The sequence below is a fragment of the Cervus canadensis genome, chromosome 8 (genome assembly GCF_019320065.1).
Source record: "Cervus canadensis isolate Bull #8, Minnesota chromosome 8, ASM1932006v1, whole genome shotgun sequence".
NCBI lineage: Eukaryota > Metazoa > Chordata > Mammalia > Artiodactyla > Cervidae > Cervus > Cervus canadensis.
The window spans coordinates 12,061,662-12,126,292 of NC_057393.1; the positions used below are offsets into that span (position 1 = coordinate 12,061,662).

General features: G+C 41.7%; 2 protein-coding genes and 1 non-coding gene across 10 annotated transcripts; 2 read left to right on the forward strand and 1 right to left on the reverse strand.

The window, feature by feature from the left end:
- Positions 1-15,162: 15,162 nt before the first annotated feature.
- Positions 15,163-15,235, forward strand: TRNAR-CCU. The gene has a single exon. It is a non-coding gene; the product is annotated as a tRNA-Arg (tRNA).
- Positions 15,236-36,160: 20,925 nt separating this feature from the next.
- Positions 36,161-39,426, reverse strand: LOC122445870 (translation initiation factor IF-2-like). The gene is made up of 2 exons (XM_043475305.1): positions 39,050-39,426; positions 36,161-38,902 (listed from the first exon to the last, which is right to left on the reverse strand). The coding sequence occupies exons 1-2, from the start codon at positions 39,224-39,226 to the stop codon at positions 38,294-38,296; spliced, it is 786 nt and encodes a 261-aa protein (XP_043331240.1). The 5' UTR covers positions 39,227-39,426; the 3' UTR covers positions 36,161-38,293.
- Positions 38,896-60,744, forward strand: TIAL1 (TIA1 cytotoxic granule associated RNA binding protein like 1). 8 transcript variants are annotated; one of them, XM_043475296.1, is made up of 13 exons: positions 38,896-39,082; positions 41,253-41,303; positions 45,829-45,925; positions 51,360-51,509; positions 51,750-51,804; positions 51,959-52,046; positions 53,947-54,022; positions 55,645-55,753; positions 56,078-56,173; positions 56,291-56,375; positions 56,586-56,709; positions 57,052-57,191; positions 58,029-60,744. In XM_043475296.1, the coding sequence occupies exons 1-13, from the start codon at positions 39,051-39,053 to the stop codon at positions 58,153-58,155; spliced, it is 1,230 nt and encodes a 409-aa protein (XP_043331231.1). In that variant the 5' UTR covers positions 38,896-39,050; the 3' UTR covers positions 58,156-60,744. The 8 variants fall into 8 exon arrangements, with proteins under 8 accessions (XP_043331231.1, XP_043331233.1, XP_043331236.1 ...); XM_043475298.1 differs by having other exon boundaries at positions 51,411-51,509; XM_043475301.1 differs by lacking the exon at positions 41,253-41,303 and adding an exon at positions 41,792-41,853.
- The last annotated feature ends 3,887 nt before the right edge of the window (positions 60,745-64,631 follow it).

Sequence of the window (64,631 nt, forward strand, 5' to 3'; positions counted from 1 at the left end):
GGCAGCCTGGATCCAGTGACTGTTTGCCAGAGGGGCGTCAGGACCCTGTCCTTCGGGTTCAACTGGAGGCATTGCTAACGTGCTCTCCCAGCTCCAGAGCACCCCTGGGGTGGGCTGCTACTTGCTTGGGACTGCATCCCAGCTCAGCTTCTCCCTCTGCCCAGTCCTGCTTCCTGCTCACTTTTACTGGTGTTACTCTTAGGAGGATCCCTTCATAAAATCCTCCTGGCTGATTTCTGTCTCACCATCTACTTCTCGAGGAACTAACCCTGGAACAATCCTCCTAGTAGCCTAATGGATATGTATTACTAAGATTCTCCTCAATTAAGGTTTAAAGACACTAGGTAACTTGCTCAGTGTCCCAAAGCTCATGACTTGGAGAGGTGGGATTTGAATTCAGTCAATTGACTCTAGAGCCTATGCTTCTAACCAGGCACTTGATAAATACAGTCGGTGAATCGATGGCTTATTTTCCACTAGTCACCAAGGTAAAAAAATGTAGCTCCTATCCTTCCCTAGTAGCTCAGATGGTAAAAAATTTGCCTGCAATGCTGGAGACCTGGGTTCCATCCCTTGGCTGGGAAGATCCCCTGGAAAAGGGAATAGCAACCCTCTCTGGTATCCTTGTCTGGAGAATCCCTATGGACAGAGGAGCCTGTCGGGTGACAGTCCATGGGGTCCCAAAGAGTCGGACACACCCGAGTGACTAACATCCAGAAACAGAGCTTTGTGCATACAATCTTCTTAATGCCAAAGAAACCAGGGCCACAGCAGACGGCCGTGGATGATCACAGCCTGTCCTGTCAACCGTGTGTACGGGCTTGGCTGACTCCTAGTGCAGGTCACCGAGAAGGGACTCAAGCTCAACTCTAATGGTGAGTTCTAAATGAAAATGTCACCTGAAAGATCTCCGTGTCTGGATGATTTAATCCGTTTCTAATGGAACACATGAGCTGGCGTAGAACAGCCAGTTCTCCCCGACCTGTGCAAAATGCTGATTATCCCAAGTTGTTTTTGTTTGCTTTGGGATGTGTCCAGAGACCAACACATGCAGCCGTGCACAGCTTCACCAGCCAGGGCCTCCCAAGGGGACCCTTCCACTATGGGCAGCCTAGACTAGGGGAGGCCAGGGCCATTAGGATGGAAGCTCCGGCCTCTTGGAATTTCCTGATGGTCAAGTTCATTGGGAGGGGGCCACAGGCAGGAGGTGGTGGAGGGGAGAGAGGAATAGATACCCGGTCTGGTTCTGCTGTAGAGACCTCGAGAATAAGCTCTAGCTATATGCCCTACAGAGGGGGAGGGGAAATCAATATGGTTTAGTTCAAAGTTTCAGATTTCAGCACTAACTTTGCATCTGTTTGTTATTAAAAGTTAAAGTCTGTGCCTGGTCCAGCCCAGCCGCCCTGTGCTCTCTGACCTCCTGAGGCAGGTACATCCTGTTCCAGGCAGCTGGGCCTTTAATCATAAACTATTCTGTTTTGCTATTTAACTGTCTATGTTCGTCCCTGAAAGGATATCAGGAGCCTTGGAAATGGGGACTCTAGTGTTAAAATTTAATTTTTTAAAATATCAGGCACTGGCGCTAAGCACCCCAGGACCTGATCTTATTTATTTCACTCAGCGATTCTAGGAGGCATTAAGCCCATTGCACAGAGGACACAGCTTTAGAGATGGTGAGTAACTTGCCCATATTCACATGGTTGATTGGCAGGTAGAATAAGGATTTGACATGAAATCTGTCTGATTCCACAGCTGTGCTTCTCCACCCTCAGTGAGACCCAGTTGAGCGCTATACTGGGTTGGATAGGTGGTAGTTGGTGGTTTAGTCGCTAACTTGTGTCCGACTCTTGTGACCCCATGGACTACAGCCCGTCAGGCTCCTCTGTCCATGGGATTTCCCCTGCAAGAATACTGGAGTGGGTTGCCGTTTCCTTCTCCAGGGGATCTTCCAGACCCAGCGATCAAACCCATGTCTCCTGTACTGCAGGCAGCTTCTTTACTGAGCCACCAGGGAAGGCCTGGTGGATAGTGTTCCTCCCAAATTCGTATCTAGCCAGAACCTTGGAATGTGACCTTACTTTGCAGATGTATTCAAATTAAGATGAGGTCAGGGGATTAAGGCAGCCCTTAATCTGATGACAAGCGTCCTTATAAGAGGAGAAAAATGTGGATACACAGACACGAACACACAGGGAAATCACCATGTGATGCAGCGATGGGAGTGATACCCCTATAAGCCAAGGACTGACAGCCTGAGACAGTAAATTTCTGTTGTTTTAAGTGATCCAGTTTGTAGTACTTTGTTAAGGCAGCCCTCAGTTCGGTTCAGTTCAGTCCCTCAGTCGTGTCTGACTCTTTGTGACCCCATGGACCGCAGCATGCCCTAGGAACCTGATATAGCAGCCATACTCTCAATCTCTATTGCCTGTCCCAAACGTTGCTTCTGTAATCCATAACAAGAACCACCCTTTGGAATGTAATTGACAGATTGTTTCACTTGTCCCGCATTAAGAACAGCCATGCAGGCAGGAAGACTTTCTTAATTCCTTGTCATCCCAAATCATCTCTCTTCTTGTCTGAGGAATTAGTTCCTTTGTTGTTGTTCAGTCGCTAAGTTGTGTCCAACTCTTTGCAACCACATGGACTGCAGCACCCCAGGCCTCCCTCCCTGTTCTTCACTATCTCTCAGAGTTTGCTCAAATTCATTGAGCAAACCATCTACTGAGTTGGTGATGCTATCCAACCATCTTATCCTCTGTCACCCCGTTTTCCTCCTACTCTCAATCTTTCCCAGCATCAGGGTCTTTTCCAGTGAATTGGCTCTTTGCATCAGGTGGCCAAAGTATTGGAGCTTTAGCTTCAGCGTCAGTCCTTCCAGTGAGTATTCGGAGTTGATTTCCTTTAGGATTGACTGGTTTGATCTCCCTTGCAAAATACTAAGCTCTCAATTCATTTGAAGTGAAACACTTGAATGTGTTTTGAGTTTCTGTATGTTGTTTTTATTATTATTATTTATTTGGCTGTGCCCAACCTTAGCTGAAAAAGTTGGCTTAAAACTCAACATTCAGAAAACTAAGATCATGGCATCTTGTCCCATCACTTCATAGCAAATAGATGGGGAACAGTGGAAGCAGTAACGGACTTCATTTTTGAGAGGCTCCAAAATCACTGCAGATGATGACTGCAGCCATGAAATTAAAAGACGCTTGCTCCTTGGAAGAAAAGTTATGACCAACCTAGACAGCATATTAAAAAGCAGAGACATTACTTTGCCAACAAAGGCTGGTCTAGTCAAGTCTATGGTTTTTCCAGTAGTCATGTATGGATGTGAGAGTTGGACTACGAGAGCTGAGCATCAAAGAATTGATGCTTTTGAACTGTGGTATTGGAAAAGACTCTTAAGAGTCCCTTGGACTGCAAGGAGATCCAACCTGTCCATCCTAAAGGAAATCAGTCCTGAATATTCATTGGAAGGACTGATGCTGAAGCCGAAACTCCAATACTTTGGCCACCTCATGTGAAGAGTTGACTCACTGGAAAAGACCCTGATGCTGGGAGGGATTGAGGGCCGGAGGATAAGGGGACGACAGAGGATGAGATGGTTGGATGGCATCACCAACTCAATGGACATGAGTTTGAGTAAACTCTGGGAGCTGGTGATGGACAGGGAGGCCTGGCGCGCTGCAGTCCATGGGGTTGCAAAGAATCGGACATGACTGAGCGACTGAACTGAACCTTAGCTATGGCATGTGGGATCTGGTTCCCCGATCAGGATCAGAGCCTGGGCTCTCTGCAGTGGGAGTGTGAGTTTTTGCCACTGGACCACCAGGGAAGTCCCCTAAGTGTGTTTTTATATAAGGTTTTTTTCTTTTCCTTTCACCTATCAAATTCTCCAAATCTTAGGGTCAGGTTGCAGTGATGTTATTCTAACCATCAATGAACTAATAGTTTATTAAGCCAAAAACAGAATAGAGATGGAGGAAGGGGGTGAAAAATGCCTAGTTACCTAATTATTCATTCACTCCACCAAACATTTGAGGGCCAGTCTCTAGGATCATAATGATGGATGAAATGTGGGTTCAGTCCCGTTTGTGGAGGTGAGAACCTCATGAACAGTTAAATCACATCACAAAATAGTAAATTCTGTGGCAGAGAATAAAATGTTCTAAGAGCTAGAAAGACAGAGAAATCAACCCAGACTGGTGAACCTGAGATGGCTTCAGGGAGCATTGGACATTTATACTGGAAAAAAAAAGTATTTTGGGGGGGGTAATACGTTTGCCTGCTTACACACCTCCAAGGGCACCCAAGGAAATTATTTTCATTTGCTAGGGTTGCTGTAACAAGTACTACAAACTGGATGGTTTAGAACAGTGGAAATGTACTGTCTTATAGATCTGCTAGCTAGAAGTCCAAGATCAAGGTGTCTGCTGGGTTGATAGCTCCTAAGAACTGGAAGGGGAAAAAAATCTGTTCCCATGCCTCTCTCCTGGCTTCTAACAATTTGCTGAGAATGACTTCAATCTCTATCTTCATCATCATTGTTTTCCGTGTGCCTGTCTGGGTCCAAATGTTCCCTTTGTACAAGGATACATGCCCTATTGGTTTAGGGGCCCGCACTGCTCCTGTGTGACTTCATCTTAGCTAATTACATCTGCAATGACCCTATTACCAAATAAGGTCTTGTTTTGAGATATTGAGGATAAGGGCTTCTGGAAATAACTTTTGGGAATCACAATTCAACCCATAACAGTATTAAGAAAAAAGGTAAATCTCATTTTCTCAGATGTTCCCAAGTCTGCTGGGTCCTGGCTCCCAAATCCCTGCAACCAATATCCCCAGGGATCCTCCATGCATTTCCCAGCATGTATGTGCATTCTTCCCACACACAAATTCTAGCACATCATGTGAACTGGCAACCTCCTTATTCTTTTCACTTAATATATTCTTTTCACTTAATAGCCTGCGAAATTTTCCACATCAGTCCACACAGACCTTCCTTATTTCCTTAAGTGGCTATACAACAGGCTATAATTTATTTCACTGGAACCCTGTTAATAGACTTTTAGAGAGCTATTACAAACAACAGCACAATGTATATTCTTGGGCACACGTCATTTTGCATGAAAATACAAGTACATCTATTAATACCTGGAGGTAGAAGTGCTTGGTCATTGAACCAGTGTATTTTGAGATGTTTTACCAAATTGTTCTCCAAGGAGGTCAGAAAAGGTCAGCCTTGCCCCAGCTGTGTTCACAATGCCTACTTCCCTGCAATCTCCAGATTGTGTACCTTACTTTCCGGTCTTTGCCAATCTGATATATTCCCTTTGTACTTTTAATTTGCATTTATATTATTAGAGCCGAATCGAGCATCTTTTCATCTGTCTAAAAGATATTTGGTATTCTTTTTCTTTGAACAGCCTGTACATATCCTTTGCGCATTTCTCTGCTGGAGCTGAGGAGGAATGAAAAGGATTTTTACAGATGCAGAAAGAGGGAATTTTAAAAGGGACCAAATAATTGTAGGGCACAGGAAGATGAGGGCTGGCATTGAAAAATAGCTTGAGGACCTACCACCTCCCCAATTGCCTGAGATCTCTGGGCCAGGCCTTTCCTTCTCCTCCAGCCTGAGCAGCAGCCTGCTCAGATACCGAGGGGAAGTCTGGAAACTACATTCTAGGTCTAGAATTGCAGATTTGAGCTTGGACTGTGAATTGTCTGAGAAATCACTAGGCCCCTCCTCTGAGCCTGGTTTATCTCCAGGGCGCTGATTAAAGTTGGTTGGGGGGAGGTGGGGGCATGAGAGGTTGGAGCTTCTGGCTTGAATTAGTAACTGATTTAGGAGAGAGGTGAAGCCTGAGACAGGACCGTATGTCCTAACAAGACAGTCAGAGGCCAAGTTCAGAAATTCCTCCCTAGGCCACAACATGCTTTTGTTGTTGTTCTTCTGTCTTTATTTTCCTGGAAGGTATGACTGAGGATGTCTGAAGAGGTGTTTTCAGAAAAGAGACAGGATCAAGCTATGCTTTGGTGTCTCTGCAGTCACATGGTTTGTACTCTGGGACTCAGGCAGAAGTCAGTCACACACCCTCTATTGTTTCTAGAAGGTGCATGAGGTGGCTTCCAGAGGGTCTGTCAGGTAACACTGTTCCATTCTTCCATTCTTGGTGGATTTATTGACAGTAGTCCCTGGGCTTGGCTCTGTTCCCACAGACTCAGACATGCAGAAGCTGACCTGTGCCTTCCAAGATGTTAGACCCTAATTAGAGGAATAAGACTACTGTGATGGTTAATTGTCGGTGTCAACTTGGCTGGGCCTCAGAGCCCAGACACTTGGTCAAACATTCTGGATATTTCTGTAAAGATGTGTCCTGGATGAGGTGAAGGTTTAAAAATAGTCGACCTGGAGTAAAGCAGATTGCCCTCCATAATGTGAGTCGACCGGATCTAATCCATTGAAGGTCTTAATCAGAACGAAAAGTGATGTCCCCTTGAGCAAGAGGGAGTCCTGCAGCAGACTGCACTTGGACTAAAGCTCTTTACTGCGCCCCCAGCCTGCTGGCCTACCTTGAAGCTTTTGGACTTGCCTTTCCACATTCGTGTGAGCCAATTCCTTAAAATAAATGTCTTTCACTGTCTCCTCTGTCTCACTCTGTAGATAGATAGACCTGTTGGTTCTGTTTCTCTGGAGAACTCTGACTAATGTAACGACTAGTGGGTTGTGTGACGCTCCAGGCAGTATCTGACTTAGCCCAGGTGGAAAGAGATGCTGAAGGGAGGGAGGAAGTGGGGGCCTCAGCAGTCACGGGGGCCTTGAATTCTGAAGCAAGGTCAAGTCTGAATAGGTGCAAGAAAGGGGAAGGGCCTTCTGGGAGGGGAAACAGCAAAAGCAAAGCTGTGGCGGGAGACCCAAGCAGGAGACACGGGTGCTCCTGGCTCCAGGCCCCTTCCCCTCTGCAGCTGTCGGAGTTGAACTGGACCTTGTTAGTGGAAGTACGTGCTTAATGTCTCACTCCATCTTAGGCTGGAAACTAGTATTTTCTGAGCATGCATATTCCCCATGCCTGCCTAGATCCTTCACGAGTCAGTGTTAAATAAATATTTATGGAGTGAAGGCATTCACTTCGTCCTCATATTGAATTATAATCTATGGAAGAATGAGTTCCCAACCTTGTTCCAAAAGGGGTCAAGAAATTGGCAGTGATGGTTAAGAGAATTACTTTGTCCCAATGGGGAGATAATTTTATTCCTTTCTTTTCAAAAAAATGTACTCATGAACAACTCAGACAATGCAGACAAATAGAAAATAGAACTTCTGTAGTCCCGCTGCCCAGAAATGAGATGGAAATTAAATAACATTAAATCACCCTTAACTGCCAAAATAATGCCATTTGCAGCAACATGGATGGGCCTAGAGGTTGTCATACTGAGTGAAGTAAGCCAGACAGAGAAAGAGAAATATCATGTGATATCACTTACATGTGGAATCTAAAAAATGCTACAAATGGACTTATTTACAAAACAGAAATAGGGTCACAGATGGAAAAAACAAATTTACAGTTACCAAAAGGGGTAAAAGTGGAGGTGAGGTATAAATTGGGAGATTGGGATTGGCATATACATACTAATATATATGAAATAGGTAATGAAAAAGGATCTACTATATAGCACAGGGGAGTCTGCTCAATACTCTGTAATGACCTATATGGGAAAAGAATCTAGAAAAAAGTGAATATATGTATAAGTGATTCACTTTGCTGGACAGCAGACTAGCACAACATTGTAAATCAACTATACTTCAGTTAAAAACAAAGATTTTTTTTGGCCACACAGCATGTGGAGTCTTAGTTCCCTGACCAGGGGTCAAACCCAAGTGCCCTGCAGTGGAAGAGCTGAGTCTTAACCACTGGACTGCCAGGAAAGTCTCCTCTCTAACAAAATTTTTAAAAAAATCACCATTCTTGTTATTATTGCCACATCATCAGAATTTTCTTTCCTCTTGAACCAGGACTGTCATATTTATTGAGCACCTACTGCTGTGTGTTCGGGACTGAAAACAAATGTAAAAGACAGCCACAGGGTTTCCCTGCCTTCCAGGAGGGTTGGGCAGATGAGAGAAAGTCTCACAGAGTCAAAGCTTTTCCCAGCTTGGGTGTCCTGGGCCGCCTCTTGGCTGCTGCACACAGTCTTTTGTTGTTGCTGCGCTTGAATACACATTTTCCTTTCCCCTCCCAAGGCTGTGGGGAACAGACCTCTCAGGGCATTTCTCTGGAGCCATTTCCATTTTATACAAAATGGGGTGTTCAATTCGAAGGACCCTTTTCATTTCTGTCCTTAGATCTCCCTGGAAACTCAGCCTCTTTAGTTTAATGTTTTTTTGGGGGGGGGTATTGTTTTTGTATTTAAAGGTCGAATTCTTCTACTGGACAGCAACTATTCACCCTGATGGGCCAAACTGGCTTAGCTTTTTTATCACTCTTCACTCACCAAAAGATGCATTATCCCTAGTAAATAGAGGAGAATAATTAGCAGCATTTCCTTTGTTTTTGTTTGGATTTATTTTAGTGGTGTTCATTTTGGTTACATAAATAATAAATAAGATGCACCATTGTTTGAAAATGTGCTTTAAATTTTAAGCTCATGTATAAATGGAGCATTTCATCCAATGTCTTATTCTGTTATTTCTTGGCATACTTTAGGGTTGTTCTTTAGGTGTAGGCTAGAGCTTAGCCCACCTGTACCTAGGAAAGGGCTTTGCTTGTGGCTTAGCTGGTAAAGAATCTGCCCACAATGTGGGAGACTTGTGTTCAATCCCTGGGGTGGGAAGATCCCCTGGAGAAGGGAAAGGCTACCCACTCCAATATTCTGGCCTGGAGAATTCCAATCTATACAGCCCATGGGGTCACAAAAAGTTGGACAGCTGAGTGACTTTCACTTTCACCTAGGAAAAGTCTGTTTTAGTTTTCCAAATTTTTTTTGTTTCCCAGATTAATTTTATTCATTTTACCCATCAAGCTATCCCATACAGTTTGTTGGCCATAAGACATCAAGACCTACTTGGGAACTGGAGCAGGCAGTTTTTACCTTCACAGTATCTACAACCTGCACTCTTTGGAACAGGCCTGGTGGGCCCCTAGGAGTCCATACTGTGTTCCTTACCCACAGCAGTAGGCTGGTAAAGGTGCATTTGAAAGCTGGGAAAGGATTTCCCTGGCAGTCCAGTGGTTGAAACTCTGAGCTTCCAGTGCAGGGGGCACAAGTTCCATCCCTGGTCAGGGAACTAGGACCCCTCATGCCATGTGGCGTGGCCAAAAAAATATCCCTTTAAAACAAAACAAAAACCCAAACCACTTTATAATTTAAAAAAATTAAAAATTTTAAAATAAAAAAATAGAACACATATTTAAAAAAAGAAAGTTGGGAAAAGCATTTGCTAGTTATTAGCAGCTCATGGTCCCTGCCAACAGCAGGCAGGTCCCAGAGACAAGGGAGGCCAAGCTATGCTCAAGCTGGACTCCATCCCCAACCTCATGTGGGAGAGGAGGCCAGCAGTTAGGTTTCTTTCTCTCTTTCTTTCTTGTCCATATAAAAAGCAGAAGGAAAAAAAAAAGCAGAACTAGGTTTTGTGATTAGAATTTTAAAATTTGTATTGTTTTCTCTGTTACTACCCAAGCAATTTATAGAACTCTGTAAAAGCTGGGAAATACAGAAGTCTCAGAAGAAAATGAACATCTCAGGCATGGGTGGGAACTTTTAAGGAGGCAGGATTAAGTTTGAGATGGGGAAGAACTTGCTTAGGCGTGAGCTCCTGGTTCACTGACAGTGTGAACGAGGAAGAGAACTGAATGACCAGACCCTAAATGGCTTGCCTGCTCTGATTTTGTGATGGGGCGGCCTGTCCTCAGCCTGCTGGGTTCTAAACAATGTGTCTCCTCTTCCTCACTGCTACCCACACAGAGCAAGAGAGGCCAACGTGAATCAAGGCTCTAAGAACGGCACAGGCAGAAGAGGGTTAGTTCCCAGGAAATGCCACATTTGTTCATTCATTCACAACTATTGAAACATGTATTGAGTAGTCATTATGGACCGTGTACCACGCCACGCTCTGGGGATGTTCCATGAACAGCACAAACTCTAGACCAAGTTCCCACATGGGCAGGAAGGTTGTACAGAGAAGAATTAAGTCACAGTTGTTAACACCAAGAAGGAACAGCCATCCTAGCCCAGAAGTTAGGAAGGCATCTTTGAGGAAGTCACACATCAGCTGGCCCTTGCTGGGTGAGTAGGAGTTGGCGGGGCTGAGGACTGTGGAGGAGCTGGTCTACAGTATATGTGAAGGTCTGTGTTAAGGAACCTTCAGGAAAGGAAACAAGGCCAGTGTGGTGGGCACGTGGTGGCACGGGGCTCTGCTGTGAAGTGAGCTGGGCCCGATCTTGCAGGGCCATCAAGGACTCTCCAGGGTGTGGGACCTTATGGTAAGGGCATTGGGAGCCATTTGTAGAATTTTAAGTGAGGAGTAATATGATCAGACTTGTGTTTATTTATTTATTTAGTTTTGGTTGTGGGACCTTATGGTAAGGGCAGTAGGAGCCATTTGCAGAATTTTAAGTGAGGAGTAATGTGATCAGACTTGTGTTTATCTCTTTATTTAGTTTTGGTTGTGCTGGGTCTTCATTGCTGTGCAGGGACTTTGTCTAGTTGCAGTGAGTTGCGACTTTCTCTAGTTGCGACTAGTTGCTCTAGTTGCACCCCTTCCTTGCAGTGCACGGCTTCTCTTTGCGGTGGTTTCTCTTGTGGGGCATGGGCTCTCAGCACACAGGCTCTGTAGTTGCAGCCTGTGGGCTCTAGAGCACAGGCTCAGTAGCTGTGACACTTGGGCTTAGTTCTTCTGAGACATGTAGAATCTTCCCAGACCAGGGATCGAGCCCAAGTCCCCTGCTTTGGCAGCGGATTCTTAACCACTGGACCACCAGGGAAGTCCCAGATTTGTGTTTTTAAGAAATCTTTCGGCTGCCAAATGGAGAATATCTTGTAGGAAAGCAAGGTTGGAGGTCAGGGGACTAGTTAGGAGGCCAACATGAGCATTTAAGTGAGAGATGGTGCTGCCCTAGAAGAGGGATAATAGTAATGAAAATTAAGTTTGATTGAATGTATAACTAAGTACCAGGCACCTGTGTGGTTTCATTCAAGCGTCACAAATGCCTGTGAAGTTAGGTGTCATTATTATTGTTGTTGCATTTTTTAACGAGTTTTTTTTATATGGACCATTTAAAAAGTCTTGAATTTGTTACAAAATTGCTTCTGCTTTATGTTTTGGTTTTTGGCCCCAAGGCATGTGGTGTCTTAGCTCCCTGACCAGGGATCAAACTTGCACTCCCTGCATTGGAAGGTGAAGTCTTAACCACTGGACTGCCAGGGAAGTCATTATTATTGTTGTTTTATAGAGAACACCAAGGCTCAGAGAGGTTAAGAAAGTTGCCCAAGGTCACACAGTCAGTGAATGGAGAGTCAAGATTTGAACTTGGGCACTTTGAGTCAACATTTGAACCTTACCCAAGGTCACAGAGCAGAAAGTGTCAGATTCAGGATATAAGCCCCGGCAGGTCCATCTTGTCAAAGCTATGGTTTTTCCAGTGGTCATGTACAGGTGTGAGAGTTGGACCATAAAGAAGGCTGAGCACCAGAGAACTGATGCTTTCGAATTGTGGTACTAGAGAAGACTCTTGAGAGTCCTTTGGACTGCAAGGAGATCAAGCCAGTCAATCCTAAAGGAAATCAGTCTTGAATATTCATTGGAAGGACTGATGCTAACGTTGAAGCTCCAATACTTTGACCACCTGATGCGAAGAGCTAACTCATTGGAAAAGACGCTGATGCTGGGAAAGACTGAAGGCAACAGGAGAAGGGAGGAGCAGAGAATGAGATGGCCAGGTAGCGTCACTGACTCAGTGGACACGAATTTGAACAAGCTCCAGGAGATACTGAAGGACAGGGGAGCCTGGTGTGCTGCAGTCCATGGGGTTGCAAAGAGTCAGACACCACTCGGTGACTGAGCAACAACAACAAGCTGGCTGTTAACTATGTTAGCAGAGGGCAGGCTCTTAACCGTGGGCCGTGCAGCTTCCAGGAGCTTCTACAACATACTGGTCCTCCTACCCAGGGCCAGGCTTCAACAAAGCAACCCTAACTCCAAGTGAAAGCCCAGAAACAAAGTTGGCCCTCAGACATTTAAAATATAAAACTTGCGACTGGCATCTTTGGACCTAAGTTCACTTATGTAGGAATCGTGAATCTGCTATAAGCTGTTTATTAGCATGGCCTGAGCTTCCGAAAGCGTTACTTTCCAGACATTATTTTCTGAATTGGTTGGGAGGCTTTTTGTAGGAGAGGACAAGTTTTCTGATGAGGAGTCCACAGGGAGACTTTTTCTGAGACTTCTGATGACATAATTTCATTATGTAGAAGTGGCCTTCTTGGTGTTGAAAAAAAGCTTTGCTTAATTTGGATGCCTGTGGAATCATATTTGGAGCGATTGCTATTAAAGGAAACCAGCAGAAGGGCAGTTCCTCGTAAGCATGGATATCTCTGTATAACGGAGACCACAACTTTCCTCAAAGCATACACAACCCCTTGTGATCTAGAACCTGAAGGAGGTGGATACTCCTGTGTTTAAGTGTTAGTCACTCAGTCATGGCCAACTCTTTGCAAACCCACGGACTGTAGCCTGCCAGCCTCCTCTGTCCATGGAATTCCCCCAGGCAAGAATACCTGGAGTGGGCTGCCGTGCCCTCCTCCAGGGGATCTTTCCCAACCCAGGGATCGAACCTGGGTCTCCTGTGTTGGCAAGCAGATTCTTTACCGTCTGAGCCCCCAGGAAAGGTCATGTGTTTAAACAATCCTTTGAAGGAAGCGTCAGCCCCTGGAGCCACCCACAGGAGTCATTCCTATTTCAGAAACTTCCAGAACTTCCCACCACTCTCAGGGAAGAGCCCAAACACTTCACTGAGGCCCCAAACCTGTTGCAGTGTCAGCTAAGCAGAACTTGCCAGCTTCTCTTCACCTTCCAGTCCTCCTACAGAGTCTCACCTCCACCCCCTTCAAATATCTTATATGGGTCCCTTCTTGCCAGAAATGCCCTTTTCCCTTCTCTTCATCTGGATCCTTCCCATCTCATCCTTCAAGATCCTGGCAGAAGGGTCTTAGGAAACTTTCCCCACTTGACCCAGGTACTACTTACATAGCTACTACTATAACTACTAACATTATTTGTTGTTGTTGTTTAGTCACTCAATCATGTCCAACTCTTCGACCCCATGGACAGCAGCATGCCAGGCTTCCCTGTGCTTCACCATCTCCTGGAGTTGTATTATACACAAATTATAATTATTTGGTTATGAGTGTCTTTCTCTTTAAACAGAGAGGCCAGGGATCAACTTATTTGTCTTCATTTTTCTTCCTTCTCCTCATCTGTGGCCCTTCTGTCCAGCACAGCGCCCGTTGAGCGATACTGGGTAGATTACCCTTCCCGAGCTCTGACTCCATCTCCCTCCAACCTCATCTTAGCAAGACTGTCCGGACCACAGACTAATGTCTAAGCTGAAGTGTCTATGTTTCGGACCATGTGAAACTTGACTTCCCTACATGTCTGAGCTAGGAGTAGATCCCCAGAACACAATTCAATGGCTGGCGTGTGACCTGCAATGACCTGGGGAAAAATGATGAACCAAGCACTCAGGCTCTGCTTTTAGGAATGTAAAGTAAGAAACAGCATTGGCAGAAGACAGGAGTGTGACTGAGTCACACGAAGGGGAGAGAACAGGAGTGAAGACTTAGGGACGCTGGCTATCTAAGTGTCCAGAGCTGCCTTGGCTCCAGGCTACCCTCCAGCTCTTGTCTGATTTCTGAGCTCCAGTTTCCCATCGTGGTAGCCAGCCTCCAGGATGGCCCCATGACCATTCATTCCCTTCTGGTACTCACCTCTGTATAATCCCTTCTTACTTTGAATAAAGCTGACTCGTGGGGCCAATGAGATATCGCAAAAGACAGGCTGTGTAACTTCCAACATAGAACATAAAAGATGTTGCAGATTCTTCCTTGGTCTCTTAAATCAGCCCCTTTGGCAGAAGCCAGTCACCACACTGTGAATACACTCAAGCTTCCATGTAGAGAGGCCCGTATGGAGAGGAGCTGACCAGCACCAACTTGTGCGTGAGTCGCCATGAAGTGGATCCTCCTGCCCCAGTCAAACCTTCAGGTGACTGCAATCCAGGCTGACATTTCTTCTTCTAATTGGAGGATAATTGCTTTACAATATTGTGTTGGTTTCTGTCATACATCAACATGAATCAGCCATAGGCATATATATATGTCTCCTACCTCTTGAACCTCCCCTGGCTAACATCTTGACTGCATGAGCCCAAACCTCCAGCCAAGCTGCTCCTAAACTCCTGACCCACAGGCACTATGTGAGATATGGTTCCTGTTGTTTTAAGCCACAAAATTTGAGAGTAATGTGGTATACAGCAATATGGCTAACTAATACAGCTTTTTGTTGATCTACAATAAAAAATTCTTTACAATAAAAATTCCCTGTATTGGCTTGTGTGTAAATACTCACTATTTACTCACTGCTACCTTGTGTAGTTGGTAGAGTCTCATCCACATTCTAGGGTCAGTCTATGCCCTGGGATTAGCAATTGCTTCATTAGAACCATAGGGCTTCCCTGGTGGCTCTGAGGGTAAAGAATCTGCCTACAATGCCAGAGACCCAGGTTTGATCACTGGGTTGGGAAGGTCCCCTGGAGAAGGGAATGGCACCCCACTCCAGTGTTCTTGCCTGTAAAATCCCATGGACAGAAGAGCCTGGTGGGCTACAGTCCATAAGGTCGCAAAAAGTCGGACATGACTGAGCAACTGAGCATGCAATCCCAATAGATTAACTTTACATTGAAAACATTTGCATTAATACATGGATAAAGCAGTTTTTGCAATTCTTTCACATACATTCAGGATCAATAGGGTTTGTTTACTGAATAAATATTTATTGACTTCCTACTATGTATAAGGAGTTAGAAAACATATAGAAAGGAATCAGAAATTATTCTTGCCATCAAGGAATTTATAATCTAGTGGGAGCATTATAATGTGTATATAGGGACGTCCCTGATGGTCCAGTGGCTAAGACTTTGCACTCCTAGTGCAGGGGGCCCAGGTTCAATCCCTGGCCAGGGAACTAGATCCCACATGCTGCAACTAAGAGTTTGCATGCTGCAACTAAAGATCCTGCATGCCACAACTAAAACCCATCCTGGCCAAATAAATAAATAAATAGATAATTTAAAAAATGTGTATATAAATAACTAAAATACCATGTGGAAACTTCTAAAACCCTAACACTTGGAATTGAGCACTGGCCTTCTCCTGAGTGTTGCACTGAAAGCTTTAAGTGGATAATCTTCTCTTCTTGGATGTGATATCTATAAGATGGCGGGGGGCGGGGGGGGGTTGTCCTTTACTCTAACTCCTGTGATGGTACTTGGCACACAGTAAATATGTCTTTAGTGAATCTCACTGAGTCCTCGCAGCCATATGAAGAAAGCAGAATAGTAGAGTAGTTATTAGAGCCAGACATCCTGGACAAGAAGTCAAGTGGGCCTTAGGAAGCATCACTACAAACAAAGATAGTGGAGGTGATGGAAATCCAGCTGAGCTACTTCAAATCCTAAAAGATGATGCTGTGAAAGTGCTGCACTCAATATGCCAGCAAATTTGGGTAACTCAGCAGTGGCCACAAGACTGGAAAAGGTCAGTTTTCAATCTAATCCCAAAGAAAGGCAATGCCAAAGAATGCTCAAACTACTGCACAATTGGACTCATCTCACAGGATAGCAAAGTAATGCTCAAAATTCTCCAAGCGAGGCTTCAACAGCACCTGTACCAAGAACTTCCAGATGTTCAAGCTGGATTTAGAAAAGGTAGAGAAACCAGAGATCAATTTGCCAACATTCATTGGATCATTAAAAAAAGCAAGAGAATTTCAGAAAAAATCTACTTCTGCTTTATTGACTATACCAAAGCCTTTGACTGTGTGGATCACAACAAACTGTAGAAAATTCTTGAAGCGATGGGAATACCAGGCCATCTTTCCTGACTCCTGAGTAATCTGTATGCAGGTCAAGAAGGAACAGAACCAGACATGGAACAACAGACTGGTTCCAAATTGGAAAAAGAATATATCAAGGCTGTATATTGTCACTCTGCTTATTTGATTTATATGCAGAGTACAACATGTGAAATGCTGGGCTGGATGAAGCACAAGCTGGAATCAAGATTGCCAGGAGAAATATCAATAACCTCAGATAAGCAAATGACACCACACTTATGGCAGAAAGCAAAGAGGAACTAAAGAGCCTCTTGATGAAAGTGAAAGAGAAGAGTGAAAAAGCTGACTTAAAACTCAACATTCAGAAAACTAAGATCATGGCATCTGGTCCCATCACCTCATGGCAAATAGATGGGATAACAATGGAAACAATGAGAGACTTTATTTTGGGGGGCTCCAAAATCACTGCAGATGGTGACTGCAGCCATGAAATTAAAAGACACTTGCTCCTTGGAAGAAAAGCTATGACCAACCTAGACAGCATATTAAAAAGCAGAGACATTACTTTACCAACAAAGGTCCGTCTAGTCAAAGCTATGGTTTTTCCAGTAGTCATGTGTGGATGTGAGAGTTGGACCATAAATAAAACTGAGCACCAAAGAATTGATGCTTTTGAACTGTGGTGTCAGAAAAGATTCTTGAGAGTCCCTTGGACTGTAAGGAGATCCAACCAGTCTATGGTCTTGAATATTCCTTGGAAGGATTGATGCTGAAGCTGAAACTCCGATACTTTGGCCACCTGATTCAAAGAATTGACTCATTGGAGAAGACCCTGGTGCTGGGAAAGATTGAAGGCGGGAGGAGAAGGGGATGATAGAGGATGAGATGGTTGGATGGTATCACCGACTCAATGGACATGAATTTGAGCAAGCTCCAGGAGTTGGTGATGGACAGGGATGCCTGGCGTGCTGCGGTTCATTGGGTCGCAAAGAGTAGGACATGACTGAACGACTGAACTGAACTAGGAGTAGTTTTTGCATAGAATCAGTCTCCTGAATTTGGATCTGGGCTCCATTACTTGCAGAGGAGTGATCTTGGAGAAGTTACTGGCCCTCTCCATGACTCAATTTCTTGGCACAAAGAGTGAGGGTCATCAGGTTGTGCTAAGTCACTTCAGTCATGGCCGACTCTTTGTGATACTATGGGCTGTAACCTACCAGGCTCCTCTCTCCATGGGATTCTCCAGGCAAGAATACTGGAGTGGGTTGCCATGCCCTCCTTCAGGGAATCTTCCCGACTCAGGGATGGAACCCATGTCTCTTAAGTCTCCTGCATTGGAAGGCAGGTTCTTTAGCACTAGCATGACCTGGGAAGGCCAAGGATCATCACAGGCATCTAGTTACATTATCTAATCATGCTATCTCACAGAGTTATCCTGAGGCTCACAAGAGATAATTCATGTAAAATACTTGGAACAGTGCCTGACACATAATAAGCACTAAAATGTTAGCCCCTGTTAGAATCACTATGATGATGCCCATTTTACAGACAAATAAATGGAGGCGTAGAGATGTTAAGTAAGCATAGGTAGGTGCTTTTAACTATATCACTCTAATATTTCCATAAAAGGTGTTAAGGGATGGTAGACCAAGATTAGTGTCACAATATTTTCTGGTAAAGTAAAAAGGTAAAAGAGAGTGAGGGGTTAAGACTCTGAGCTTCCACTGCAGGGGGCGCAGGTTTGATCCCTAGTCCAGAAACTAAGATCCCACATCCCTTGTGGTTCAGACTGGGGGTAGGGGGTGGGGAGGAGAGTGAATTCCCATCTAAAGAGGAGATGATCAAGTTAATGGAGCAACTCTTCTGAAAACAATCTGTTCTAAACGAAGGTCAACTGGATTCTGGCCACAAGTTACTTTTGCTATTATGACCTCCCTTCTCAGGCAGCTGGTTGTTTCAGAGAAGACCCCTGGGGTTGGGGAGTGGGAGCCGAGGCTGCAGAAGTCATTTTTGCACAACTCACCAGGCGGTTCGCAGCACAGCTGAGAAACACCAGGGAGAGCAGGATTGCTAATCACGCTGTCTGCTGATGTAAACTCTATTTGGATCCGATAATGTTTTTAAATAACCTCAAACACAATTAGCACCCTGAGGGGGGGCGCTGGTTGAATGACTAGAGAAATATCATTCAGATGGTTCATTAACTAATTACAGCGCCCCACAAACAGTGTCTGGGGGGCGGGGGGCTGTGAGCTGAGTCACAGGGCTGAGTTAGGGACCACGGGGAGGTTCAGCACTCTCTTCTGGCACTAGCATCAGGAGGTGGCATTTTTTGTTTTTTTTAATTTGGCTGTGCTGGGTCTTAGTTGCACATGGGATCTTTAGCTGTGGCATTCGGGATCTAGTTCCCTGCCCGGGCATTGACTCTCAGCGCCCACACTGGAAGCGCAGAGTCCCAGCCACTGGACCATAAGGGAATTCCCAGGAGGTAGCATTCTTAATTGACAAAGAGGGACTCTCCTTTTCTTGCTAGCAATCTCCCTAGCATCAGCAGGAAGATGGTAGGGGAGGCCCGGAAATACTTCCATGCTAGGGCTACAGGGCTTCAAAAGCTCTGTTCCTCCCCATGCTAACTCCCTGCAGTCACAACCCAAGTCAGGCTCTCAGAGAGCTTAGACAGGGCAGGCCGGTGTTGGGTCACTTTTTCGGCTAATGAATCTGTTGTCTCCTCTGTCTCAAGCACTGGGTGGAAGGATGTATCCTAGGGAGAAAAGGGCACCTGCTGTCCTACCTCTATCTTTCAGCTGGAAGAACTTGAATTCTCCCTGCACAGGACAGAGGCGGCCACGCAGATGCAGGGCAGGTTGCGTTGCCACCGTGCGGAGATTAAAAAAATTGTTAGAAGTTGTAAAAAGTGTTTGCAAAGCACGTAGGAATGCCTGCAACTTCAGACAGGTCACTCATTTTTTTCCCCCCTCTTTGTGCTGGATCTTTGTTGCCCCATGTAGGATCTTTAGGGCTTCCCCAGTGGCTCAGCTCTAAAGAATTCACCTGCAATGCAGGAGATGCAGGAGATGTGGGTTCAATCCCTGGGTCAGGAAGATACTCCTGGGGAAGGAAATGGCAACCTATGCCAGTATTCTTGTCTGGAAAATTTCATGGATAGAGGAGTCTGGTGGGCTACAGTCCATGGGGTCGCAAAGAGTCAGACACGTCTGAAGCGACTGAGGTGCATGCATGTAAGATCTTTAGTCGCAGCCTGTGAATTCTAGTTCCCTAACCAGGGATCAAACCCAGGACCCCAGCGCTGGGAGTGCGGAGTGTTAACCACTAGACCACAAGGGAAGTCCCTGAGCAGGCCACTCTTTGAATCTTGGTTTCCTGAGCTGCAAGGGAGTTAGTATTAATAATCTCCTTCAAAGAGTCATCGAATCAAATCATGTATAAGATGTAGAGATTTTAGCATAGTGCTTGGCCAGAAGCCAGGACTCAGTCACTTCTCCTTTTTGTCATTTGATCACATGCATGCTGTTACTCACATCCTTTGGAGGTGAGCAGATTCAGACCTCGGCTCCTTCCCCCAGGCATACTCCTCCAGCATTCAGTCAGCATTCAATTTGGCCAGCCTTGTGATGGAGCTAAAGACTGACTACTCACACCTCTTTTTCTGAATTTAAAAAAAAAATCAGTGTCAGTAGCACACTATTAGAATTGGCAACCTCCTCCCCCAGCTTTGTTTTGAAAAAAGCATTCTTTTAGAGGAATATAATTAAGCCTAGCTGGTTATACGACCCTATTTTTCTATTTTCCTCCAAAGAGGAGGCCAGATATTTCTGGGGCCAAAGACAGGATTAACATTTCTTAGCCTAGTAAACACACCCATCTGGATGCAGCGTGGGGAGCATTAGCGCTCCAACCGTTTCCTGTAATCAGCTTGAACAGTCCAGGCCACAAGCTTGGAAATTGAATTCTAGAAGTGATTTTCCCATCGTGGAAGCTATTTCAATTACGGCTACTGCAGATGAAACTCAGATAAGCCACAAACACAAGCCCTGCATACTTACGTAATGTGTCTGCACAATGGGAACCTTGTGCTGCCCAAGAAAGAGGCCACCTGAAGGCTCAGAACGCAGGTGCCGGCCAGGGCCACCTGCCTGCTCTGAGCGGCCGCGGCGAGCCAGGTGTCGGGTGAGACTCTCTGAGCAACCGCAGGTGACCCGAGTCTGGGCCCCATCCTTAAATGCTGGCAGTGCAAAGGAGAAGACGAGATTCACTGCAGGACGCTGGAGTGGCGGTTAACTCTGGTGCTGCAAAAGCAGTAGCTCAGCTTGGAGTTGAGGGTGTGACACCTGAACTGAATTCCCAAGTGAAGGGAGGGCATTTCAGGCCGAGAGAAGAGCAAGCCACACAGAGGTATGAACCGTGTGTGTGTGCCCGTGTCTCCAGGCTGCCCCATGTTCAAGTGGAAGTGGCAGGAGACTAGCTTTGCCCATCATCATCATTTTTAGCCTCAGAAAGTCCTTTAGGAACTGCCCTAGGAGCTTATCTCCAAGACACCAGGCTTCAAAGGGCATGAGATTCAGAGCTCCATCAGCCCTCATCTGCAGAGGTCACACTATTGACTTTCCAAGCAGAGTCTCTAGAGGGCCTGATCTCTGGAGTGCTGGATCTCTAGAGGACCATGGGGCCTGAGCATTAGTATCAGAGTCTGTGGGTGCGACAGTGGCCAGTCCATGGAGGCTGAGGCACCAGAGCCCAGGTGGAAATTCTAGGATACAGCCATCAGTCCGGGAAGGTCTCAGCTATAGATGGCAGGAATAAGATTCAGAGCAGTTTCAGAGGTCATTAGGCAGGTGGCCCTTGGGCAATCTGGGAGCAGAGGCCACTTTGCCCAGCGATCCTTCAATGAAGAAGGCTTGAGAGCAGAGAGGCTGGCTCATGAGGTGGGAGCCTTGCACTTGTTCACTTTTTGTGTCCTACACAATTTGGGTGAGGGATGCTTCGTAAGGGGATTCCCACGTGGCTCAGTGGTAAAGAATCCACCTGCCAGTGTAGGAGACTCAGGAGACTTGGGTTGGATTCCCGGCTTGGGAAGATCCCCTGGAGAAGGTAATGGCAACCTGTTCCAGTTATGCTTTCCTGGATAAGTCCATGGACAGAGTAGCCTGGCAGGCTATAGTCCATGGGGTTGTAAAAGTCAGACACGACTGAGCAGCAGCATGTGCTAAGTAAGTGGTGCTGAACCTATGAAATCTGTGACAGCTGGCTACCATCAGCTCATCATGGGAAGCCCACAGTGGGAGTCCAGAGGGAAGCAGATAGACCTGAGTTCAAGTCCTAACCTTGCAGTTTGCTGTGGGCCTTAAATTACTGAGTTTCATGAAGTGCTGGATTCCTAGGTGTTAAAATGGGGATCAGGGAGTCCATAGGTTATTGTGAGTATCAAATGAAGTGTTAGTGGAAGATCTGGCATCATGGTGAATATTGGGCGGTAATGGGTTTTATCCAGGTGCCCCTGGATAAACGTTTGCAGCCAGTAGCTAATCTTGAATTATTTAGGGTACTGAGAGGCAGTGTCACCCCTCAGCTTTGAGGCCTCCTTACTGTTACCTTCATGGCAGTGGGGTCAGCTCATCTATAATTAGGGTTCATCATGGCTCATCTATAATCACACGCTAAGGAAACAAGATTTGGTGGCTCCTAAAGGGCCTCCCACTGGCCTCCCTTTCCTGCTTCCACTGAGCCCCTTCTGACCACCTCTCCACGCAAGGCTGCTGGAAAAGAGTGCATGCAGTGAGAAGTGATGCAACTTGAAATTTCACTCACCGTCATAACAGAACTTGTTGGGATTGAACCTTTTCATTGCCCCTCTCAGTTTAAAAATCCAAGAGGCAAAGACTTTGTGAGAGACATAATGTAGATTCAAAGTTAAAAAAAAAAAAAAAGAATCTAGGACAGTGAAACTGAGTTACTTTTCTTCTCCTGGCCTCAGTTTCTAGTCTGTAATTGAGAGATCATAGTAATAGCTTCCTCTTAGGGTTACTGTGGAGAGTAAATGAAAGTATTGAAAAAAGCTTGGTGCGGGGACTTCTGGGGTGGTCCAGGGGTTAAGATTTCATCTTCCAGTGCAGGGGCTGCAGGTTCAATCCCTAGTTGGGGAGCTAAGATCCCATATGCCTCGTGGCCAAAAAACCAAAGCATAAAACAGAAGCAATACTATAAAAAAATTCAATAAATATTATTTAAAATGGTCCACATAAGAGAGAGAGGGGAAAAAATGCTTGGTGCAATGCCTGGCAGAGAGCAAGTGCCTCACATATGTTAATGATATTCATCATAGCCATTCTACTCCCAGACATGATGTAGGGTCTCTTTCCAGAAATACTCCGTGCTTACAAGAAAATGTATCTACATACACATCCACACAGAGAGATGTTACATGTAATGCTCTGCAACTTGCTTGTGTTCACTTAATAAGCTTGGGCATGTTTCCACATTCAAGCATATTGATTTCCCACATTCTTTTTAAATAACTGGGCACTATTTCATTGAATAGGTGCCATAATTTATATGACTAAAGGAGAGCATTTAAACTATATAGTTACAAACTTGGGGACTTCCCTGGAGGTCCAGAAGTTAAGACTCAGTGTTCCCAATGTAAGGCATGATAGTTTGACCCCTAGTCAGAAAATTAAGATCCCACTTGCCACAGCCAAAAACTAAATTAATAAATAAAATAACCTATTTCCAAGCTCTCTTTAAAAATTTTTTTAATTGAAAAAATTTTAAATAAAATATATAATTACAAACTTGTCCAGAGTTTCTATATTTGAACATACATGAAAACAACCATTTGAATAATTCAAACATCCTCTGCAACATTTACAAATCTTATTGTTTTGACCCACATTGTGTACCCAGAGTGGTGCAGACAGACAGACTGGAACCTCAGGTCAAGAGTGCTGTAGACTGGACTGGACATGCCTAATGGGGCCAGTTAAAAACTGTGAAGTTGCTATATTTATTCCAGGTTAATTTGGAACAGAATCAAGATTAAAGAAGTGTAATAGCTGTTTGTTTACACTTTTAAAGACAATGTAAAAGGACCAGTGGTTTTAGTGTTATTTTTCCATTTGGCTTCCTGGCACCTCGAAATTCAATCAGTGTCCTGCTGTTCAGAGGTATTTTGAACTGTGCCAAGTCTTAATTGAAGTGGAAGTGCCTGAAACCAGAGTTAATACTGTGAGCAACAGGGAGTCGAATTTATGGAGGTAAACTGTTGCTAGCTCTGCATTTCCACTCCTCCTTGGCTCCTGGGGTCCATTTAAATTCTGAGAGTAGACTGGATGGTCTCGGGAGCTGGACTGAGCCGGAGCAGCAGCTCTGGTGATTCTGCTGAGCTTCGGATTACCTTGGGGTACAAGAAAAGAGTCTGCTATCGGGCCCAGGGCGGACCTCAGCCTGGCACGTGAAGCCTGCTGGGTGCGCTGGGCACCGCAGTGAGAGCTAGAGACGCAGTGGGCCGAGGATGAGACTGGCTCCCTGTCCTGTGAGGTTCCAGTTGGCGTGTGTGCTAAGTCGCTTTCAGTCACGTCCAACTCTGTGCGACCCTATGGACCGCAGACCGCCAGGCTCCTCTGTCCATGGGATTTTCCAGGCAAGAATAATGGAGCGGGTTGCCGTTTCCTACTCCAGACAGTCTTCCTGACCCAGGGTTCGAACCCGTGTCTCTTGTGTCTCTTGCATTGACAGGCAGATTCTTTGCCACTGTGCTACCTGGGAAGCCCTGGAACCACTATTGTACTAATTCATTCAAGGAAGAATCATCAATGAGTGCTAAAACCACTGGTAAAATAATGTTGGGGGAAAGGATATTTACATCCACTCAAATGATCACATCATGAATTACTTAATAATTACAAACAGTAAGAAGTGTCTTTCCAAAGGAGAAATCTGGTGGACATCTTCACCAATTATCTTCTTCACATCTTCTTTAAGATGGCCAGTAATGGGACAAATCAACACCAGGTAGCTTCTAATTGGATATATTGAGGACACAGCATCACCTAAGAGGAATTCCTACTAAAAATATTTAACCTGAATATAATTATGTGAAAATACTGAAATAAATCCAAATTGAGGGCCTGAACATTTAAAAAGTGTCAATGTAATTAAAGAAGAAACAGAATTGTTATAAATTCGTACTTGAAAGCAGAAGTGAACGGAAAAAGATTCAGCCTAATTTAAACTACCCCTTAACTTACAGGAGTAGAGAATGGATGAGAGGAGGGGGAACATATGGATAGAGAAACCTAGGGATGGGTAATGTACTAATTCTTAGGTGGGGTGCTAAGTATTCACTTTATTATCCTTGACACTGTCATATATATTACATTCTTTAGTATGTGTTACATATGACATCATGTTTTAAAATGGCATTTTGGTGATGACCTAGAGGGGTAGGATGAGGGGGTTGGAGGGAAGCTCTTAGAAAGGTGGGATATATGTATACATACAGGTGATTCATGCTATTATACAGCAGAAAATAACACAACACTGTAAAGTAATTACACTCCAATTTAAAAAAATAATTTTCAAAAAGTGGAGAAGCAGTAAAAAATTTTCAACTTAAAAAAAAAAAAAGGCATTTTAGTAAGGGCAAGTTCAGAAGTCCCAAATTCTACCTTTGGCCTATCTTCTCTAACTAGTGAAAGTGAAAGTGAAGTCGCTCAGTCGTGTCCAACTCTTTGCAACCCCATGGACTGTAGCCTACCAGGCTCCTCTGTCCATGGAATTTTCCAGGCAAGAATACTAGAGTGGGTTGCCATTTCCTTCTCCAGGGGATCTTCCTGACCCAGGGATCGAACACGGGTCTCCTGCATTGCAGGCAGACGCTTTACCATCTGAGCCAGCAGGGAAGCCCTTCTCTAGCTAGACCTAGTTTCAAAACAGAAGGCAATGTCAGGTAAGTGAGAGGCCAAGGAATCATTGACTGTTTGCTCTAAACCCCACAGCAGAGAAAGGAGGTAAAGTGGGCTGCATGGGTACTGCCCCTCTTGTCCGTGTTGGTTGGACCCCGAGGCCTGTTGGTTGGACCCTGAGGACCCGAGGTTCTGAAGTCTAGTATTTCTTACCCCGGAACTTAGATTTGAGTGTCGGACCTTGCAATCGTGATAAGAGGAAAAGTCAGCTTTCACGCAGCTCCGTCATCAGGGAGAAATGCAGCCAGTGGCAAGAGCAAAGGAGCCAAGTGCAGAGCTGGTGCAGGTCTGGAGGAGAAAGGGGAAGGGAGGAGAGGTGGTTGGGTCACGTGCTCTTGGGGAGGGCACAGGCCTGCTCTTTCCTCCTCCTGCTATTGTTTCTCAGGAAGGGACAGAGGCAAGAGCCACTCTCCACCCGAGGTCGCTTTAACTGAGCAACTGTCCACTGGCAGGTGTGGCCCATCTTGAGTTCCAGAGAAACTCCTCTTGACCTCTGGGTGGAATCAGGCGTAGGGCCAGAGGAGGACAGGAAGGACACTGAATACCTTCTCTTGGAGGACAGTCCACTCCAAGGAGAGCAGCTCCAGTTTATAGTATTTTATAAGCAAAATTGACGGACTTCTGGAGGCTTCATAAATGTTACGTGGCTTCCTTTCCCCTCTCCTCCAGGAGCTCACAGTCTGCTCTGTCCAAACCTTTCAGGTGGTGAGAAGTCCTGTCACCCTTGCTCCCCACTGGGTCAGCCGGCGGGGACAGAGCTCCCTCTGCTGGCTCACAAGCTGGAGACTTCCAGATGTTGGACAGAATCCTTCCTATGTGACACCAACTGCAAATAATTGTTTTCATAACCATCTGTAACAACTTGTAGATTATCTAGTACAAGTATCTATTGCTGTAGAAGAATAATATAAAGTATAGCAAGGACTCTGACATCAGCTCAGAACACTTAACAGTGACCTGTTTCTTAATTTCTGAGCCTCCGTTTTCTCATCTGTACAATGGGTATAATAATACTGGCTTAGGGTCCAGTCAGCAAAACAGAAATTACATTAGTTGGTTTAACGGAGAGAAGTTGCAGTAACTTGTTACACGTGTTGGAGGACTGAAAAAGACAAAAATAGGTATTTTGAAGCTACAGATAATAACTACAAGCAGCAGCTACCGTTCCTTTGGTGGAGAGAAGAGGTTGGCATTATCAGAACTGCCTCAGTCATCTATTGCTACTCAACAAATCGCCTCAAAGCTTAGAGACTTCACATTGCATGGGTTGGCTGGACAGTTCTTCTGTGGGTCTCACCTGGGCTCACTCATGCCGCAATATTCTGCTGGAAAGCAGGCTGGGACATGCTGAGGGGTTGGCCTGTCTCTCTCTCTCTGTCTGTTCATCCTCAAGGAAGCTAAGTGGTGCTCCCTCAGGAAAGCCTGGCTTGCTATAGTCCACAGGGTTGCAAAGAGTCAGACATGACTGAGCAACTGAACAAGAAACTGGTGATGGTGGCAGCAACAGTCCAAGAAGATGAGCCCCAAAGCACAAGTTCTGGTCCATCCTCCTGTTAGCTGACATCCCACCGACCACAGCAGATCACTTGGCCTAGCCTGAGTTACGGCGTACTGAGAAGTTATCATCCATCAAGGGTCACTGGTGTAACAATTGATCACAAGGCCCGATGGGATCTCCAGCTACTGCTCAGGACCTTGGAGGAGGGCCCTCATGGAGCTGGGGTGTAGACAGCTGAAAAGTGGGTACCACCCAGCCATGCTGGGAATGTGGAAAGAAGTTGGAAATTGGAACCGTCTGCTGTTCCCGGCAAGCAAATAGAAGGTCCCTTCTGCCTTCCACACTCCCCCTAGTGGCCCTTTTTTGGCCAGCTGTGAGAGAAGAACTGTAACTTGCAGACTCCCAGCCCTGGCATGAATCACAGAGCCAGGGTAGAAGGGTGGCCACTGAAACAGAACCTCCCTTCCCTTGCAGGTGTGGTGAAGACGGGTACTGTCTGCACAGCCCAGATGAAATGTTCAATTATGGGTAACTATTTTTAAGATGTTTTCTTGATGTGGACCGTTTAGAAAGTCTTAACTGAATTTCTTATAATATTACCTCTGTTTTACTTTGGCTTTTGGGCCACGAGGCACGTGGGATCTTAGTTCCCCATTGTTGTTGTTCAGTCACTAAGTCGTGTTTGACTCTTTGTGACCCCATGGACTGCAGTGCGCCAGGCTTCCCTGTCCTTCACCATCTCCGGAAGTTTGCTCAAACTCATGTCCATTGAGTCGTTGGTGCCATCCAACCATCTCATCCTCTGTGGCCCCCTTCTCCTCCTGCCTTCAATCTTTCCCAGCATCAGGGTCTTTTCCAATAAGTCAGTTCTTCATATCAGGTGGCCAAAGTATTGAAGCTTTAGCATCATTCCTTCCAATGAATAGTCAGGGTTGATTTACTTTAGGATTGACTGGTTTGATCTCCTTGCTATCCAAGGGACTCTCAAGAGTCTTCTCCAGCATCACAATTTGAAAGTATCAATTCTGATGCTCAGCCTTCTTTATGGTCCAACTCTCACATCCATACCAGGGATAAAACCCATACCCCCTGCATTGGAAGGTGAAGTCTCAACCACTGGACTGCCAGGGAAGTCCTGGGGGTGACTATTTTTATATTTTTAATTCTTTTTTCATCTTTCTTAAGCACAATTGCTAAATTCTCACTGTATTAAACTACACTGTACTAAACTCTCACTGTACTAAGTACCACACAGTGAAATAAAATTTAGAGATAGCTGAGGTTTTTATTTTATCACAGTATTGTGTTACTGCCCTGTGGCCCTTATCCATAAATGCCATGACATTTATCATCTCAAGTTTCCCAGGTGGCTCCAGTAGTAAAGAACCTGCCTGCCAATGCAGAAGGTACAAGAGATATGGGTCAATCCCTGAGTCAGGAAGATCCCCTAGAGGAGGGCATGGCAACCCACTCTAGTATTCTTGCCTGGAAAATTCCGTGGACAGAGGAGCCTGGCGGGCTCTAGCCCATGGGGCCACCGAGAGATGGACATGACTGAGCAAAACACAGGCTATTTATCATCTCAGGCCAGAGTGTGTCAGGAACTAGGACTGTCATAGCAGTTCACAGAGCATCTGAGTGGATTTTTCAAACATGTAGGACACTGGTCTCGAGAGCTACACTTTTCAGTTGCAAGAGCTGGGTTTATTGAGAAGGGAAAGATTTCCTGAGGTCTCAGAGACCAAGAGCCTGGAGGACTCAGAATACAGAGCTCATACCAAAGGCACAGAGAGGAAAGGAAGCCATGAGGTCTCTGGAATAATTTTTTTGTTTGGTTTTTTCCTACTCCAAAGGAGATGGTAGTGACAAGCTACAGGAGAGAAAGAATCAGAGGCGCTTAAATGGATCTGCTATGTGGGGCTGCAGGAGAGGCCTTGTACTCTGGCCTTCCCAGAAGTCATAAGGGTTTACACAAACTGCCATGGGGATGCCAAGGATAGATTTACTTATTCTGTTTCAAAAAGCCAGGAAGAGCCTCCTATCTGCAGGACACAGACAACACTCAAACTGGGAAACTGAAATGAATCAGGGATCTATTTACGAAAGTGTGGGCAGGGTTTAGTAACAGCCACAAGGAGGACTTGCTACAGTACCCTAGTACTAATAATAACTGGGAGCTATCAACTACCACTTTTAGGCCTGACGGAGCAAGAAGGAGGACCAATTACTAGAACCTGGTGAGCTGTATGTTGAGAACTGCTGGTTATGTTTTAGGGGACATGACCAGCTGAGGGTAGCAACCCAGTGGGTAGGAAGTTGCGGGAATAAATACTGTCTTTTCTTTCTTCCAACCTCCTAATACAAGGGTTGCTAGATTACATGGGAAATACCTACACTAAAATATTGTTGAAATTCAAATTTAACTGGGTGTCTTGTATTTTACATGGCAAGCCTAACCAGTACTCCCCATTGGCTGAACCAAGACAGAAGCCAGAGCCCAGGACATGCTACTGATGTAGCCATGGGTCCCTTTGGGTTTTATTTTGTCGTCAATAAGGATAGTGGTATATTTTCAGAAAAAGAATAAATATTAAGTAATACTTTAATATTCACAGCAACACTACTTGTGAGAATATAGTGAACGTGTTAGTCACTCAGTTGTGTCCACTCTTTGCAACCCTATGGACTGTAGCCTGCCAGGTTCTGCTGTCCATGGAATTCTCCAGGCAAGAATACTGAAGTGGGTGGCCATTCCCTTCTCTAGGAGATCTTCCCAACCCAGGGATCGAACCAGGGTCTCCAGCATTGCCAGCAGATTCCTAACCATCTGAGCCACCAGGAAAGCCCAGCGATAGCATAAAATGCACATTAATGAAAGAATGAATAAACTGCAATGGTCACAAAATGGAATGTAACACAGCAGTAAAAATAAACTAAAGCCACAAACAACAACATGGATTTTTTTGTTGTTTTTAACCATCTCAGTTTATTGGCATTTGGATTTTTTATAAAAACATCTTAAATAAAAATAGCTAAACAAAAAATAAAGTATATTTAACTTATGTAGGGTACATATCTTAAATTGAATGTACATATTATTTATTTTATATACATATTGTCTTATGTTGATATCCTAAATCAATCCTGAGTAATCATTGGAAGGTTGCTGAAGCTGAAGCTCTAATACTTTGGCCACCAGATGAGAAGAGCTGACCCATTGGCAAAGACCCTGAGGCTGGGGAATAACTGAAGGCAAAAGGAGAAGAGGGCACCAGAGGATGAGATAGTTAGATAGCATCACTGATTCAATGGACATGAATTTGAGCAAACCCTGGGAGACAGTGGAGGACAGAGAGCCTGGCATGCTACAGTTCATGGGGTCACAAACGGTCGGACAAAACTAAACAACTGAACGACAAAAAGTTTTTTTAAAAATTGCGTTTATTTATTAATCTTGGCTGTGCTGGGTCTCTTGCGTGGGCTTTTCTCTAGTTGCAGAGAGCGGGGGCTACTCTCTTGTTGGGGTGCATGGGCTTCTCACCGCAGTGGCTTCTCTTGGTGGGGCGCACGGGTCCTAGGGCTCTTGGGCTTCAGAAGCTGTGGCTCCTGGACTCTAGAGCACAGGCTCGGTAGTTGTGGCACACAGGCTTAGCTGCTCCGAGGCATGTGGGATCTTCCCGGATCAGGGATCAAACCCGTGTCTCCTGAATTGGTAGATGGATTCCTAAGCACTGAGCCACAAGGGAAGCCCAACAATTGTTTTTAACATAATTATTAGATTCCAGATTCATTCTCAACCTCTGTGTGTCATTAAGCAGGAAGATCTGTGTTACCATACGGTTTCATTTCAGTAGAATAATTTTCTTTACGTGATTGCCTCTTCAGCATTTCTAGCATATTTTTATGAAGGTATAATTAATATGTAGTCAAGTAACTATGACAATAGATGGGAAAACAGTGGAAATAGTGACAGACTTTATTTTGGGGGGCTCCAAAATCACTGCAGATGGTGACTGCAGTCATGAAATTAAAAGACACTTACTCCTTGGAAGAAAAGTTATGACCAATCTAGACAGCATATTAAAAAGCAGAGACATTACTTTGCCAACAAAGGTCCATCTAGTCAAGGCTATGGTTTTTCCAGTAGTCATGTATGGATGTGAGAGTTAGACTATAAAGAAAGCTGAGCACCAAAGAATTGATGTTTTTGAACTGTGGTGTTGGAGAAGACTCTTGAGAGTCCCTTGGACTGCAAGGAGATCCAACCAGTCCATCCTAAAGGAGATCAGTCCTGGGTGTTCATTGGAAGGACTAATGTTGAACCTGAAACTCCAATACTTTGGCCACCTGACACGAAGAGCTGACTCATTGGAAAAGACCCTGATGCTGGGAAAGATTGAAGGCAGGAGAAGAAGGGGATGACAGAGGATGAGATGGTCGGATGGCATCACCAACTCAATGGACACAAGTTTGGGTAGACTCTGGGAGTTGGTGATGGACAGGGAGGCCTGGTGTGCTGTGGTCCATAGGGTCGCAAAGAGTCGGACACGACTGAGCGACTGAACTGAACTGAACTATTACAAAATCAAGCTATAAAGCAGTTCTATTACACCCCAAAATCTCCACAAACCCTTCTATAGCCAACTCCTCCTCCAGCCCTCAACCTCTGGCAACCACTTACCTGTCTTCCATTCCTAAAGGTTTGTTTTTTTAAGAATTTCATATAAATGGAGTCACACAGTATGTAGACTCTGGAAACTGGCTTCTTTTGAATGAAAGAATAAAGCATAATGCATTGGAGTTTCATTCCTGTTGTTGCATGCAAATTTTATTCCTTTTCATTGTTAAGTGGGATTCCATTGTATGAATAGTGTATCAGTTTATTCAGAAGTTTAAGGACATTTAGGATATATATCAATCAGGACTGATATGTGTCAATCTCCAGAAAAACAGATCCAGTAGGATGCGTGTGTGTGTGTGTGTGTGTGTGTGTGTACACACATCTCTCTCTCTCTCTCTCTCTCTCTTGCTCAGTATCTGACTCTTTGTGACTCCATGGACTGTAGCCCACTCGGGTCCTCTGTCCATGGAATTCTCCAGGCAAGCATACTGGAATGGGTTGCCATTCTCTTCTCTAGGGGATCTTCCTGACCCAGGAATTGAACCCAGGTCTCCCACATTGAAGGCAGCTTGGTTACCATATGGGCCACCAGGGAAGCCTGTATATACACACATATATGTGTATATATTTATACATATGATACATGCATATATACATCTAGATCTATCTATATCATCTGTATCAATATCTGCATCTGTATCTATCAAGAAAAAGAATTCATTCTGAGGAATTAGTTCATATGAGTGTGAGACAAGTCCAAAATCTGAAGGGTAGGCCAGCAGTCTGGAGATACAGGCAGGACTTCTATGTTACATTTTTGAAGGCAGAATTTCTTCTTCTCTGGGAAATGTCAGATTGCTCTTGATTGATTGCTCTTTAGACCTTCAGTTGATTTAATGAAGCCCACCCACATTATTGAAGATAATCTCCTTTACGTAGTAAACTAAATGTTAGTCACATGTACAAAAATACCCCCACAGCAATATCTGGACTACGTGTGACCAAACAACTGGGCACTGCTGTCTGAGTTGGCACATAAAATTGTCACAAGATATGTCCTGTTTTTGGTGACTATGAATACAGCTCTGTAAACATTCCTGATACGGGTTTTGTGTGGGTATAAACTTTCATTTCTGGAGAAGGCAATGGCAACACTCCAGTACTCTTGCCTGGAAACCCCATGGATGGAGGAGCCTGGTAGGCTACAGTCCATGGGGTTGCAAAGAGTCAGACACGACTGAGCGCCTTCACTTTCACTTTTCACTTTCCTGCATTGGAGAAGGAAATGGCAACCCACTCCAGTGTTCTTGCCTGGAGAATCCCAGGGACAGAGGAGACTGGTGGGCTGCCGTCTATGGGGTTGCACAGAGTCGGACATGACTGAGGCAACTTAGCAGCAGCAGCAAACTTTCATTTCACTTGGATTAATAACTCAGAGTGGGATAGGCTGGATCATATAGTAATTTTTATGTTTAATTTTATAGGTAACTACCAGATTGTTTTCCAAAGTGGTGAGAGGTGAGAAATTAAGGTAGAGTCTCTTAACTGATGATTGTGTTCAAGTTAGGGTCCTGATCTAACAGACTTGAGATGGGGGAGTTGAAGGACTATAGGAAAGAGCATCATGTTAAGGACTCTGGAGAACCTAACAGACCCTGGTCCCCACTGTCACAAACCACAGACTTGAGGACCCTTTTCATCAGATCAGAGGTTGGTGACTTTTTGAAATTGTTTCTAAATGACTTTGCACGCAGCAGAGGCTGAGATTGCTATGGGCTGGTTTTTCAATACTCTATGTTCCTCATTTGTCTGATTTTAATTTAGACCAGCTTTTTGCTACATGTTTTAGTTGCTTGATTTTACAAAAAGTAAAGGCCTTTCATCATTTACAGCACCCTCTTAGCCCTCTTGGGTCTAAGGCTTAGCATTGGGAGGGGAGGATTAATTTTTCCACTGGTGCAACCATGTTGATGCTTTATTTTCTTTGTAGATGAATTCTAATTTTTATCAGATCTGTATACGTAGTTTTTAAAAAATCAAAATGTATAAGGCTTGTTAGGAAACCAGAAATTCTGAAACCTCTTCCATTTCCTCTTCCCAGAATCATCCATTTTCAGTATTTACTCCCTATCTTTAAATAGCTTGACTATATTGCCATTTCCCGGTTCCTCAATTTTAGGTATTATCTATTGACTTCGGCTATAAAAGATAAGAATTTATCTTTCACCCCTCATCTACCACACAAACACATATCCTGCTGTAATATAATTTTGGTTAAATCAATTTTCAGTGTCTTTATTATTACGACCGTGTAAATGTTATGCACAGCTGAGCCAAACAATACAATTACTTCTCCTATCCAGTGTAACTTCCTTTTCGTGGAGTTGGTAAATGTCTTATTTTCTGTTCACTTGGTTTTTCATGTACTTATTTACATTATCTCCCAATTCTCCCTCAGTTGTTTGCTCTCCTTTCAGTAAGAGCGAACAACCTAGGTATTCATTATATTTCATCTTCTTGACCAAGTCTCTCTCAGACTCTTTTTAAAAGGTTGCAGTAAAATATATACAACAAAATTTACCATCGATACTATTTTTAAGTGTACAGTTCAGTGGCATTAAGCACATTCATTTTATACTACCATCAGGACCATCCATCGCTGCAACTTTTTCATCATCTCAAACTGAGACTCTGTGCCGATGAAACACTGTCTCTTCCTCCCCAAACTCCCAGCACTCACCCTTCTATCTACTCTCTGAATTTGACTATTCTAGGCCCCTCCTATAAGTGGAACCATACAATATTTGCCCTCTGTGACTGGCTTATTCCACTTAACAGGATGCCTTCAAGGTTCACCCATGTTGTAGCATGTGTTGGAATCTCCTTCGTTTTTAAAGCTGAACAATAATTTCATTACACATATATGCCCCGTTTTGCTTATGCATCCATCCATCAATGGGCACATGTGTTGCCTCCACCTTTTGGCTATTGTAATGCTATGAACATGGTGTATGGTTTCTCTTTGAGATCCTACTTTTAATTTCTTGGGGGTATATATTCAAAAGTGGAATTGTTGACTCATATGGTAATTCTGTTTTTAATTTTGAGGAGCTGCCATACTGTTTTCCACAGTGGCTGCACCATTTTACATTCCCATTGACAGGGCCCCAGGGTCCCAATTTCTGCTCATCCTCACCAACACTTGTTATTTTATTTACTTTTTCTGGCATTTTCCATAGTATCCATCCAAATGGGTTTCAGGTAGGAGCCTTTCCTTTTGACTGATCCTTATCAATTTTTTAAGGTTGTTTCTTTGATTTTCGTTATGTTAGTGTCCTCTCATGTTCTCAGCCCTCCTACCTTCCATACGCTCCCCAGGCGACACTTTCTCTCACCTCAGACCTCAGTTACATCTACAGATTTTCTACTCCGGTAGCTAGTCTGGGTCCCTGAGCTCTAGGCTTCCATATCCATTTGAATGCTGGGCAGCTTAAATATATTATATTGCACATAAATATATGTGCAAACATTGAGAGCAAAACCAAACACACTTTCCCTAAAACCTGCTCTTCCTGTGTTTCCTGACTCAGTGAAAGAATTCACCATCTGGGAAGATAGGCAAGCCCTTAACATGGGGAGTTAGCTTGGGTTTTTTTCCCTTCTCCCACCTTACTGCCGCCCTGTTATCTTGTATCCATAACGTCTTTTTCGTTGCTACTGCCTAAATCTACTCAATTTGTAACTCCTTTTCTCTTACTTGCTGAAGTTTAGCCCAGAAGCTCTCTCAGCCTGAAATCTTTCATCCCTGTGATAATCTAGACACCTGCCTGACTTTTCCTGCTCCAGTATAGGCCTGATATTACTCCTCTACTTAAAATCTCGGAACATATGTGGAAGAGAACCCTGGTGGCACAGTGGTAGAGACACAAGAGACCCAATCCCTGGGTCAGGAAGATCTCCTGGAGTAAGAAATAGCAACCTACTCTACCCGATCCAGTATTCTTGCCTGGAAAATCCCATGGACAGAGGACCTAGCAGGTTACAGTTCTTGGGACTGCCGAGAGTCAGACACGATCGAGTGACTGAGCACAAAGGGACCAAGAATAGCTGATTTGAACTTCTCATGAAGATAATAGTTTTGTACTGACAACAGGCATAGACTAGAGAGCCCGGAAACAAACCTGTGCATGTCAGAAACTCTGGCATAGGACTCTGATAACCATGAAGGTACCTTACTCAAAATTCCCTCCAAGAGCACCTGGCGCTAGGAGCACAGTTAGTGGACAACCTCTAGGTCTCGCCCAGATTAGCAGACAGCAGCTTTATAGCCACTGCAGCATTCGTGCAGAGACCACGCTCTCTCTCAAGGCTGCTTTGAGCCAGTGACTGAGACAGCTGGGGTACGGGAGTGGAGCCATCTCTGTCTGACATGGGTCTCCACTAAGAGGCAAACTTTTCTCTGAGGGTCTCCAGTGACTTTGTCAACGTTATCTCCGAGTTGCACCAAGTTGGAGGCAATTCCTAGCCAACCCTCCTTGCCCACTTCCCTTTTCACAAGTGTCCAACATGTATTGTGGGATTTTTGCCTATTCCTGTCCTCTTTCACCCTTCACAAATTTTCCTTCAATGCTTCTCTCGATCTTCTAAGGACCCAAATTACGCGATGACACAAGGAGCATGTCAGATTAAATGGGAAACACTGTGTGGAACTGTTCAATGAATGGAACTTTAAAATAATGATATAAATGTGGAAAAATATGAAATTGATCCCTACCCTATATATGTATAAAATTTAACTTCAGGTAGATTAATGACTTAAATTTAAAATATTAAGTTTAAAAACTTTTAGTATACTCCATGGATGAGTATCTTTTAGAATCTGTGATTTAGAAGTTGAGGTAGGAAAATATTTCTTAAACAATACACACACACACACTCCATAAAATTAAGCACTTTTGGGAATTCCCTGGTGGTCTAAAGGTTAGGAATCTGTGCTTTCACTGCTGAGGGTGTGGGTTTAATCCTTGGTCCAGGAACTAAGATCTCAGAAGCCACGAGGTACTGCCAAAAATAAATAAATAATTTTAAAAATTAAGCACTTTGTTCATTAAAGGCATTTAAAGAGACAGCTTATAAACTGGGAGGAGATATTTGCAATATACATTACTGAGAAAGGATCAGCATCAAGAATTCCTTAAAATCAATGAAAAAAAGCATATATAACCTAACAGAGAAATGGACAAAAGATATAAACAAGCATTTTTCAGAAGAGGAAATACATATGGCTATGAAATATGAAGAGACACTCAATCTTATTGATTATTAAATGCAAATTAAGTCTACACTGAGCTAACATTTCGATTGATAAGTGTAAAAAGTCTGACAAAGCAAGTGCTGAAGAAGTTATGGATCCACTCATAAAACCTCCTACATAATGCTAATGGGAGTGCAAATCTGTGTATCCACTTTGGAAAAAACGTTTGGCATTATCTTCTAAAATTGAATACTCACATACCCCATGACTCAACAAACCTACTTTTACGAATAGACTCAAACAAACCAAAGAAAGTTCTTGTAAATCTGTAACAGAAGAGTACAATAATGTTCATAGCAGCATTGCTCACAGTAGCAAAAACCTAGAAGAAACTCAAATGTCCATTCAAGAGAAATCAGACAAAATCTGGTATGTTCACCAGCTGGAATCTTATACAAGAGTGAAAATGAATGAACTAAATACATAAAGTATGGCTGAATCTTACAGTGTAAGAAATGTATGAATTTCATACAGTGTATGAATGTTACAGTGTATGAAAAAAGTTCAAAAAGATACAAAGACACAATTTCCCCCCTCCCACTTTGTAATGACCTTTATAGTTTTAAGGTTACAGAAAAATGGTGCAGAAAGTACAAAGTTCCGATACATCCTCTCTCTACCACACAGTTTCCCCTATTGCTACTATCTTGCATTTATGTGGTACATTTGTTGCAAACAATGGGCCAGTGTTGACATATGATTACTCACTAACAGTTCATAGCGTACATTAGCATTCACTCTGTGTTGTACATTCTATGGGATCCACCATTACAATACCACACAGAATAATTTCACCACTGGGTAAAAATGACCTGTGCTCCACCTATTCATCCTCATCTCTTGCAACCATTCATTTTTTTTTTTTTTAAGAGTCCTGCCAACACCTTGGTTATAGTTCAGTGAAACTCAGTTCAGAACTCTAAGATAATACATTCCTGTCGTTTTAAGTCATTAAGACTGTTAGAGCAACAATAGGAGATAAATAAAGTGGGCCAGGCATGGGTCCATGATGAACTGCCTTATGATAAATACAGTACTGTACCCAGGTCCAGTTAAGAGAATAAATCCCTTGAAAAGCTCTTTATGGACTAGTAGACAAAGCCCAAACTCCTCAGCCTGGTGTCAATCCTTAACAACATGGTTCTAGAAACCCCCTGCTCTTCTTATCGCCTTATCCGATGAGTGAACGGATGGAGAGATCTTCGAAACTTGTAAAGCAATTTTCCCTGGGGCTTCTCTGGTGGCTCAGTGGTAAAGAATCCGCCTGCCAATACAGGAGACTCAGGTTCGATCCCTGGAGAAGGAAATGGCAACCCCATTCCAGTATTCTTGTCTGGAACATCCCATACACAGGGGATCCTGGCGGGCTACAGAGGTCACAAAGAGTCGAACACGACTGGGCAGGACCCCCAAAGCAATTTGCATGCCACCAACCCAGGCTCGAATACCTATTTGAGGGAAAACGCGCCCAAAGGACGCGGCTGGCAGTTGGAAAAGTCGGAGGGAGGCCCCGGCGAGCGCAGCTTGCAGCTCAGCGCGGGTCCAAGGTCCACTCTACCCCCTTCACCCGTCGCGCGGGGTAGCGGTTGATTACAATAGGCAGGCCGTTTTGGTTAATACTTTGGGGCCAGAAAGCCCCTGAGGGCTCGGACACCACGCGGAGACAGAGCACTGCCTTTAGCCGCAATTGAAGAAACCGCTCTCAAGCTGGATGGAGGCGGAGCGGCAGCCCCCGCAGAGCCAACAGAAGAGCCTTAAAATGCCAGGAGCAGTGCTAGGACAGCCCCCAGCGCGAGGCACTCTGGGACTTGTAGTCTACCTCCGAGACGGGGCTTTCCCCCACCTCGTTTCCCCGCCTCTTAGTGTAGCTTTTATTCTGCCCCCGCTCCCCTCCCAGCACGCCGACTTCCTGGTCGCCGCACGCCTCACAGACGACTACACTACCCAGAAGCCTCTTCTCCGCGTCCCAGCGCCCCGCTGGTGCCGGCCGTCTCCTTTGGACTACAGTTCCCAGAAGTCCCCTGGAGAAGCGACTCCCTCTCTCATTTCTAGGACCACAATTCCCAGACACATCAGCTTCCCGGCGGTTCTCTCTCTCTCTTTTTTTTTTTTTTTTTGACTCGAGCTGGCTGGGTTTCGCCGACCGGCCGGCGCACAGCGACGACGTGGTTCGCCGTGACACCGCACCGGGTTCCCTTAGCGGCCCGTCTTCCTCCCCTCTTAGCGATCCCCCTTGCAGGCCGTCGCCGCCGGCCTCAGCAGTGACCTGGCGGGCTGCGCCTGCGCTCTGCCCCGTTTCCTGCCTGGCTGGTGGCGGCGGCCATTTTGTCCATCCTCCTCCTCCTCCTGCTCCTCCTGGTTGGAGCGCAGTGTCCGGAGCGGGCTGGGGGGAGAAAGCCCTAGAGCAGGGTTCGGTGCCTTTTCCTCTGTCCCCAGCCGGTGCCCGGAGCCCCCCTCCCCTTCCTCCCCACCCCCTCCCCTCCCCGGCCCTGCCCTCCCCCTTGTCCCGGGATCGCTCCGTCGCACCCACCATGATGGAAGACGACGGGCAGCCCCGGACTCTGTGAGTACCCGAGACGGAGGGGATGCCAGGCGCTGGGAGGCCCCCTGGCACCGCGGGACGCTGTGGGAGGGAGCAGGAGCGCGAGGCCGAAGCTGGGACTTCTCGGTGGATCCCTGGCCGCGGTGGCGCGGACGCGAAGTGCATTCCTCATCTGTCCCTTTTTTCCTTGGAAGGGAAGCCCTCCCTTCCCCCCCAAACACAGTCACTTCCTGGGGTCCGGGGCTCGCTTTGACCTTTCCCTCTCGCGCCCTTCTTTGCACCCCCTTCCTAAGCTGGGTTTCTGCACGGCAGAACCTGTCAGGCCCGGGAGAGCTCCTGCTCTCAGTCTGCTTTGGGAGCCCTGGGCTGGGCCGGGAGCTGCGGGTCCCCCCCCGCCCCCGCCCGACCATGGGGGCCGGGCCTGGTGGGGGTGGGCCTGGGGGTGGGATCGCAGCCGCCTCTCCTTGTGGGTCGCGAGGAATCGGCACTCGCGCCCTCCACGTCCCCGGCTCCAGTCGCTGAAGGCTCTTCTCCCTAAGTTGAACTCCCGGAGGGAGCCGGACGCTCTCCCGCAACTCTAGCCCCTACTCTCTTTCTGCCCCACGTGCCCGCGCCCACGCTGTCAGAAACACTCGCCCAGCGCCCGCTACTTTGAGAGTGAGAAAGGGATGCCTCTTGCCGCCGGAGCATCTTTTCCCTTCTTGGATGATGAAGTTTACTTTGAGCGCTACCTACGCTAAACTGACAACCAGTTGTTAAACTGCTTTTGCTCTCATTGGTGTTACCTCTTTCTAATCTGTTTCTTGGGTCGAGACCTTCAGAGTTGGATAAGTAGAGGGTTTTTTCTGTTTGTTTGTTTTTTTTTAATCAGCTCTTCGATGTGTGTCTTTTGAGCGCTCTTTCTTCGATCTTGCTGTCACTCTTTACCTGAAACCCAGTGTAATGAATGAATTTCATCTTCCAATCGCTTTTTCGAGTTTCCTTGCCTTTCTACTGAAGAGTGATGACTCAGCATTTGCATTCCTTTGCAAACAGTGTGGCATTCCTTTCCTTTTTTCCTGGGAAAAAAAAAATATTTTTTTTGAAATGTGAGTAATTCCTAGTTAAATGTTTAAGTTGGGTACCTTGGGTTTTCCTAACGTTTCGAAGCTCAGCACACCTGCTTCCCGTGCAGGGAGTCAGTCAGGTCGCTGCTTTGTTTTCTCTTGCCTCTGCCTGGTATTGATAGGATCATAGTCCACTTGGCTGTACTATCTGATGGGGAAATTACTTTGGGGGGAGTAGACGAAGGTGGATGGGTACTCAGGCAGTTTGACCAGTTTCTCTTCTCTACTCCTAGCAAGGAAAGTGTGTTCGGTCAAGAAGGCAGATATCTGTGTCCAGTATTGGTACAAGTTTGGCTTCTTGTCTTGTTGGGAGGGGGGAGATTACACTTTTTTGTTCCTGTTTCTTTAATGTCTCCCTAAAGTATCCGCTATTCTTTTTGAGAATTTGAGGCCAGCTTAAGCACGTCAAATGCTTGATTGAAAAGCCTGCTTAATGGAAGTTTTCAGTGTATGTTTTGTGCTGTCTTCCATTTCTGCTGTCTTTTCCCAGAAGAGAGAATTGGGACAAGCCTGAAATTTGTCCTCTTGACATCTGTTGAAGCCAAGACTTGGGATTTAGTTAGCAATGTGTTCTTGGAAGGAAGCATCTGGGAAGGCTGAATTTAGGCCTAGCAAGCAAGCATGTATTTAACAAAGAGAAAAGTTACATTGTATTTAAAACTCTGAAATGTCATCATTGCATCATAATAGCTACTGAATAATTGGTAAATTCTCCAGACACGTTTCACTTTAACTGTGTCCCTTATGAAGAATTCCTGGTTTTTGTCATGCTAAATAAAATGCTATTGGCAGTACCTTTAATTCATGTAACTACTTTGCCTCTGCCTTCTCTTCGATCCCTGTCAGACCTTACTCTACAGAATAATTTCTTTTCACTTAGGAATTCTTACCTCGACCTTCTCCAAACTCCTGCTCTTTCTCAGTATCTTTACAGCTGTCTAAAACTGTGACATGTATACATTAAGTACTGAAGCACCTTGAGCTTGGTGGTACCCGTATGTCAGATGTCAGCACGTGTTTGCTAGTCTTCCTTTTTCCTTCTCCCACTCTTCTCCATGGGAAGGTTTGTTGTTTTTTTTTTTTAGACAAGGACTGCTACATCTTCCTAGGTCTTACCCCTGCCTGGAACGTAAGAGGTACTCAAATATTTTACAATGATTTTACTTCTTTTCACTAAATTTAATATTAAGTCCGTTTTTTTAAGAAATCCTGATCGATTTAAAATTATATGTAGGCAGACATGGTCATATATGGTGTGGTCTGTTGCTTTATATATATATATATATATTTTAAACCTCAAACGTACAATTTTGAGATAAAAGCGAATGTTTCACAATTACAGTTTTGTCAGATTTTAATAAAAGTAATGCATATTTTATGTATTCTCAAAAGGTTCTTTTAGATACTAGTAACATGATGAAAAATTTGAAGGTGACTTTAGAGATTGATATCTAGTAGGGGTTTTGTTTATTTATGGAGATCCTTCTTTTATTTTACATTGTGATCTTTGGTTTGGGCTTTAAAGTGGTTGGTATGTTTTAAAACAATGTACTCTTAACAAAGTTTATCTTAAACTGTTTCCTTAAAATGCCTGTGTGTTACTAGTGAGGTTTTTTTCCTGCAGACACACACAAGCTAAGACATATGGTTCTATCATCAGAAAACAATATGGTGTTTATAGCCTAGGTAGGTCTTTAAATATTCATTACCTACAGTATTACTAATTTATTTGATGGTATTTAAAGTGATATAGAATTGCTTTGATGTTGAGCGTAAAGTTTGTCATATAGTTGCTTTGAAGGTCTGTCTTCTGATGTTTCTTTGTTCTTATTTGACATTTGCGGGGTGGGGGGTGGGGGGAGCTAATATATATTGGGTAATTTGAGATCTAAAAAAACAAATGAGAAAAATTCTGTGTAAAACTGGTGTTGGAAGGGGACTGCCCAGCACCTACCTTGTAGGATTCACATTTCACATTTGTGTTGTGGATAACTTTGAGTGCAGTGATTCGATCCATGGTATTTCTGAATCTGTTATACAGCATTAAATTGTAATGGTGTTCTACTGTAGTTTTATTTTCTTCATCTATTCGAGGTACCACAATGAATAGGAATTGTGGATCTGGGATTATACCATGTTGTACAGAGCCATCTTTTAGACTGTTTTCTTCCTAATAGAGACTCAGTCAAAAGGAGGAAATAAACCATTGATTTAGGGTATAATCTGACCATCCAAGGGCAATAACAGAAGTAAATACTATTAAATCCTATTACAGAATTGATTAGCTGTACCAAGGGTTTGGCCCTATTGGGCCTGTAATTAAATTAAGCCTCTCATTCAATTTAATCATATTCTGTTTCTCTAAAATGTATGTGTATGTGTGTTAATATTCCTTATATAGTTGGTCAGTTCACTTATACTTCCTGTACCTTTCTTCTGCCCTGCCTGCTTCCTAAAATGAAATATTGATAAATTGATCAGTTCATTAGAGGCCCATTGAAGGATATTGTTGCAAAATCTTCTCTTACATAAGAATTTGCAAGAACAAAACCAAAAATGTTACTTAGCCATAGCATCTTGTGTAAAAGCGCTGATAATTTCGGCCTCTGTAGGGCTGACCTTTTCAGAGTGAGAGCAGAGTCAGTGATGGAAAGTGTGATTAGTCTTCTGAAAGGCATGGTGTTCTTAAGATTCTGCCCAGTTCAACATAGGAAGTAGTTTGGCAGTGTGGACTTCTGCCTCCTGTGAGACTGCCAAGTTCTCGTCTCAAATTTGATTTTAACCCTGAGGTTAGGGACAGAGACACTATTTTCCATTTTTAACGTGTTAATTCCTACAGTTCCTGTTCTTAGAAGACAAAATAGACCAAATGTATGCTTTTTCCCCACCTTGAGTTAAAAAGTGTTTTAGAATTTCCTAAGTATTTTCTCTTTGAATTGTCCAGATACAAGCATTTGAGCCATTTGTCTTTTTCTGTTATTCTGTGTTCTTCAACTAGAAATTTTATATTTAAATCCTTGGAACGTTAGAATATGTTGACTGCCTCATAACCAAAGCAGAAAGAAAGTGTAGAAATGACATATAATTTAGAAGGGAAAAGGGTAATATTTCAGTATATTACCAAGATGTGATATTTTTGCCAGGTCAAGCCTTGAATATTTTTGTTAGTGTTTATTTTGGGACAGATAACTTTATGATAATGTCAAGGTACTTAAACTGTATAGTATAGTGTTTTAAAAGTTGCGAAGTATTTCTGTATTAAGTTGTATGGAGGATGCAGGCAAATGTAGATAAATGAATTACAGAACTCTGAGTGAAGGAAAAGGCAGTCTTGAGATTTGGGTATAATTTAGGTGAAATTATGTGTTGAATTATATCCTTTTTATCCTGTCAGATTCAGATGTCCTACATGTGGTTATGGAAGGCCGTTTTTATATTAGCTTCTGAAGTTTGCTCCTTTACCGCTGAACTTTTAGTGAAAATATTTGAAAAATAGGAAACCTTAAAACTGGACTCTTTCTATAAGTATTTCATGACATTCTAAACTTAAATTAACCTTTTGCTCTTTGTTGCTCAAAATGTAAATTAATATATCTAAATGTGCCTCTAGAAATTCTTCAGAATCTGTATTGATTAGAAATAGATTGACTTGGAATAAAGATCCTATGAAACAGTATGCCCATGCAGTTTTTCCTGGAAAGCTGTTTAAACACTCATACAAACTTAAAATTATTTAAATCATTTACAAATTGTTACATAAAAGTGATAATTTTTACTTTGTTACTAGTTAGCTTTGATACGTGAACCTCCTATTCTCTTAGAAATGAGCTGCTGCTGCTGCTGCTAAGTCGCTTCAGTCGTGTCCGACTCTGTGCGACCCCAAAGACGGCAGCCCACTAGGCTCCCCTCCCTGTCTCTGGGGTTCTCCAGGCAAGAACACTGGAGTGGGTTGCCATTTCCTTCTCCAATGCATGCATGCATGCTAGGTCACTTCAGTCGTATCCGACTCTCTGCGACCCTATGGACAGCAACCCACCAGGCTCCTCTGTCCATAGGATTCTCTAGGCAAGAATATTGGAGTGGGTTGCCATTTCCTTCTCCACTTAGAAATGAGCTAACTGTTACTATTTTAGGTTAGATGAATTTTAACACTTCAGAGACCGAGGTCACTGTTCTTTATAGCTGGGTCTACCTTGTATAAAAAATTCCAAGGATACAGACTCACAAACCCCTATGGGTTAAAAAAAAAAAGGAGACAGGTGATTGTCTGGCTAGCTCAAAAGTCTGTAACCTTTCACTACTGCTGGGAGAGTGTCCTGCACATTCTACACTCGGGTCTGCTCTACTGTAAATGTAACAAAAAAGGTAACGTAGTGGACCCAAACCAGTTTGTCACTTGTTTAGTCTTCCATTCAAGTAACATTGGACTTATGTTTCATTTTTAGAGTGTGTTAAAGTTATTAGGACCCATTATGATGAAATTCTTAGGTAAACAAGAAAATTGCTGTTCATTCTTAATCAGATTTTCTTTTTTTTTTAACACTTAACCTTACCTTTCTCAGTCCTGTTTTCCCTTTCAGAGTGTCCCTACTTAAACTATGGCAACTGTAGATGCAAGGCTTATATTGGTCTCAATACATTGTTTCCAGATGTTATATATTACTTTCCTTTCCAGAAGAAACAATGTTTAAATTTTACAAATATTGTTTGGCTTATGAGGATCATAGCAGATGTGAGTTTTAGGAATTATACACTGAGTACCGGAAAGACTTAAAAAGTTTATTCAGCTAAATTGAGATAGGCCCATGATGCAAGATGGTCGTCTTTGAGTGGCAATGTTCTTTTCTTTTAAACTTAACCTGTGTATTAAATTTCTTATACAAAATATATATCTTCAACCTGTAATTTAAAAAAACGCAAATTTTTAGATATGTTACAGTCAAAAGTATGCCTGAATTTGTCTGTAATTTTTTCTGAATTTCTAGAGACATCTTTATATTTGCTTTGTTACCTACATAAAGATGTATTTTGCTGATTCTGATGCATTTTAGATGAGGAAATTTTGTTATTTTATCCTGCTCTCCTGAAACAAAATAATGAAGACATACCATCAATGACAGTCTTATTACCAAGACAGAACAAAATCCTTCAATCTCTTGTGTGTTTTGCTATAACTTTGATTCTGTTCTTTGTTCATGTAATTGCTTTGGTTGAGGGTCTAAGATAAACTAACCTTATATCTGATACCCCTCTATGATTGGGTGTTTTAATGAGTCAATATTTGTGGTACTGTGTGTGTTACACATTATTTTGAATTGTGTTTCACATCTAAACATTGTAGTTTTCTTGAGACTGGTTTAAATTATTATTTTTATTCTAACAGATGAGAAAATGATATATAGGCTACAGAATAATATGCTTTTGGGGGTATGCAAAATCACATTGATTTGCTCTTTTGAAAGTGATACTGTAGTGCCCTAAGAACAGTTATGCTTTCCTAGGTGAGAGTTAATCTTACACACAAAGAATGAGGCTTAATTGGAAAAATTTTATTGAAGAGAGAGGAAGTTGAAATAAAAGATGATGTGTAAATGATAATGCTTTAGAGCCAGAGCTGAAGGGAAATTCTGATAGTTTTATTTTTTTTCTCTTCCTATACAGATACGTAGGTAACCTCTCCAGAGATGTGACAGAAGTTCTTATTCTTCAGTTATTCAGTCAGATTGGACCCTGTAAAAGCTGTAAAATGATCACAGAGGTAAGAGCCTCCCAGTTCCACGTGCTGACAGTTAGTATAATGTTTAACATTTTGAGATACATGAGTTGATTTGTATCATTTTAAGCCTCAGGTTACTAGATGGAGAGATTAGTGTTTGTTGTGTTGACTTATTTGATTTGACTGACAAACTAGGTTTAGAAGTTTAGAGGACAAAGTTTCTGCGCCCGTATTTTCAAATAGTCCTTCATGATGATGCTGTCTTCAGGTGATGCTGCTTATAAAAAATTGTTAGAGCTTATCTCAAAATACTTGAAAAACTAGGTGATCTTTCACCTATTTACAGTAAGAACATTATGTTTGGAGCTCAGGGAAGGGTGTGTGTAGAACATTGGGTCATTATGAGCATAGTGCCACATAAGCATCTTGAACATTTTTAATTTTTAGTAAATGCTGACTGAACAACTTGATGAAGGTAGGAGTTTGAATTGAATTGTTAATTTGTTTTCCTTTCCCCCCCCCCCCCCCAAAAAAAGAAATCTTACTTTTTATACTTTCCTGGTCAATGACTTGTATTTCAGTTTATTCTCTTCTTTTTTACTTGTTAACGCTTTTGGGGGGGGGGGGGGACTATTCAGTTTGTGCCAGGTACCATGGTAAGTGGTAGGGATACAGTGGTGAATATAACAGTTCCTGGCCCTAGAGAATTTTCCAGTCTAATGAGGGAGACAGAGGCGTTACCAGGCACTAATGATACAGGATAGGAGACGCTGCGGACACCGAGCGTTTCAAGTACTCTAGGAGCACATAGGTCCACACAGTCTTCAGGCGGGGGAGGCTTCTTGGGGGATTCAGTGTCTCAGGCGAAACCAGAAAGGATAGTGGAAACTGTCTAGATAGCAATGCGAGGAAGATGGGAATCCGGGTAGAGAGAAGAACGTTGATCCAGGCCGGTAGACAGAGAGCGGGAGTTGTTGTGAGATTGAGGGAAAAATAAAAACCATAACACGGTTGAGTTTGGAATGGGATTCGTCTTGTGAGATCCCAGGAGGTGAGGCAGGAGCATTCAGCAGGGACCAGAGCTGGCTGAGGAGTTGGTGTGATGTCCTGATGTGCAGAAACTTAAGCACCTGTAAAGCCAAGTAGCCTTTGGATCTTCCTTCCTGACAATAATGATCTCTCTTCTTTCCTTCCTGTCTTTGATTATTACTCATTCTTCCTTTTCATTCGTTAAACGTTTACTTTGCACTTGGCATCGTTCAGCGCGTTGGGGACGTACCGCAGAGCTAGACCCGCAGGTGCCCGAGAGCTCACATGTTAATGAGAGCGTCGTCAGCAGCAGTGAGCTGCTGTGGAAGGCCGGGAACGGCAATCCCGGATGGGGATGAGAGCTTTGAAGAGAAGAAGACAGTTCCGTGATGACGAGTGGAGTGTTGGTGCCCTGTATCCTGGGTGGTGAGGGGAGGTGTCCTGCTGCCGTTGGCATCTGTTTTGTGAATGTAATAATAAAGGTTCGTAAGGAGACGGGAACGAAAGTTGCCTAATTGAATGTTGAGGCTTTTTGGTTATGGTCTGTGATCCAGAAATCTCTCTTGTCAGTGGGCAGTTGACTCAGCCAAATTTTAAAGGATCAAATGAGTCTTTTCCAGACTGTGGATATTGGGTATGGGACCAACCTGATGATTGCTGTCAGAAATCATCACCTCTTTGAGCTGAGATGGGAATAACAAGATGGTGCTGTGTGCATTACGAGCTGGAGGCAGAGGGAACAACCCACACAAAAGCCTTGAGTTGGTAGTTAGCTTGGGTGTTTGAGGAACCAAAGACTAGGGTGGCTGGAGCCTGGTGAATGGTGGGAAATGAGTAGGCAGGCAGGGTTTGGGAATCAATCGGGCAGTGCCGGCCATGACAGGGCACTTGGATTTTATTGTGGTTGCACCCGGGGCTTTAGGTAGGGTGGTAAAGTATTCCTGTTTGATTTCGGGGGAGGGGCTGTGCTGGGTCTTCATTGAGGGGCTTGGACTTTCTCTAGTCTTGCATGCATTTTAAAGGTGACTGGAAAATGACTGTTGTATGGAGGATGGATTGTAGGGGGCAAGGGCAGAAGGAGAAGGAAACTAACTGTGTTTATTTCACTAGTCAAGGTAAGACATGCTGTGGGGGATTTGTTCTTTAGAGCGGTAGCCACAGAAGTAGAGGTAGATAAATTTGAGATGTATTTTGGAGGCAGCGTCGATAACACTGAATTGACCTTGGGACACAGGGAAATGAAGACATCAAGAAAAACCCCTGAGATTCTTGTTTGTGGTTGTGTGGATGGTAATGCTGTTTATTTGCTAAAATGGGCATGACTGAAGGGGGCATGGGATGGATGGGGCGAGTGGTGGGAATCACTCACTGTGTTGGCAGTGTTAAATTTAAGATGTGTTGTAGAGATATATCAATAAATGGACATTATGTGTAGGCAGTTGGATAAACATTTTGGGACTTCAGGGAGACCAGTGCTGATAATACTAGCTTGCAGTAATGTTTGAAGCCGTGGGGCTGGAGAAGATGTAGTTGGTAGATCTAGAGAGCGCTGAGAGAGGAGAGAGTAGAGGGGCCTAGGTACGAGCCCTGGTGCGTCTCAGCACCTGCTGTTCAGTTGCTAACTCATGTCCGACTCTGTGACCCTGTGAACTGCGGCATGCCAGGCTCTCCTCAACACGTAAGTGACAGTAATAGTCTGAGTTAAGAGGGAAAAATGCCTTCAGAAAGATTTCCAGTGAGGAAATAGGAAAACCAAGAGAATATGGTGGAATCTAGACGAGAATATTTAGAAGAGGAGGAGAGTTGTCAACCGTGTTGAATTCTGCTTGAAGGTCAAGATGAGGAAGAACAGGGATCACAAAGATGGCAGAGAGGTCATTGGTGAGCTCAGCACAAAATTTCCTTGCCATGGTTGGGTTAGAAACTGGCTGGAGTGTGTTTGGGAAAGAATGGAATGTGAGAAAGTGGAAAGTCACTAGAAAATGTTTTGAGAAACATTTGATGTTTGTTTTATTAACTTGTATGCACAATCAGCCACTTGAGGGTGGAAGGGTTTGAAGTGAACTTTGATAATTTATCCATATTCTACAACTCCTACACTTGAACTTGTAAATAGTTCTAAAGTCTCATATTTCTCTGCTTTGGTATTTATGTCATCCAACAAAAATTGGTGACAACATGAAGGTAAGGACACAGTCGATTTTAAACTTTTTTTCCTTTGGCTGCACAACATGTGGTATCTTAGGGCTCTAACCCATGCCCCTTGCATAGGAAGCAGGGGTCTTAACCGCTGGACCACCAGGGAAGCCCCCATCGTGTCCCTTGGTAGTGGTGTAAATGGAAAGCTTTCAAAGGCCCTGAACTCTACTGCTGACTATTGGTTTCCTTTCATGAATTTCATTTCAGTGTGTGAGAAAGTTCTTTCTTGCCCTTACGGTGTTCTACTTTAGGTACTGTGTCTTAGACTCTAGCTGCTTTCCCCGTGTACCTGTGTGTATGTGTGTGCTCAGGTGCTGTTTGTGTCTGGCTCTTTGCCACCCCATGGACTGTAGCCCGCCAGGCTCCTCTGTCCACGGGAGTCTCCAGGCAAGGATACTGGAGTGGGTTGCCACGCCCTCCTCCAGGGGATCTTCCCAACCCAGGGATCAAACCTGACTTTCTTAAGGGCTCCTCCATTGGCAGGCAGATTCTTTACCACTGGGCCACCTGGGAAGCTCCACCTCCATATACTATAATAAGTGTATATTACCAATTCTAAGGCAAATGTTAAAAAATTTTAACATCTCTGACAGTGACAAAAAAAATCAATGGTGTCTTAAGTGAGATGAAATGCAGTGTATGTGAATATCTAAGAGTGTGTGTACACATGTATGTACGTACATTGTGTGGGATCTGGCCTACTACTGGTTAGATAAATTTGCAATCAGTATGCACAAGTAGACTAGTTACCTGAAGCCTGTCATCGTTAAGAATACTTCTACCATTGGATTCCTGTACGTTTTACTAGTTACCCATGTTTTCCTTAGAGACCATCAGGGCAAAAGAGGTAGGATGAGGAGGAAGGCTGACTAGCACAGATTTAGCCTCTTACTTACTTTGAAATCCTTTCTTCAATGAATGTTACTGGTAAATGTCAACTCTTTTTTCACAGAAGGAATTTGAATGCCTTTTTTTCTTTGGAGTCTTTCCCCCTATTTCCTTTCTCTGCCTCGCAAATACAACATTCACGTTCACGTGGCTACAACAATAGGTTTTTGTATGAGAGACCGTAGTTTTCTTGTCAGTATTAACGATTACACTTTTTTTCCCTTAAGGAAATGCCTTCTGGTTGCTTCACCACTATTGTTTCAGATGTCTTATTTTGGATTTTTCTTCTGAAACTTTCCTGGAATGAAAAACAGTGGTTGTTGAAAAGAGCTTAATTTTATCTTGTATTTTTAATCCCTTGTAAGTGTAACTGGAATTGCCACATTTTAAGTATTATTTTTAGTGTATTTTACATGGAACAGTGATGAATATTTTTAGCCTACGTAAAAAATATATTTGTACAATTGTATAGCTGTTCATTATAGGTGGCCATCTTATAAAAATTCATTTCCATTTTGGTTCATAGGTGACACAGTTGCTAAAATTTAGGTACTTTGTTTTATATTGTTGTGGTTTTTTTTGTTTATTGTTAATTTAATATTGCTATTTAGTATTTATTGGTGTTGTATTAGACACTCACTCTTGTATTGGCATTTTCTGATGTAAAATCGTAGCTTTGCCTTGGAATATTTTATTCAGACACATTTTCAGAAAACCTTTTCTTAATCACTAGTACATTTTTCTGGTCTTTGGAAGACCAAATTCAAAGTGAATAGAATCTCCAGTGCTTCCAAAGCTTTTGAAAGGGATTTCATTTCAACAGTTGATTATAAATCTGAGATTTTTCGGTTTCCATTCTTATTCCTTCCTTATCCAGAGAAATACATAATCTTGTCTCATCATGTATAGTACTAATTCTAGTTTCGATCAGGAGAAAAGCTTGTAAAGTTGGTTCATTTCTGTATTTTTTTTATAGTCATGGGATACAGTTTATGAAGGATTATGATGCGTAAATAGAGTTCATCCCTTTGAAAATAATGTTGGGAGAGGAGAGCAGTGGTAAGGAGTGGTCCTCATCTCTCAGATCTGAGCTTGAGGTTTTGTTTAGTATAAACTTCTGTTTTATATTTAACATATTTCACCAGAATCCTATCTTTTTATTTAATACTGATAGTCATGATTCTCTACTGCTTTGTAGTTCGTTTGAGTACAACAATATTCTGAGGTGCAAAGCCAGGTATAGGTGTAAATCTTATAAAGTGTTAGGCTTTGTAAAGTGTTAGGCTTTCATAAGCTTATACAGTCTCACCTCATACATTCCTAGCTATCAGTAATGTTTTTTCCTGGATTTTCTTCTCAGCAACCCGATAGCAGAAGGGTCAACTCTTCTGTTGGATTTTCTGTTTTGCAGCATACAAGCAATGACCCATATTGCTTTGTGGAATTTTATGAACACAGAGATGCAGCTGCTGCATTAGCTGCTATGAATGGGAGAAAAATTTTGGGAAAGGTAAGACAGTGAGTGATGGCGCCTTGTGAGTGTGTCTGTCTGCACGTCAGATGAGCTTGTGTTCTTTCCTAGCAAGTTTCTAAACAAATACTCAGCTCTGCCAAGTGATGGTTTTGTTTTCTTCAGCTTAGTGCTTTTACCAAAATTCATTCTGCTTGATAAATGATTTAATAAGTGGTAAGTGTTATGAGTCATAATGACATGCCTAATAATTTTATGAAATATAATCTTTATTTTTAGGAGGTCAAAGTAAACTGGGCAACAACACCAAGTAGCCAGAAAAAAGATACTTCCAGTAAGTACTCCTGCTGCATTTTACGGAAGAGTTCTGAAATTATCCTGGCAGCATTACCAGCTCACATAGGGCTTTTTCTTCCTTTTAGTGTTGCCTAAAAAAGGTTTAGTCCCTGACTTCTTAAATATTTGATTACTAAATGCTTTGATTTCAGATCATTTCCACGTGTTTGTTGGAGATTTGAGTCCAGAAATTACAACAGAAGATATCAAATCAGCATTTGCCCCCTTTGGTAAAATATCGTAAGTATCATAATCAATACTATATTCAATAGCAATAGGCAAAATTGTATATGATGAACTTGTATCAGAGTTAAGAGTTTCTTTCCCTAGTTAGTGTGATTTTTTTTGTTTGTTGTTTGTTTGGTTTTTTTGATTAGTAGATGTTGTTGAAAATGTTAATGTCATTTCAATGTTTTGGGGTCTTGTTTTCATCTAATCCTGTGTATAACATGTGAAAAAATTTTAAGTGATTCTATTTGTTATCTTTAAAGCAGATGTTTGGGTGGTAATGCCTATTAATAAAGTCTAGCTTTTGTCAAATGTTTTCAGAATTTGGTGGTTAAAGATACAGGTTAACCAAGATTAAATGTGATTTCGGTTGTGTATTAAACTTTCATAGAAGGAATTTATAAGTGTGGAAAAGTAGGGAAATCCTTGGGTTTATTGTGAAATTAGAAATGTACATGTTATTATAATGATAAATGTGTTTTGATATTTTAGCTGAAAAGTAGCACTATTACAGTATTAAAATGTTTCAATGTCTGAGCCATAAATGTGGGATTTATTAGTAAATTATTTTTTGTTAGTGGTGTTTGATTCTGCTAGTTAGGGCTGAATTGTGGTTTGATTTATTTATTTTTTTAAACAAAGTTTATGCTCAGATTTTACTGTATTGTTACTTGATCTAATATATTGGAAAATTAAAAGTGGTTACAAGTTCTATAAAATGTTTATCACAATTTATCTAATTAAAATCACATTATTTTATGTATTTATTTCCTGTAGATTTAAGTTAAATGTTTTAGTACTTTACAAAAATATGTTTCACCTAAGAACAACAATATTTCTCTCTACAATTTGTTGTTCTATAGATTTTATTTGATAGATGTAATTCTTAATTTTCTATTTTGATATTTGCTTTGCTTTTTAATCTCTAATAAATGTGGTAAGTAATACTGTTTTAAAAATCAGTGTAAAAAATAATACAGGTTGCTGTTTTTCAATCTTTATTTATACCTGAGACCTGCAGTTTTTCTAAAGTCCAAGTCACAATTAAAAGTAATAGCATTCTGGTTATTTTGCAGAATTGCTCATAAGAATGGACAGGATCTTGAAGGCTAACTGCAAGGAACTGTGCACACTGGAACTCAGTTGTAGATTTTTTTCTCATTTCTATTTATTATTATTATACATTATTTATATATACATATTTTAGTATTTACATTTTAACATTCTATATTCAGTGGAGTTCTATATTTCCAATCATTTTAACTTACTCACTAAAATTTCTGTGTAAATTTGTTGTTTTCGTACTGGTGTGCTTAGCATTGTTGTTAGTTTTTTATTCTCCTTTCTTAAATTTCTGAAAATGTCAATTTTTCAAAATTTACAGCTGCCCAAACTCCAAAATGATGGTAGAGAATTGACCAAGAAAAATAAAGAAATCTGTTAACAGGCCATGTATGCCTTTTTAATTCCTATTTTTTCCTCTTTTTCAATTTTTTAATATTTCATATATTTGGTATCACTAGGCAGAAAACATTTAACTATTTAGAGTTTGCATGGTAAAGTAGCTAGCATTGTTACAGTAATTTATAGAACCAGTAAACCTAGAGGACACTAGCCAATAGAATATTAGCAGAGGAAACTATTGTTCCTGTTAATCTTCAGATTTGAGCGTTTAGTTTAGAAAGCTCAGGCTATTTGATTAGGTTGCATGTTTATTACATGTTTTTGTCCTACTGCTTTTTTCTAACAGGTAAAGAAGCGTTAGGGAGAGTTCAGGAATGGCTATAGTTAATTAGGGCTAACTGAAATTTTATTTAAAAAAATGCTCACAATACAGTGTGTGTGGTTCCTTTTAGTTTTTATTTTGAGGATGACTCTCACTTCCCTCATTTAGCTGTGCTTCTTTTCACAGGGATGCCCGAGTAGTTAAAGACATGGCAACTGGAAAATCCAAAGGCTATGGCTTTGTGTCTTTTTATAATAAACTGGTATGTTCTTTTAGCTCAGTTTGAATTTAATACAAAATTCAGTCATCAGTAAATGTTTTTGGATGTTAACAACAAACACAATGATTGTGTGATTTTGTTTGAGTAATAGCGCATAGTTCTTTTTTTTTCCGTAAGCTTGGAAATAAATGGGAAAAGATAGACTGGTTATAAGGTGGTTATAAGGAAGAATATTGAAGTTTGCAATTGCGACTTGGTATGGGTAAGATGTGTTAGAAGTAAAACTCAAAATTAGGACACATGAGCTAATCTCAGAATTTGGAGGGAAGTTAAATTATATTTGTCTTAACCATGAAAATCTCAATTTTAACTTTTAAATTATATTATCTGTATCTTTGTAGCTGGGATGGTAATGACTACAGCAAGTTATGTAAATGAAATTTTAGGCAATTCATATTTATATTTGCATGTATTTAAGAAAAAGACATCAAATATCTAAGCATTTGCATTAACTGTAACATCAGATAATACAATGGGCTTTGATATTAACATTTTGGAACAGTTTCAACAACAAATTGCATGTTTTATTGAAGCAGTAAGATAAAGGGACAAGAGTTGTATTTTTTTTTTTGGTACTGTTCTAGGTCTTAGTTGTGGCACGTATGATTTCTAGTTTTCCCTGCATATGCAGGCTCTTTCGTTTGAGGCATGCAGGATCTAGTTTCCCTGACCGGGGATTGGTCCCAGGCCCCCTGCATTAGGAGCCCGGAATCCCAGCCACTGGACCACCAGGGAAGTCCTTGGAGTCATATTCTTTTTTTGCTTAGATTCATTGCAAATGCACATTAACCTCTATAATCTAAACTCATTTTGGGGGAATTCCCTGGCGTTCCAGTGATTAGGACTCTGCAGTTCCACTGCAGAGCGTATGGATTCAATCTCTGGTTGGGGAACTAAGATCTTGCATGCCATGTGGCATGGCCAAAAAAAAAGGTTTTTTTACAGCATTCCAACTCTTTTGTCTTAAGCTTTAAATCTCGTGTCATAGTCATGTCTGCATACGTATGTGCTAAGTCACTTCAGTCGTGTCCAACTCTTTGTGATCCCAGGGACTATAGCCCACCAGGCTTCTCTGTCCATGGGATTCTCTGGGCAAGAACACTGGAGTGGGTTGCTATGTCCTCCTCTGAGGGATCTTCCTGATCCAGAGATCAAACCCCTCTCTCTTAGTCTCCTGCATTGGCAAGCAGGTTCTTTACCACTAATATCACTTGGGAAGCCCTGTCATAATCATAATCCATTGCTATTAGAATGTAGATTTGGTAAGGGGTAAGGTGATTTAGACCATAACATCAAGAGTTTTTAGATAACTCTACAGTAAAAGTTATGTTACAGATCAACAAGATATTTAAGAACAACTGTGTCCTTTTTCTTGGCTATCAATGGGATTGTGATTTTTCTTCTTGCATGTTTGAATTATAAATTTCCCTTGATGCTTAAATGCTGTTCCTAGTATCTTAAAATCTATAAATAAACATTGCTGTAATGAGTCACTTACTGATAAGATTTTTGTCTCCAGAAATACCAACATTTTATTTCATCTTAGTCTTGTATATCATTATTTTCTGTGTTGGTAATTGCTCTTTTCTTTTTTTTCTTCACAGGATGCAGAAAATGCAATTGTGCATATGGGAGGTCAGTGGTTGGGTGGTCGTCAGATCAGAACCAATTGGGCTACACGTAAACCCCCTGCACCTAAAAGTACACAAGAAAGTAAGATACGTCTGCTTTTATATGTTTTTAAGGATACTTCACAGAATCATCTGTTAGTATAGTCTCAATTTCTTAAAATTTAATTTTGTTAGCGTTGTAAGACTCATTTAATTTTTAATATATTTATCTGAAAATAACGGGGCTTTGATGTAAGTATATTTGGAGCTGTGAACCAGCTGATTTTATAGATCAAATCAGTAGTGTCAAGGAGAAAAAAGTTCTGTTTCTCCCCACAGTGAGGCATATCTCATATTTTTATAGTATTACAGTAATCCATTTTATAATGCTGCATAACTGTCAACACTGTTTTCTTTCTGCATAAAGATAACACTAAGCAGCTGAGATTTGAAGATGTAGTAAACCAGTCAAGTCCAAAAAACTGTACTGTGTACTGTGGAGGAATTGCTTCTGGCTTAACAGGTATAGTGTCTCTTTTTTCCTAGTCCCCTTTTCTGTGGAGTGTCATCATCATTAGTAGTAATTTCTTAATAACGTGAACCTTAAATATTTTACATTTTTTGTACGTTTATTTTTCAGATCAGCTTATGAGGCAGACCTTCTCACCATTTGGGCAAATTATGGAAATCCGAGTTTTTCCAGAAAAGGGCTATTCATTTGTCAGGTATAATTCTACCTTAATCCATTCCTTTCAGTTGTATTATTTGATCCCCTCAAGTATGTGTTTGTTATTTTAGTACTTCTTTGCAATATAGAACTTTAAACTGCCTATATGATGTGCTTTAGGAAAATACCAAGTTGATAGGTTTAAACTAAGGGGTTTCTGTATTACTAAGTTTAAAAAAAAACAAACCTCCTTCTCTTCCTCTCTTAGATTTTCTACCCATGAAAGTGCGGCTCATGCTATTGTTTCGGTGAATGGTACTACAATTGAAGGACATGTTGTTAAATGCTATTGGGGTAAAGAATCTCCTGATATGACTAAAAACTTTCAACAGGTAATTCGATTTTTCACAGCACTTTTTAAGGTTTCCATCTTACATATCTACATAAGAGCTTTAGAAAGTCTATAAAAGAAAGCAAACAAAAAATAAAGCATATAGCTGCTTTCAGTTGATTTTATTAATGCTATTTCAAAAGTGATTATTTTACGGTATTAACTGAATCTTAATACTTTCTTTTCACAGGTGTCACCACCCCAATAAACTTAGACAATGATAAATAACAGAGTCCTATTCACATAAGGGTGCTTACTTAGTTTTTCTCTTCCTTGTCTCCCACTTTCTTCAAATACTGTGTTTCTTACTCGTTTCCTAAAACAGTAATTTGCTTTTTCCTAGGTTGACTATAGTCAGTGGGGCCAGTGGAGCCAAGTTTATGGAAACCCACAACAGTATGGACAGTATATGGCAAATGGGTGGCAAGTACCGCCTTACGGGGTGTACGGGCAGCCGTGGAATCAACAAGGGTTTGGAGTAGAGTAAGTTGTTTGAGTTTTTCCAGTGTAGAAACAGATAAAATTCCAACAAAAGGAATCTGAAAGTATGTTTTCCTGGGGAGAATCTATTTAAATTAAACACACTGAACAATGTGGCATTATAAGCATTGTAGAAACTATAAAAAATGCTGAAACTTTGCTTTTTATAATCTAGGTGGAAAGGGAGGTTGGGATAGCATTTGATGTGTCTTACTATCTCTATGAGCAGTTGGTAGAGTTTGACTTGTATTTCTAATACTCCATTTTATCTACTTAATTTACTTTTGCATGGAAAAGATCTTTTGTCTTATTTATGTTCAGAAATTTAATGCTTTATGCCTATTAGCTTGTGTGAGGTCTCCAAATATTTATCTAATACAAAGCAGCTTACCCTTTTTGTTTTATGGATTGATTGCATTGTTCCTTGTACTTTTTCCCCCTGGGCCAGCCTATATTATTATTCTCAGCAGTTGCTCCTCCCCCTTCCAATGTAAACATGTGTTTTTTAAATTGCTTATAAATTGATATGCGTATCTACCATGTGTGCAATATTTGGAGGGTAGATGTGTTGAATCATTTGTCATTTTTTTTTAAAAAAATCAGCTTTGAGATATTTATCAGACATTATGTTGTCTAAACAAAAATTTAAGACTAATATTAGAATATATATTTTGCATATGTGGCTAGATATGTAACATTTATTTCTTTGCTCTTTGTTGTAGGTATCTTGATTTCTTGTCTGTTCTGTGATTAGGCTCTGCTTGATTTGTGTATAAATGTGTAGATGATTTTTTATTTGTGTTTGCTCAAGTTTTTTTTTCTTTCTTTCTTTCTTCCAAGTCAATCACCTTCAGCTGCTTGGATGGGTGGATTTGGTGCTCAGCCTCCCCAAGGACAAGCCCCTCCCCCTGTAATACCTCCTCCCAACCAAGCTGGATATGGCATGGCCAGTTACCAAACACAGTGAGCGGGGACTCTAAACAAAATGTAATTCATGATAGCTTCAATTTCCTTGTGACACTCTGAAGACATGAAAGTAGACATCGGAAAATGAAAATATTTATTTTAAAAATTGAAATGTTTGGAACCTTTAGCACAGCTTTGCTTTGGTGAAGGACACATGTCTTCTAGTTCTGCCTTTTTAAGTTTTTGTTCATGATGGATATGAACATGATTTTTCTTTGTGTATAAAAACTAAAATAAAGTGAATAAAAAATTCTGACTACAAATTTTGATATAATAGGAGAAATGGGTAATACATTTTGATTCTTAGATACTATTCCATTTTTATCTTGCTGTTCAGTATTTTAACTCACTGTGTTTTTAAAAGAGCAAAAAAGGGAGGATCGTGAAAAACTGGGAATCATATATAAGTTCATCCTGAATTTTGATACTCCCCTCCCCTCCCCCGAGGTGGACCACATTCGAAGTCAGCAGGAAAAAACAGTGATATTGAGAAGAAATGCATGACTTTGGAGTCGCTTTGGAGGAAATACTTTCTCTGTGCCTAAAGAAACTGAAACCAGACTGATAAAAGAAATTTTGTAACCTAAATAAGGAACAGCATTGTCTGACTTACTTGAGCAAATGTTGGTGGTCCACATTAAGACATATTTTTAAAACTTTAAAAAGTGTTCATAATTAAAACTGTAGTAAACTACATTTCATTTTGGGGGGAAAATCCCAAATATGGTGTTTGTATTAAAGTCAGACAGTCATACCTATGCTTTTACATGAAGTTTAAATGATATACATTGTAAATATTGAATACAGTGTTTTAAAAGCATGCTTCAACATAGAAGTAGCAACAATGTAATTATTTGAAGTAACACTTAACACACTCCACTGCATTGAATGCAATGGATGAATAAGAATGTTTAAGACTGACATTTCCAAGGTTGGCTACTATGTAAGATTAAAATTCTACAAATGACAGAAAAAGCCTTAATTTTAATTTCATACAAATCTGATGCATTAGTACATTTTAAAATGTCATTGGAAATTAGATTTTTTTTTTCTTTTTTCTGTTTTTGCTTTACATCATCTGGTATGTAAATACCTTGATTAAAACCTTGTAAGCCTATTTCAAGGTTCCTATAAGTTGTATAGTACAAGTGTTTTTAAAAAATCTTGGGGTGTTTTTTAAAATTAGATATATTTTGCCCAAGAATTTTTTTAACAAGATTGTTAAAACATCTTATTTAGACAGTTTGATGTACCAATTTATAATTGGATATTCAGCTTAAATAGTACACAGAGTTGTGACTTTTATTTTTAATTAATTTTTTCCTTGTGGGTAGTGTGCATGGGATGACAAGTCTGAACAGAGGCTGAGCTGTATGAGTGCAGAGTTTGTAAATGATTCGATTGGGTAAGATTAACACTTGATTCTGAGGTATTTTTCAGGCCATGTGCATACAGTCTGCCTCAAATTTCTATCATAACAGGAATGTAAAAGAGATAAAAATTCTATCTATTCGAATTTTGACAGCTAGGGGGTGCAAATGTTTAGGCAGTGTATTTGAAATGTTTTGAAGTCTGGAAACCAAAATGAAAAAAACTCTTTACAGTTACACTATAAGATACAGTTAGCACCCACAAATTACTGGTTCTTAAACTTTTGAAGTCTTACAATTAGCTTTAAAATAATGGTTTTGTAAGTTGGTCTCCACAGTAATTTTGGTATTTTCCTTCTTCCCCCATTTAGAACTTCATTAAATATGAAAATTTGCAGAGTCCTAAGTTGTTCGTCTTCAGGCCAAATTTTTTATGGCACTTTAGTTTTAACCACAGTACTCATTTATTACATTCATCTATTATAAAATTTACCCTTATTTCTTTTGTTCATGGTTAGTATCTTTGGGGGATGTTTTGGAAAATTTACTTTATACTTTATAAGGAGAACACTCAAATTATATCAATTACGCCTCCTAGTTAAAATTTTCTTAAATATATGTGAAACTTGAACTAAACTCTGAGTTTGCCTTTTTCGGTCTGCCAGTAAATTAAGTAGCTTGTTGCAACACCAGACTAGTTAATACTGCATAGGAAACATATGACTGAAATCTTTTCATCTTAATCTGAAAGAACAAGATTACGTGCTCAGTTCAGTTAATGGAAATTATTAATATTTCTTATTAAATGGTTTTTAAAATATAAAGCTACTTATCCAAATGAAATGTACCATTTTAAAATACAACTATCAAGCTAACACAGACTCAAGAACTATTTTATAACCCAGAGTGAAGTCAGTGCTATCTTGATCCAATTTAAGCCTAAGAATCGTTGCCTTTTCCATGTTCATTAAAAACAGCAGCAGAGATTCTTTGGCAAGCAAGAAAATGTTTATTTCATAATCACTTTGAGATTTATTTTTGGTGATGTGTTTCTGCCTACCACCTTCTTTGCTCTGATCTCTCTACTAGTATTTCCCCTCATGCCATTCCCACTTTCATGTCTGCTGGCAGTGAGAGGCTGAAATGACTGGCCAACTTAAGCCAAAGCTGTAAACCACAGTTGAAGTAAGTCTTTCAATAAAGACTAGACTATATGATGAGTGACTTTTTCTTATTGTCGTTTATTACATAATTATCCTTCCAGGCTGCCATGATATAGGCAATTCCATTTTATTTTACATTATTAGTTAAGGTATATGAAGTTTACATATATTTAGGACCTATTTCTGTGTTCTGTATAAGTGATAAACATCCATTTGCTTTGCTGGATTAAAATTTTATTTCTGGGTATGGAGCAGTAGAAATTTGCATCCTTCTAAAAGCGTATGTTCTGTTGAATGTTCAGTTCAGTCGCTCAGTCGTGTCCAACTCTTTGCGACCCCATGGACTGCAGCACGCCAGGCTTCCCTATCCATCACCAACTCCTGGAGCTTGCTCAAACTCATTTCCATCGAGTTGGTGATGCCATCCAACCATCTCTGTTGATTATTAATATAGTAAAATCTCATTATATGAGTCCACAAGTAATGGGGACCATAAGTTTACCATTTCTGGATTGATCTTTGGTAGTGTTATGAGTAAAGATTATGCTCAATAAACAGAAAAAGCAGAAAAAGAATTTAGTAAATTGTCTAAACACCTTTCTAACAGGTGTGCCCAAATTATATCTTACCTATTCATTGAAAAATCAGCATTTGGACTTCTACTGAATACATTATAAACATTGAATTTGCATTTTTAGTGTGTATTGAAAAGATACAGAAATGATTTAGACATTTACTATTTATATAAAGCCTTCAGAGGTTCAAATGAGTGGGTTTTGTTTAATAAGCATTCTGTGTATAGTAATAAATTGTCCTACTTACTATGTTCAGATAGATCACTACAGATTGTATTACCATCTTTTCCACTTTCAAATAAGGAAATTATGTGAATAATTATGACATTTTAAAAATGTGTCATTCCAAGTTGTGGTTAATTAGTGTGGTATTTAAATGCCATATGAAACCTAGGCTTGTGCCTACCTCAGTTGGGTCTATTTTGGGAGGGGGGCTATTTTTAAATATCTGCAGATAAACTAGAAACTATAATTCACAAGGTACTTTGTATAAATATCTCTTTGAGGGGCACGAATAATTTAATTTTAGAATTGCCCAAATGTGAAGAAGATTCAGTTTATATCTAGAAAATAGAGAAAGGGGAATTATATGTATTTGTCTTAGAAAAAGGGGGTGTTAATAGTCACCCTTTTGTTAAATTAGACTTTTGTTTGAAGGAATAGATTAATTCACGTAACAAACATAAATTTGGCTTTTGAACAATGTCAATTAGGGTAACAGGTGATGAAAGGTACATGTGCAATAAATGAATCCCTTAGTGTTCCAACTCAGTTCTAATACATAATGCTGAATTTTCACTTTTCTAGATGGTTGCATTTTTCAAAATCCAGTAACCATTGTGTCTTTGAGATATTCCTCTGAGAAAGTGATTCACATCTAATATTTTGAAGTCAGCTTGAAAAGTTAACCAGACATGACTAAAACTGAACTGCAATTGGATAGCTGTCAGAAGAAAGCCAGGATGGTTTTACACTGAAAAGTAATCTCTTGGGGTCAAGCCGTCCAGTTGTTGATTTTGCAACTGGGCTTAGTTTGCCCGTGGACCTCCTGTTTTGACTCTGAGTCACCCTTGTGAACTGACACGAGTTTGCAAACAGCCTGTTATCAGGTGGTTCTGCAGAACTGTTTTTTTGAGGTAAACCAGGTTTTCCTATGTATAACTAGTATCCTAACTTTCCCGACCATGATGTTTTTTTCCCTTTTGTTCCTGTATCTTTCTTCCTTGGGTTTCAATACACCAATGCAGAGAAGTCCACAAAACCATCTGGACGAAATGGGCATGAAAGGTATAGCCATATGCAACTGTGCCTGTTCTGAAAACTGATACTAATACCATATAAATTTCAGATTTTCACAGTTCACTTTACTGGCTAAGAGTTGTGAGTTGAGTTGTTCCATATGTGGAGTATATGATTGCTTTTGCTCATGAAAAGAAAGCCAATTCACAGGTCTTAGCTAAACAAAACATTTAATAACTTTAGTCTTTTTTGAAGAGGACTAGGAAGAACATTCTTAACTAAATTGGATAGGTTATATTAATATTTTGGTATAGGGCCCCATTCATCCTTGGTTATCTGGTTAATGAGATTGGGAAAGAAATGGTGGCTAGAGTAATAAAGATGGGAGAGGCCCTTGATTCTGAAGAGTGTTAACGGGAATAAGACAGTCGTGGGCAGGTGTAGTAAGCCATGCATGATGTCAGCACTTGGGTGCTGACACTTAATATGGTAGCATACACTCTGCACATTTTGTCAAGAAGACTGAACCAGGTTATTGAAAATAAAATACTACCAACTTATTTGTCTTATTTACTGGCCTTGATCATTTCAGCTTCCCTTAATGTGTATTTTTATTTTTGTACCTGTGTGTGTATTAGAATGTTGGGCACTTGGTGCTGTTTTATTAATGTATTTTAAAAATAATTATTTATTTTTATTTATTTGGCTGCACCAGGTCTTCTTTGCAGCATGTGGGACCTAGTTCCCCGACTGGGGATTGAACCCAGGTCCCCTGCATTGGGAGCTTGATGTCTTATCCACTGGACTACCAGGAAGTCCTGCTGCTGTTTTAAAATATTGCCTTTGAGCATTTTCAGTAAAATGGGATTAAGATATCCTTCAAAATCCATATTTAGTTTGTCATAACCAGAAATCTTTTAATGGATAACCTTGTTCCCAGGTTGCCTCACTATTTTTCTATCTTTGGATACTTCAGTTTCCCTCCATTAGAATGTAAGCTGCATGGGGGCAAGGACCTTCTGATAGCCACACAAATCCTAGGACTTAAATAACAATATTTGGCACATGGAGGATAGTCAGTAGATGTTCATTGCATGAATGTGATTGAGGAAGTAAAAGCAAATGAATATTTTAGTCTCCCTCTTAGAACACTGTATGAGTAGACCTTGATCAGAATCAACCAAGTGCTTGATAAAATGCAGACTATTTTAGAGTGCATGATTACTATGATTGTTACCCAAAATAGTGTTACGCATCTTTCAAAGGTGACTAGAATGTACACCTTATGGTAATGTTACCAGTAGGGACCATAACTACTCTTCAAGAATGTGAGTGATACCAGGCCATGGTATCAGGTTGGGGAACATTTTCTCAGAAGAGGGGCTACCAGCAAGGCAGAATTGGGTTCCTAGGCAGGCAGTATCTGAGTATAGTAGACTACTTGGAAATGACCATAGGAAGTGACATAGCTGAGATTCTTGAAGTAGCAATTATTTATATGTATATAATTGCTATATATATATCATAGACATCTAAAGTCTGTGTGCTTCAGCAATACTGATAAACAAGGACATTTCTTAAATTGCTTAAGTGAAAATTAGTTTGTAAAAGATTTGTAGGAAAACAGGAGGTAATTTTAAAAGTTGATTTTTCATGGTATCACCTGTGCGTGTACATTTAAAATACTGTGTTGCTTTAAAATTTGATCTGCCCTCTATCACAAAGGGTAATGCCTTATAGTCTATATTTATAGTTTGATTAGGTATTGAAACTGAAACTGCTAGTCACTCAGTCTATAGTCCGCCAGGTTCCTCTGTCCATGGAATTCTCCAGGCAAGGCATTCCCTCCTCCAGGGGATCTTCCCGACCCAGGGATCAAACCCATGTCTTCTGCACTTCAGGCGGATTCTTTACTATCTGAGCCACCAGGGAAGCCTCAAGCAAGCCCTTCACTTGGTCGGGTCTTAAATGTGCCCTGACAAGGTATGGGACTATCTAGAAAATCTATAAAGCATAATATCATAATGGATAGAAGGTTTAAAATAAAAAAAGTGCCCTGAATCTAGTGCTGTCAAACACAAAGCTTTTAAATTCTAATATGTCTGGAAATTACTTGTGTTTACTCCCAGG

What these genes read in the sequence shown, in the direction of transcription:
- LOC122445870 (XM_043475305.1), bottom strand. Translation starts at nt 39,226, where the DNA reads ATGCACTTCGCGTCCGCGCCACCGCGGCCAGGGATCCACCGAGAAGTC. An exon ending in GCCCGTCGTCTTCCATCATG is followed by an intron (nt 38,903 to 39,049) that starts GTGGGTGCGACG and finishes TTCTCCCCCCAG; the next exon opens with CCCGCTCCGGACACTGCGCT.
- TIAL1 (XM_043475296.1), top strand. Translation starts at nt 39,051, where the DNA reads ATGATGGAAGACGACGGGCAGCCCCGGACTCT. An exon ending in CCCTGCCTGGAACGTAAGAG is followed by an intron (nt 41,304 to 45,828) that starts GTACTCAAATAT and finishes CTTCCTATACAG; the next exon opens with ATACGTAGGTAACCTCTCCA. An exon ending in TGTCTTTTTATAATAAACTG is followed by an intron (nt 54,023 to 55,644) that starts GTATGTTCTTTT and finishes TTTTCTTCACAG; the next exon opens with GATGCAGAAAATGCAATTGT.